The sequence below is a fragment of the Pinus tabuliformis genome, chromosome 3_1, assembly GCF_031772625.1.
Source record: "Pinus tabuliformis cultivar Carrire ecotype Pingquan chromosome 3_1, CPIR1, whole genome shotgun sequence".
Lineage (NCBI taxonomy): Eukaryota > Viridiplantae > Streptophyta > Pinopsida > Pinales > Pinaceae > Pinus > Pinus tabuliformis.
In genome coordinates, this window is record NC_142301.1 from 905295255 (window position 1) to 905367343 (window position 72089).

General features: G+C 38.8%; 1 protein-coding gene across 1 annotated transcript; it reads left to right on the top strand.

The window, feature by feature from the left end:
• The first annotated feature begins 10798 nt into the window (after positions 1-10798).
• On the top strand, positions 10799-17221 carry LOC149190574 (soluble inorganic pyrophosphatase 1-like). The gene is made up of 9 exons (XM_089412210.1): positions 10799-10990; positions 13180-13440; positions 13849-13877; positions 15285-15350; positions 15471-15578; positions 15729-15794; positions 16332-16452; positions 16579-16660; positions 16774-17221. The coding sequence occupies exons 2-9, from the start codon at positions 13269-13271 to the stop codon at positions 16814-16816; spliced, it is 687 nt and encodes a 228-aa protein (XP_089268336.1). The 5' UTR covers positions 10799-10990; positions 13180-13268; the 3' UTR covers positions 16817-17221.
• The last annotated feature ends 54868 nt before the right edge of the window (positions 17222-72089 follow it).

Sequence of the window (72089 nt, forward strand, 5' to 3'; positions counted from 1 at the left end):
ATCCAGCAATGCGGGGTGAGAGACTGAGAATGTGCAGTAGACGCGGAGGCTCTCGCGGACGGGCTACCACTCAGAGGCCTGCCCCCATTTCTCCTTCCTCCTCCGTCGAAGTTACGTCTGAGCAGCAACACCTCCATGGTAACAGAGCCGGACGAGGCAGAGGGCTGGGGAGCGAACGCATAATTGATTGTGGACATGAGGCGCATCCTACGGTCAGGTATCGGATACCCTGCACACTCGCCAATTCTACTTTTATTGTCTCTGTAACTGTTGAGCATTGTGATATTTTCAGAGATCAGGCAGATGCAACTCTGGAAAACCCACCTCAAGTTCAAGGGACAGTGCCTATAATTGACCTGCAACGCCCTGTTAGGGAAAGCTCCCCCTTAGCTACTCCAGCAGCTCTTGCGGGTCCAAGCGAGCCTGTTCAGGGTCTCCCTTCCAGCGCGGTGGTCCCTCTCTCCGATTCTGACGACTCTCTGCAATTTGGGTGCCGAGTTGAGGAAGCGCCCTACACCACGGACGATGAATGATCAAGTCAAGCAGTTCGCTCTCGGCAGCCTAGGCCGCAGGAGCATCACTCTGTCTTTGAATCCTGTGTTTATGTATCAGTTCGGCAGTATGGGTCTGTATGTCTATGTGTCGGCAGTATGGGTCTATATGTCAGTCAGTCCATGTTTAAGCGGTGCTCATCATCGCCATGTTTGTCTATCTCAGCATGTCCCTGTTACGTACTGTTTAGAGTCACTGTTTCGAGTCTTAGGAGAAGACACAACAGAAGATAGTAATCCAAATTTTGACTGTGTTCAATTTTGGAAGGTGTAAATCTGGGCAAACTGTCAATTTCTGGGCAGGATTTACAAGGCCATGGCCTTGTTGTAACTCTGATGTAATTTTTGACCTTTTTGTACTATAATAGAACTAGCCTTATTCAAAAAAAAAAAAAAAAAAAATTATATTATATTATATATTAAGTATATTATAGTAAATTGTTTTTTTATTAGGTTTAATAATTAAGAGTATGTGTTTTTTAGGAAGTTATAAAGTCAAATTAGAGAAGTAAATGTCTTTATAGATTTAATAGTCAAATAGCTAAAGAAAATAAATCCTTTATCTCATAAATAAAAAAAATCTCATACACCAATTTAATGTCAAATTTAACCATAACCTTAAAATTAAATAATAATAATAATAATAATTAAACTCAAATCCAAAACCCTATAATTACATATCATTTTAATTAAAATGAAAAAACCAATTATTATTAACCATTCACCAATATTGCATATCCTTACCAAGAAGTTTAGATGCGAATCTTAATTGAATTTGACAGAGTAAACGCACCCTTTGATTTTAACATGTTTGAATGCGAATCTTAACTGACTTTGAGAGAGTAAACGCACACTTTGATTTTAACATCTAAACTTAAAAATAGAACCCACTTTATTAAATAAACATGGGCATAAAATAAAATATAAACTAATTTCTCTCCGATGATTTCTTCTTTAATTTATATTCCTCCCTCTAAACTTTTTGCCCGCAATGCATTCCTCCATTCAAACTTCTTCCCACATATGGAGATTTTCTAATTATTTTCCGAAAATACATAAGACTTATAAATCAAATAATGAGTGATATTTTGATCTTATTTTAATATATGTTATTCCTCGTGATTTGACACTTACCCCTTACATGGATACCTAACTTATTTTTCTTTTTCACTTATTTTTCCTTTTTTAATATATGTTTATTTTTTATTATGAAAGGACACTTTTTATTTTATTTTAATTATATTATTGAGTCAAAAAGTTTATTAAGCGGAGAGATTCATATGATGTATAAGTTTCTTCGTCTTCAAAATTGAAATTTTACTCATGTTTATCAATATATTTTTTTTTTAAATCTAAAATTAAATAACTATGCAAAACATTTAAAATATGTCATAAAAACAAGCGAAAAAATTAAATCTCTCTGATCTTATATTAGATCCATATTAAAATAAATCTATACTAATTTATTTATCTATTTACTTTATCAACCACTTTAATATTTTCTCACTCATTCGTTTAAAAAATCTGCAAACACTTGCAAAATACACACCAACCCCAAATTATAAAAAATTCCTAATCCATCTTATTCAACACCTCCACTATGAACAGAACCTGCTCAGCTGCAAGGCCAGTGGTCGATTGAAAATACAAGAAGACAAAAGAGGGGTACAAATTAAGGAATGTTCCATGTTGTCATGAATCTTCCGAATCACGACACAACCATTCATGAGATGCATGTAAGCCTCATGAGCAGAGCAAAATATCTGCGAGGATGACATTTTTTATTCATTTATAATTAATACCTCTTTATTATTTTAAATTTAAATCTCCGGGGAATAAAACAACTCAGCAAACCTACCAGTCATCGTGACAAAACAAAATCGTTGAATGGTAGGCTTGTCGGTGATCCCAATACACACATACATGTACTCCCCGTTGAATTGTTAGGTTTGTCGGTGCCCCATGCACGTAAGCTTCGTTGATTGGTAGATTTGTCGGTGACCCAGCGCATACATGTAAGGCATAATCTTCCCGCGTTGGAGGTGATGACGACACGTGGACACTTTCTACCAACAAAAACCCAAAGCATTCATACTGTGGGCCTTTTCTTTTGTCTTTGGCCCAGAGAACCAAAGCATTGACACCGTGGCGGCCTTCTTTGGTCTTTCCTAAAGAAGGTGTACACGGATGAAAGAGCACAAGGTGGGGTCACTATGGTTTTTTTGGGTCCCGCATGTACACGTAGATACATGTGCAAGGACCTTGACACTTGGATCGCAGTGCACCATGCATTTTTGCATGTGTCATCAACGATATGACAGAGTTACAACTAAAAAGGTGAATGACTAGATTCATTGGCATCTGTTCGGTTCCAACTTTGTTGGGGGAGGAATCAATTTGGGATGGGTCGACAACGAACATGTAACAGAAAATGTGTTTTTGGTTAATTATATTTTTATAATTTAATGGGTTTTAATGTATGCCGTTGAATTTTTCTAAATTTTGAGATTTTTTTTTGGGTAAATTTTGTTTAAAATTGAGTAGAAATTTGTTGAAATTATGAATACTCTATATATGTTAAGTTTTTTTTTTTGGAGTTTTTGATGATATTAAATTTATTTATGTATTTAAAAATATATTTTAAATAAAAATATATCACGATTTTATAAAAATTGTATAAAAACAAAACCTAAAACAATTAGACTACATCATTTTTAATTTATTAACAATTTTGTGAAATCTAAATGTTTGTAACTCATATATATCTTTTCAACTCACATGCATTTCACATTGTTTGAGAATATATATTAAAATGTGCAAGGCATTTGACAAAGTAAATCTATTACAATTTTTCTTCTTCTTCCTTTTGCTAATAATAAATGAGGATATTTTTATTAAAAAATATTGTGATGGGATAATAAACGTGTAAAGCCAACAAATTTATGATCGATTAGTTAACAAAAATATATTTTTCCATCCATAGAAGAAAGGGGAGTGAGAAGAAAGGTGAGATTGATTGCTTCTAAATGTGATTGCTACCTTTGAACAAAAATATATTTTTCCATCCATAGAAGATAGAAGAAAGGGGAGTGAGAAGAAAGATGAGATTGATTGCTTCTAAATGTGATTGCTACCTTTGAACAAACTGATCGCATAAAATAATGCAAAAATAACACATAATCATATTTTATGTAAATCTCTTTTTCCATTATTCAAAATAATTTCCAACATAATTTTTTACTTCGTTTTTTCTCTCTTTTTCTCAATTTGATTTCCCTCCCATTGTTAATGGGGGAGAGGTATGCAAGTCTTTCTCAAAAATTCTACAAAGGAAGGAGAGTTGACACTATCAAGATGATTCACTTCCCCTTTAACTCCTCCTTGACCATTTTTAGAATCTTCTTTGAGAGGGTGCTAAACCTCAAATGAAGTCACTTTTGGAGTGTCTGAAGTTGAGATCTCTAACTTTTTGGTTGACGGATCTAGGTAAGTCTTGGGAATTTCCTCTTTTAAAATGCTCTTGATCCTCAAAGACTTTGATTTTGGGGAGTTCCTCTTGATCTAATGGACCAGTTTTATCTATCCCTAACCTTTCTTCTTCCACATGCTCTTGTTCAAGAGGTTCAAATATTTTGTTTAATGGAATCAATGGGCTTGTAGAAGGCCTTTCTTTAGGTTGAGATACCTTGGGTTGTTGCTTCTTGCACCTTTTGGATTCCTGTTTCAATGATTCATGTTCATTATTGTTATGGGAGACAAGGCCCTTCTTCAAAAGGTGTTGTATTCCTTGCGTTTTTGGGTAGGTTTTTGTGAAGTGACCATACTTGTGGTAGGAGCTACACATGAAGGGATCTTCTCATAGCCAAGGGCTTGAAGATGACTCCAACCCTCCACATTAATTTGAATTGCCTTTGGAAAACCCTTTTCTAGATCCATTTCTACATGAATTATGGCATGGGAACCAAGATCTATGTTTGGAAAAATATCCAAGGTCTAATGTGTAAGGAACATTCCCCTTAAACCCATGAAATAGGAACCAATTTGAAGATATGATCACTCTCTTCTTTGTTGTTAAATAAAAATAAATAATAACCCTTGCCGCAATAATAACTATTGATACAACCTAGGTTAGTGCTTTGAGATCCATACACAAGCTTCTTTAGGGCTAGGCTAGAGTTCTACTAATTTTCTAATAAGATCTTCCTCACACAACATTATGGCTTGAACATTTTTAAGAAATCTATATCTCTTGTGTTTCTCATCAGTAGAAGCTTTGTGCAAAGAAGCATAGGTTTCCTCCTCATGATTAGCAAATGCATCTGTGGTGGCTAGAAAGGAAGATTGTGTCCCAAACCTTCGACATGACCATAGTGACCCAATGCATGACTTGCAACAAATAACTTAGAATAGTTTTGACCCTCTAGTTTAGGATTTGCAACAAAGGTTCTCCAAACAGAGATGACGACAACTAGGCTTGGCAAATAGTGGTTTTCCACAAGCCATTACCCAAAGAGAATTGACTCCAGCTAACAAATCAATATCCACTTCTATTCTAACTACTTAGATTTTGGCTTCCTCTAGCATAAGATATGTAGTAGAATTTCTTTGAATAAAATCGTTAACAACCAGAGTAAATTAAGAAAAGTCTTTCGATAGAAATCACATAAGAGAAATTTTTTGTCAACGAATTTCTAATCAACAAGTGTAATTCATCATCAAAACTAGATGATGAACCACACTTGTTGATTCGAAATGCATCAGCCAAAAAAATATCTTATATGATTTCTACTGAAAGACTTCTCTTAATTCATTATGGATCACATAAACCTTAATACAAAACTAAAATAAATCATAACCACTAAAATAAATATTATATAACCACATTATTTTTTCCATTTATTTATTATCTTATACATTATCAATAAATTATTTAAATATTCAAATTTTATTTACTTATTTATATATATATATATATATATATATATATATATATATAAAAACATAAATTTAAATCTAAAATAAACATTTTCTTATTTCAATTTCATTTTTTTTACTCATTAAATTACTTTAAATTATCTATCACGTTGTAACTTTCACATAATATTAATCTCCATTATTCACAAAAACGATATATGTATATATGAGAATCTTAATATAAATTTAAATCTAAAATAAACATTTTCTTATTTCAATTTCATTTTTTCTACTCATTAAATTATTTCAAATTATCTATCACGTTGTAACTTTCACACAATATTCATCTCCATTAGTGACAAAAACGACCTATAATACCACTTTATACACCCCTATAATACCACTTTATACACCTTTGAATTATCAATCAAAAATTCACTTTCACAATCCCTTCATCTCAATCAACCTATAATACCACTTTACACACCTTTCAATTATCCATCACAATTTCATTTTCACAATTTATTCATCTCTCCAACATCATTGAAAAGACATAATATGCCCTCCTACACCTATAGGAATATTAGCTAAAAAAAAGTCTATATGGTGTTAAGCTCAAGTGTACACATGCTATTACCAAAGTAATTTTTTTAATATTATCGAGTTAAAAGAGTAACAATCCTAACCCGTAGGACTTTTCAAGAATTTGTTACATTTAGGATTTTCAATGCGGTCTTGATTTCGAGAGGAAAGATGTTTGTAATTGTCACATTACAAATTGACATTCTTACAAATTTGACAATCACACATTCATTTTGTTTTGTTTTAAATATTTTTATTAATTATTTGAACTAATTATCGATTAGTATTAATTATTAGTTAAGTATAGTGATTAGAGAATCTTATTCATAATTTGAATTTATCTTTATTTATATGAAATGATATTTTGTAGAAGTAATATTTACTAAAGATAAACATATGAGTTGAACATGGGTGGATGGGAAGAATTTGTTTATATGCATGTATATTTATGGTGATTATATAATCTTATTTATAGATTGTATTTAATTCTATTCATATGAAATGATATTTTGAGGAGGGAATATTTATTAAAGATAAGCATACCACAAACAATAATTGAATATGGACGGATGATAATAATTTCTTCTCTTAACCACATAAACTAGATCCCATTAAAACATCTATGCATAGTGATTTTTTATTTATTTATTGATATGAATAAATATCATGGCATTTGAAAAAATCTATATTAAAAAAAAACTTATATCACAAAGAGAGAAGATGTGCTATCTAACCTAGGTGAGAGAATTCTATGTATGTAGGATGTATCTTTGTATGTGTGTTAATAGATAGAAAATTCTATTTTAACAATAAATAATGTAAGCTATCATGGATCCATGCTAAAAGGTATTATTTATGTTATCATGAATGATTATAATTGGATTGATGAAAAAAGAAACATTAATTGTATACAGAGGGTGGAAGGAACAATCCAGAGTATGTTAGAGATGCATCTCCTCATTATATTGACTCAAAAAACCCGTTTATAATTTAGAATATCAACACTATTGAAGTGGAAAGAATGGGGGAATACAAATTGAAAAACATAATACATAACACATGCATAACTTATAAGTTTGAGCAATCCATGAAGGGTTATGGCCAAAGTATGTTGTGAATCCAATGCCTTATTTTGTCCTACTTCTTGCTCCCCAGGCTCCTTTTTTGACATCTACTCTCACATGGAGGATTCCTAGGTAGCAATGGTGTGATTGGTTCCACTGGCAATTTCACAGGGGATTGGGATCTTCTTACATGCTCTTTGAGAGATTCTATAAATATTGTTTTCCTTTCATTTTCAATCTCATAATCATAATATTGTTTCTTTTCCTAATGGTTCAACCCTTACTCCATGGGATTAAACAAAGATTAGGTATTTATCTCCTTGGATAACTATTTTTTTAGATTTTATTCAAAAAAATCGAAGTGGAGATTAAAGTCTTCCTACGAGATCTTTTGAAATTTTCCTTCCCCTAAAGAATCTTCCTTAGAGTGTTCATACTCAAGGGAATCATTGCATTTAAAATAAAGTTTCTCATACTCTAGCATTTGTAGATGTATCTAAGGGTCTATTAAATATTTGCAATATGATTAACTTTAGGAGGCCAACTTCAATTCAAATACATGTGAACATGCTAGATCTTTTCTCTATGAATTTCCCAAGCCCGTTTCTAATTGTTTCAAGTGTCTTTCCGTCCTATATATCTAAGGGAGGATGAGGGAGTTTGACCTAGATCCAATTGTCTCATAATGGTAGAGACCATTAACACGGGAAAACCCACAAAATACAATGAAAACTAAATTTTGTTATATGAAGAATGGTGAAAAACATTATAGAGATCCAAATGATAGAATGATTGTAGCGTTCTCTAAAAAGAAGTGTTTCTACTACATTTATTTGCAAAAAGCCTATTATAAGACACTAGAACTACATTTTGTAATAATGCCAAAAAATCCTAACATACGAAGACCCTTTTTAATGCCCTAATTTTCAATCCTAGAGTGAATTAAATCAAATTATGTAAATGATGTAAATATGCTAGTATAGATTCCTTATATGGAGCTTAGGGCAAAGCCCTAGTTATTCAATGACTAGGCATGCACGATGTAAGCATACACATGTAGGCAAAATTTAGGCTTGCCATCGTGAATTTAAGTGATGTATATTAATGGTTGAATATAACACAAAATGGTCCATGATGACTATAGAGAACACAAGAGGGGCTATGGTTCCATTAGAGGGAAAGAAGAAAGGGAGCTTATGGGAAAATAGATCACCCATTGTTGATTACTAGAGGAAGATTCACTGATTTAAAGATTTGACAAAAATCTTTAAATCTGTGGATCTTCCTCCAATAATCAACAATCCTAACCACACAATCCTAAACACTAAAATCATTTGTTATTGGGAGTCATCCTTACATCTCATCTCTTTTCTACCACATGCCTTAAATGAAGGCATTAACCTCCTTTGACTTATTAAAATGCATCATTAAATGCATTTCAAAGGTTAGTGGAGAAGTCTTTTGATGTAATTATGGAAGCATGGGCTAAGTACAATCACAACATAGAAGTTTAAGAGTCATACATTGCTCTTGTTAGAAGTTATGTCAACATCATTGCCCTCAATTTTCTCATTACCATTTACTTTAACATGCATTCCATTGCTCTCATATTTATGCTCATTGTCATGTATTGTTCATGTTGTGTTCTCCATTATTGACCATGAACTAATCTAGAAATTGATAAAATCAACATTGTGAAGAGAAAATTGTAGACCTTGGATGAAAGATAGATGGTTGTATGTGAGCATAGAGGTTGGGCAAGATATGAAACCATCACCCTTATTCATTTGTTACTTTCTAGATGCTTGAGAGCCAAGTACTATTCTTACAGGCAATCTCTAGAAAACACATACAACAAATTGTGCAATATGTTCATGAGCATTCAATTACCATGAATTTCTATTAATTTATGGATGTTTTTTTTGGTTGCATTTTAATTATCACATTAATGCATTTTTTTAAATTTTGGTCCTTCTCTGGAGACTTACTTAGTTGGTGTTCTCAGATGTAGTCTTTGAGAGCTTAACTTAGAAAGCCCTATATCATGGCTACTTGTGTTGTTGTTGGGAGTTATTGGTAGGGATGCCACACCCTAGGAGGTAAAAACCTTGTGGTGCAAGAATCCTCCCCCAAAAATAAAGTTGGAGATAAGTGTGCTTGCATTGGATGACGTTGTGTTGTATGAAAAGAAGGGGAGTGTTATTGAACCTATAAATTTTCACTCATTACTCAATTTTTGTTTCTCTTTAGATTATGCGAAAGAGAAGCTTTCCCTCAATCTAGATGTTTTTTGTAAGACATCAAAATCATAAAAAAAATATGGGAAGTCCCCAAAAAATGCATCAAAGATCTAAGCCTTGAAAATTATTAACATTAGAAATGTTTTTGAGAAGACCCATGGGGCCACTTGGATTAGAGGGATCGTCTCTTAAGGGATAAACCACTAGCCCATTAACCATTTCTAAACAAAAACCCCATCTTCTTTCACATGAAAACATTAACCAAAACAACCCTCACCACATAAGTAACATTGCATTCCAAATCTCAAATGGGGTGCTCATTGCCTTTGAATCCAAACATATAGGATTTTGTGATTCATTGTGATGCCATACACTTTCCCATCGAACCTTGATTGATGCACATCATAGTTTTCTGCTTTGGGATTGTGAATGGGATTTCCATCTTGAAAATCCCTTTTAGCATGGGGTAGATGGATTTGAGAACTTGACCTTTTAGCAAAGACAATGGCTAGAATGCTTAAAGCCATAGACTAAATGTCAAAAGACGAAGGGGAGCCAACCTCATGCACGTTGTCACGTGCCATTCCTCAAGTTAATGATAAAACATGTTACAAGCTCCTTGGAACTTAACACTATTGCAATAAAATCTTCTTTACAAAAGCACAACAATAAAAAAACCTTTTAATTATGTAGCAACTTTCCCTGTAATAATTAGAATCCAACAACCAAAAAAATTAAAATTTTACTTAATTTGAGATTCATATCACTTATTAAAAATCATAATTAATTCATTCAAAATTCAACAAAGCCTTTAAACACATCATTACACACTACCATTTTCAAGTTCATATCAAAAGTATCACATAAAAATCCTTGCCACCCTAATCCCACCCTAATCCAAGCATAGAATAGAGTTGTCTCCCTCACCTACAAAATTAAGCAAACCCTAGCTTCCAAAACATAAGTTTGTTTCCCTCCCTTGGCATATTCCCTTGACCTTATGCTCCAACGAGGACATGACTCTGCACCCGCTCACTTATATAGACCATTTCCCTGGAGGCTCACTTCTGGCCGAAATAACATTAAAATAAAACAAACCGCACTGAGTGAACGTGAACTACACGTCAAAGAACATGCATTCTCTCACTTGATCCCTGGCGTTCCTTCCTTCCCGACGGAAAACAGAAGAACGAACAAGCGGAAGCCCACTTAACCCTAGTTGGCACCCACTCAGCGGAGTATCCGGGATTCTCCCTCAACCGTCAGATCAAGATCGCACGCACCCTGTGCGCAGCGGAGACCGTTAGGAATCCCGTCGCAATCGTGTCCGGCCGCGGGTGATGAGTCACCTCGTCGGATCCTTGAGACCTCCGCGTTTCGAACCCCACACCCTACCCTCCGTCCCCACTCACACACGCAAATTGAACTGGACGGACGTCGAGAATCACAGAATGATACCCTTGCCGATCCCTTTATCCGCGCCCTCCATTCATTCCCATTGCTTAAATCGGACGCCTTCCCTCCTATAAACGTACAGGCGCGGGAAGTGGCCAAGCACAGCACAGCATCACTGCTCTCAGAGGCTCTATACCTGGTTCCAAGCTTCGAGAATTTGGGGCTTTAGTGGCTGATACACCAGGTAAGTGCATGCCCTATTTTCATTTTGCTATTCTTCTTCATTTAATGCCAGTTGCTTTTTCTTCGGCTGAGGAATTTAAATCTCATGACTGTTGCGGGGGCGCTTGCTGCGGGATCCTGTGTTAAGATATTTGTCCGGGATCGGTTTTTTAGCCGAGATTTATCTTAACATTGCGCGGATGGCCTGTGTTGGAAACCCTAGGCTGTTAAAGTTTTGAAGTTTGATCTGTTTTGTTTCGAATGGGTGGATCTTACATGGAAGGAATGCTATCTTAGGATTCTGTAATGATCTTTGCAAGTTATATTTTTTGTCGTTGTTTCAGAGCTTTCTGTCGAGAGGGCTCTTTAATGTTTTTTTCCCGTTGTAATGAAGTCAGTTTACTCTTGTGGGATAGGTTGTATTGTAAATCTTATGAGGTCTTTGTATTGGGAATTTGAGTACATATTTAGTCTAAGATTTTGTCTGTTTGAGAATATCGCAATTTTTTTGTCTGATTCGATGGGTTTGTGTAAGGAGTTCAGAGAAACAAGGTGCAGACGTTCTTTATATCGGGATTTGGTGTATAAACAGTGTGTATATGTCCATCCATTTTATGTGGCGCAGAGGAATGGATGTATGCGCATCATTTAATGTTGTTGTCTGATTCGATGAAGTTGTGTGAAAAGTTTGTGGAAACAAGGTGCACACGTCTTTTATCGCGATTCGGCATATACTCAATGTGTATACTTCCGTCCATTTTATCTTGCGCTGAGTGGATGTATGCCCAGGGTGTCTTTATATCCTATTTTAATGTTTCGCTGCAATTCCTGTATACATGCTGTACATCCACCATTGTTTACATCCAACACGGAACAGGGCTGCTGGTCATCCCTTTTGTTCAGGAGTTGGAGCATACAAAACACACGCATCTATTTTCAGTTAGTCTTTAGCGAATGTCAGAGTCTCTTCATACAAATGCCCTCGCCATTGCTTTATTGAGGCTCGCAAGTGATGATGGTCAATGTTTTTTTCTATTAATCCTAGACTGCCAGCATTTCCAAACATTTTTGAGGTGCTACAAGTCTAATTCATGAAATTGTATATATTCGTATCATTGATTTTGCTAGAAATCTAAGGTTGCCAGCATTTCCATGCATTTTTTATTCTGCTACAATTCTAATTCATGTATACGCTCTATATATACACCATTTTTCACATCCAACTGGGTAATAGGTATATACAATTGTTACACATTCGTTCTGTTTATGAGATGGAGCGTGCACAACACATGCACTCATCTATTTCCTGTCAGTCTTTTTCTAATGCTCGAGTCTCTTCATACAAATGCCTGTGCTATTGTTTTATCAAGATTCATAAGGGAGGATGATCGATGTCTTGCTATAAATGTAAGGCTACCAGCATTTCCAAACCTTGTGACCAGAGGATGTGTTCTAAGCCTTGTCCTGGCCATTTAAGCTCGTTAGCTTTAGATAGTAGAACATTGAATATCTCAAAACTCTCTGGACTTACTAGGCAGGAGGGTATGACACTGATACAGACCATATATTCACCTTTAAAGTAATGCCTACGTTGGTTTTTCTCTTGTGATTATGGTGTCTAATTATCTTGTGTAAAATAAGTTTCCAGATGCACCTGTTTGTTCTGAACTGTTTGTTGCTCCTTTTTTTGTGAAAACCTGGTTGTTCAGAACTAAGTGCACATGAAAGTTTGTGTGCTTAATTTGCCCAATTTTTCACATCAAAATCCTTAAATTACCCTTGAAGGCCTGATTTTCTGGTCTTACAAATGCTGCAAAAATCAGACTTCGCAGTTGGCAGGGGTAAAAATTTATACAATGTTTTGCATTATACATTTGCACCTGTGGTACAGCTAAAAAAGGCTTCACAAGTTATATGATGCCAAATTTTTCTCGTAGCAGTTTTGCAAATGTTTTTTATTATTCTGGATTGAAATGAAAAAGTAAACCTCTGGCTCATGTACCTGCTTTTTATTTGGCTCTGCTTTTACAGATCAATGTCTTACAATGTTTCCAGTTAGCCTGCTCTGTTTTCATTTATCAATTTCTTATGCTTTGTCCGGTTATTATTTGGTTGCTTACCTATATGTCCTTGAAATATTCTTGGATTTCTATCTCATATACAAACATAAGTTTTTGGTTTTGATTGTTTATATAATTCACCCAATTGCAGGTCCAGTCAACTGTAATCTGCCAAGGATCAACTGGTAGGCCTGTTCCACATTAGTTGAAGCGAAGACACTTGTTTCACTGTATTCAAACATGACTCCACCTAGTGCTGATGGTCCAGCAAAGATACCTGTTCCACCTAGTGCTGAAGGTCCAAGAAACGGAGGAGAATCACGCTTTCCTCATCCACCTCTGAATGAAAGGATTCTTTCATCTCTATCACGTAGATCTGTTGCTGCACATCCTTGGCATGATCTTGAGATTGGTAAGTGCTAAGAACCTTTTTTGCCTCATTGTTTGTTTTGTTGATAATGGCCATGATCTGGTGTCATTTGTAACTTTATAATCATCACTCTGGATATAGCTTATTCATGTAACATTCAACTGTAGGGGGTACTTGCACACATAACAAAAATACATTGATTATACATTATATTGATCATCAGGAGGTGTCTTCAATACTTATGTGGTTTACAGAAAAGCTAGCACACCTATCCTTGCATGCAATCTGTCAGTAATTATTATTTGGTTCTGAAAAGAAATTTATCCATAAATGCCTTTATCTTTGTGATTTATTGACTCTTTACCGGTTCAGCGATAGTCTCCTAGATTTTTTCTTTGGTTTTTATTTGGGTTGGTTGATATAAATGTGAAATTCAATGTCTGGCTGCAGGACCTGGAGCTCCTTCGGTGTTCAATTGTGTAAGTACCTAGTATCCCTCTTTGATTTTTATAGAATGTGTTCCTTGCTTTGAAGGATAGGACAAAGCCTAAGGTGTGATTACATCAATCATGCTGTTTTTTATTTTGGTTCCCTTTTTTAACTAGAGCTTGCTTCTAGGATCTAACGCCTCTGTCTTTGAAAATATGATTGTCTCCTGTCTGTCATATTCACACTCTCAAGCATGAGCTGGGAATATTTTTATAAACATGGTGGAACAAGTAATCGGCTCCTTACTAAACTCATAGTAAAATGTTGTCTATATAGGAAAAACCCAGTGGGCAGCTTGAAAGGCATATCGCATTCAAATAGTAGAAACGTGTGATCACATCAATCATGCTGTTTTTTTTTTTGGTTCCCTTTTTTAACTAGAGCTTGCTTCTAGGATCTAACGCCTCTGCGTCTTTGAAAATATGATTGTCTCCTGTCTGTCATATTCACACTCTCAAGCATAAGCTGGGAATGTTTTTATAAATATGGTGGAACAAGTAATTGGCTCCTTACTAAACTCGTAGTAAAATGTTGTCTATATAGGAAAAACCCAGTGGGCCGCTTGAAAGGCATATCGCATTCAAATAGTAGAAACATGTTATCAATTTACCACATTTGAATAAGCTCATATCTCTTATCCGATTTACCTATTTTAACATCTTTGTTTCGTCATTTCACCTATAATCATGCACTTGGCAGAGTTTTTATCTGCTTGTAAGATGATATCAAATACTGTTTTGTAGCTCATCCACAACTTCTTTTACTCCCAAGCGCTTAGTTAGGAGCCATTACTAACAATGATGCTGCTACAGCTGCTGTTTTAGTGCTTACTTGATTGCAATTAGGGAAGCTTGTCTAAATCTTTCCTTGTTCTTGCAATAGGCTATCATTGTTTTATATTTTCATGTAGAAATTATAAAATGTATTAGATCTTCATCTTACATAGATAAAAGGTGGCTGGGCATTACATTGATTGGCCTCCTTGGATATGTAGCTTTTTTGTTATTAAAATTGTATCTGGGACGAGCATTTTGTTATCTCATTATTTTTCTGCTCTTGATAGTGTGCCCAAAAGTATGCCCTTCATATCTCTGTCCCTGATACTTTGCTTTTATGCTTACTATCGCTGGCCTTTCCTCACAGAGCCCTTAGATTAACCCTTTGCACAGTGTTTCAACTTTTCATTGCTAAGCTTGATAGAATATGGTTTCTGATGTCCTAGACAATGAGCTTCTTATAGGTATGGATAATTATCTCTGTTATCTCATACATAATCGAGATTAGAAATTATATTTTATAAGGATTCCAAGGACCACAATCAGGCATGATCATACATGCTATTATCCAATCCATGATTTCATTTCACTTATCATTTTTTGTTATTTTTCGATACTCAGGTTGTGGAAATTGGGAAAGGGAGTAAGGTGAAATATGAGCTGGACAAAAAAACCGGTCTAATCAAGGTAAGCTTTATTTATTTTGGGTACCGTATTTTAGGTTAATCTTTAATTACGTTTTTATTCTGTAATCTATAAATGCAGGTAGTTCGAAATTTGTACTCATTAGTTTATCCCCATGTGCAGGTAGATCGAATTCTGTACTCATCAGTTGTTTATCCCCATAATTATGGTTTCATTCCACGTACCCTGTGCGAGGATAATGATCCATTGGATGTGCTGGTCATCATGCAGGTAGTGTAAATTTGTGGTTATTTTCGGTTTCTGAATCTCCTGTATATATTATTATGTATATCCCGAGTGCAATTTTTTTGCTCATTCAAGTTTGTGGATTGCTTTCTTAAACGTTATTAAGAGGATGTATGCTTTTTGGAAAATTTGCAGGAACCTGTTTATCCAGGATGCTTTCTCCGGGCTAGAGCCATTGGTGTGATGCCTATGATTGATCAGGTGTGTACAAGTTACTCTTCTCAGAAACCAATTCTCTTGGGGGTTGAAATCTAACAGATGTGTCTGAGCGATGTACATCAATTCTTCCATTATACTACAGGTGTACTGTGAATTATTGCAGTGCCTTTTTTTGGAAAGGGAGAACAATATGCTGAACTCTTTTCGAATTAAGTGATATAAGCGTTCAAACATCCTCTTGTTTATATTTACTAGCATTAATGTCCATTATAAGTGCAACAAAAATGACTCTATCGATAGTGTCGTCTTATAACAAAATCGCTTGAGCAAAGAATGATCTCTCGTATTTTCTGCCTTTGTCCTGTAATTGTTACTGTAACTTTGATTTCTCTTGAGGGGCTAATATAATCTATTGAATGAAGTTAGGTCATGCAAGCTGTGTTCTCGCTTGAAAAGTTATAAAGCTGAAACTGTTCTTCCCATTTTAATGATTTGATGGATTCTTTTCTATCCTTTCCCATACACTCTTCCCGAATGGTGCAATTGCAGAGTAATATTTAAGTTCCATTTCTATGGCAGGGAGAAAAAGATGATAAGATAATTGCTGTGTGCGCTGATGACCCCGAGTACCGCCATTACAAAGACATTAAGGAACTTCCTCCACATCGTTTAGCAGAAATTCGACGCTTCTTTGAGGATTGTATCCTTCCGCATTTTAGTTTCAACAAGTCTGACTCTTTGTTCCTCTTAGATCTAACCCAGTCGGTTTTGAGTTCCATTTTATAGCTTCCAGCCTAGGTTTTTTTTTTTTCTTGACAGCATCCAGACAAGAAAAATGAGAACAAGGAAGTTGCTGTGAATGATTTCCTTCCTGCCTCTACTGCTTGTGAAGTTATCCAACACTCAATGTAAGCAACTTCATACTTTTACTGGTTTGGGTACTACATAACGCTATTTTACAGTTATGTTTTCACTAGAGAATAGGTGAAATCTAAGCCGTCACATGTATCTTCTTTGACAGGGACTTGTATGCTACATACATCGTTGAAAGTTTACGACGGTGAAAAGTGCGACAACGAATGATAACTGCAACTGCTTTTGCTGTGGAAACCAGAAATTCAAATATGTGCAAATAATAGTGCTAAATTCAAGTTAGGGATTGTTCATGTCAGTACTGGTAAAACAAAGGGGTATCTTATATGTATCGCCTTGAAATTTTGAGAATGAATTATTAAATGCCAGCAAGACTTGTCGATAGGTTTCTTCGAAAATGTTTCTGGCTTATGATGCATGTAGCATATAATTTATTTTTGCGTGGAAAAATTATTACATTTCCCCATGTTGGAAAGAGCCAAGTTGATCCAATATGGACGCTTCCCGACTAATTATTTCAAGTAATTTTGATATATGTATGTACTTGGCTCTGCCGAGACCCTTTCGAGTGTGTAATTTGATATATTTGGTTTGTACGTTTTTGCATTTTCATGCAGGTTTTGTCCCACGGTGTACTGCATTTGCATTTAACATATAACATAAATCATGTAATAAGATTGTACAGTGTTTGATCCGGTGAGGCTGTGCTGTATGAATGCTTGGTTACAGCTTATACCAGATAAACGTCATCTACAACTTTCAATTTAAAAAATATAGAAAATATTTAAAAAATTTAGAATATATTATAAAAATACATATTAGAAAATAGAGAATATATAAATTTAAAAATATAAAAAAATCTTAAAAAATAGAATATATTATAAAAATACATATTATTATTATTTTTATTTTTTAACTAGTACCCACGAACTTAAGTACCCACGGGGATTTGAACCGGTGACCTATCGCAAGGAGTGCCTTAACAGCGCACCCATTCACCGTCACTCTAAAACCCGTGGGCTATAAAAATACATATTAGAAGAGACTAAAATTTTAACAATAAAATAATTTAAAAATATAAAATATATTAGAGAAATTCCGAAATTAATGCTGATGTGTGCTATTGTCAATATTTCTTCTTGGCCTCGAAAATCTTCGTCCGAAAGCATTAATAGTTGACGTTTAAATATATTTGTAAATAATTGTATATTAAAATTTAAAGGTTTAAATTACTTAATTATTAACCAAATATAAAAATAATGGTATTAAATTTTAAATAAGGAAATGAAAGTTTTAAATATCTTAATATATTATAGATGGGGTATGAATTATGCATTTTGGTTACACAATTTAATGAGGTTTTACAATTTCAAATTTCGGTGTTGTCACACATCTTTTTCTTTCTCTGGGGTGAAATATATTATAGATGGGGTATGAATTATGCATTTTGGTTACACAATTTACAATTTCAAATTTTGATGTTTGAGTTTGTTACACATCTTTCTTCCTCTATGGTCTTTGGATCATGGAGAACTAATTTTTTTAAATATTGAGTTGTTTTTCTCTATAGTGATCAAATCAAAAAAGATTTCTATCAAATCTTGTTTTTCTCTATTTTGATTTCTATCGAATCAAAAAAAATTTCTATCAAATCTTGTTTTTCTCTATTTTGATTTTTATCAAATAAAAAAAAGATTTATATTTTATGTTTTTTTGTATTGTGGGTATGAATTATGTATTTTGGTTACACAAAAAGATTTCTATCAATGGATTTAATTACATCTTTCAATTGATCTTGTTTTTCTCTATTTTGATTTTTATCAAATAAAAAAAAGATTTATATTTTATGTTTTTTTGTATTGTGGGTATGAATTATGTATTTTGGTTACACAAAAAGATTTCTATCAATGGATTTGATTACATCTTTCAACAATTGAAAGAGATGCCTTGAATATTTTATGTTTTTTTGTATCATGGGTATGAATTATGCATTTTGGTTACTTAGTTTAATGAAGTTTCACAATTTCAAATTTAAAACTTAGATTTGTTTGAGTTTGTACATATCTTAATGAGGTTTCACAATTTCAAATTAAACATATTTTAATAAGGTTTCACAATTTCAAATTTCAATCTTAATGAGGTTTCACAATTTCAAATTTCAAACTTAGATTTGTTTGAATTTGTAACATGTTTTAATGAGGTTTTACAATTTCAAATTTCAAACTTAGAATCTAGGGTCTTTGGATCATGAAGAACTAATCTTTTAAACATTTAGTTGTTTTTGTCTACATTGATTTTTATCAATGGATTTGATTGCATCTTTCAACAATTGAAAGATGCTTTGAACATTTTTTTTTGTTCTTTTGTTTTGTTTTGTTTTTTGTTTTTTTAATATTGTTTCTTTGTATTATATAACAATTGAATGATATCTATTGTCTTTTGTTTAAGTTATGATTGTTTAAATTTATGGAAAAACCATTCTCATCCATGGTTCTTTCGTTCAAGTTATGATTGTTTGAATTTATGGAAAAACCATTCTCAACCTCAAGTTATGATTGTTTGAATTTTTTTCGTTGTTGTTGTTGTTAAGTTTGAGGGGGTTTGGGTTTCTCTCATATATGAGAACCAATGTTGAGTGTTGAGATGATTGTGTCATAAGGAAATCAAATCATTCTTGTTTATGAGAATCAATGTTGAGTGTTGATTTTTTTTTTTTTAAGTTTGAGGGGGTTTAGGTTTCTCTCGTATATGAGAACCAATGTTGAGTGTTGAGATGATTGTGTTATAAGGGAATCAAACCATTCTCAAAAGGGGCTGTTTAATTAGAAATGGACTAATGTAAAATATATGTTTTTATGACAATGAAATCAATTGATATAATGTGATTGTTTATTTTACATGTTTTTGTGACAATGAAATCAATTGATATAATGTGTTTCCTTTAATATCATTGATAAGGTATTCATGCCATTATTATAATGTAACTATTGAATTATCTAAATCATTTCTATAATTTTATAAACCATCAATATATTATATTTGTACATCTCTTTTCCACCATTTTATACTCCCAAATTAAATAATTGGACAACCGTCTATGCATAGTCTCATAACCCCATTAGTGAGGGATAATTTACTTCCCAAATCAGAAAACTTCCAAATTAAATAATTAGACAACCGTTTACGCATGCATAGTCTCATAACCCCATTAGTGAGGGATAATTTACTCCCAAATTAGAAAACTTCCAAATTAAATAATTGGACAACTGTCTACCCATGCATAGTCTCATAACCCCATTAGTGAGGGATAATTTAGAGATCCATAGGCTTTTGAACTACTAGGCAATAATCCATGTTGAACATCAACTACACATGATCCTTTGTTTGTGAAGTGCGGGCTTCTTAAAGCGTAAGTGTCTTATTGAGGTACCTACATAAGGTGCTTGCTTAGTTCGTTGGGAAAATATTTTGGATATAATGTTTACCAATGTCAATCTTACATTTGTTTCAAATAATACTAAACTCTATATTTGTCTTTCCTTTTATTTACATGCTCATGCTTCTACCTTTTGATCTTAACGTTGGATCTATTATGCACACATGATTCCACATAAATTAATTGTGGACTTTACTTCTTTCTTCAATGGTGGCAAAATAATTTTAGTGAATGCTAGTTGTATCTTTTACTATTTGGAAAAATGCAAGACAACCTATTCCACTCAAATAGTAGTGGTGGGTTTTTGTTCTTAGTTGCAACTTCTTTATTTACCAACTCATTTTCTTCTATTCTTCTAGGTTTTGATAAATGTGGTTCTTTTTTAATAAGATGAAATACTTTTGCCTCAATCTAAATATCATGACACTTAGGTTATGTGACTTGACATAGACCTCAATAATTTGCCATAGATTTAACAATCTTATTAAATTTAACTTGCCAATGTCTCTCTCGGGCTAGATCATGATTTCTTTTATAACAAATTGCAATTATATATGGTCACTAAAACATAATTAATATGGTTGATCTTAATGGAAGTTGTCCTCAATACGACCTCTCCTCTCTCACTGATAGTGGTTGAAACCAATTTTAATTCTAGACTTCTCTCAAAACCCTAATAATCAATTAACCCATGTTATTTTGAAAATACAGGAAAGCTTGCAAACATGATTGGTAACAGACTTGTAAAATATATGCTTTTATTACAATAAAGTCAATTGATACAATGAGTTGATCCCCCTGGCAAAGTAGTCATGCAATTGCAACTATTACATCAAATAAGCCTTATACTCTGATAGAATGGGTAGTGTTCTTGACCATTTGTTGCAAATTGAACAATCTTTATTTGCCTAAGCCCTAGTCCATTAATGTATTTGATGATGTGTTTGTATCACCCTTATAAGGCAGAATGTGAGAGATGGGTTATGCAAAGTGAAATTAGGATGAACGAGGTAGGTAATGAAAGCTTTAAGTGTTGGTGACATCCCTTCTCATGATAAAGGGTTTCACAAATAATTGCCAGGGTGCCAAGGGAGGCACTAAATTGAATGTGCCATTTCCATTAAGAAAATGACTTACCATGTCCAATTACCATATTTAGCAACGATGTTAGAGGAAGAATCTAAAGGGAGTGAAATAAATAAGAGCGAGGGAGGAGAATGTCGTATGGACTCCTAGGCTAAGGTTGACAATGAATTGAAATCATGGGGAGAAGGGAGGGTGAGTTGGGGTGTCATTATCATGTATAAAAGATAGTTTTGTTTCAAAGAATATAGATTTGCTTCTTCAATGGAAACAACTCAATGATGTTCTCATGATGAAATATTGTTCTTTTTATATGGAAGAAAGATTTTTGTATACATACAAACACTCTTCCATGAGATCAACATAGTTTAGATTAGTAGCATGCATATTTCTAATAATTAAACATAATTTACAATAAAACGTTGCTAGATTTGAGATAATTTTGTCTAACTTATGCATCAATCATTTTAGGATAAGAGGCCCAAACATTGATCCATTGTTTTAGTCAATACATAGTCGTCCATAGAAAAAAAACCATGAATATTTAAATTGAGATAGGTAGTAGGTGCCGTTGTATGTTGAGAATTGCCATTTGTCATTGGGTATTAAAGTCATGGTGGATGCAAGTCCCCTTTCAATAAAAGTAAGTTGTTGGTCACTTGGTACCTATATGTTGCTCCTTAAATGATGATGGGACCAGCCCATACTTCGGTGTAAGACCCTTATTAATATCAGTTCGGTGGTTGATTAACAATATGTATTTGATAGGATTGCGGAATTATTTGACTTATGAATAATCACTAATCACACACTAATCAACTGATGTTTTCTCGACGGTAGCTGGAAGCATTTATGGTAACTCTTAATATGGTAGCTGAGCTGTACTTACCTTGATCCTCGTTTCCCGCTCATTGAACTTGGCAAAACCCTTGGCATTTTTTCATTTCGGTCATTCTGGGTTTTCGCTCTGCATGGTGAATATAGTGAGGGTTTGTTCTGGAAATGGTTTTTTGTGTTGTATGTGAATGGAAATGAACCACAGGCTCTGCTTGCGTTGGTTATGGCTGTGCTATTTGCTAGTGTGGCTCTATCGCTCGTTCTGGTGGCTTGTTTGCTTGGCTTCCTGGCACAGAGTAATGGTTTGCTCGTTCAAGTAAGAAAACGACCGTTGTTTTTGTCTTGTCCGGTCTCTCAACTGATACTTGTTCTGCTATTTTCTCGTTTTATTATGGTTCTATTTGTTGATTTTTGTTAATGGCTCCACATGGTTTAGGTTGTTGCCGCGGTGGCCTCCTTCTGCTCACAATCTTCAAGTAAGTTTGCTATCCATGTTTTATTTCCTCCCTCGTCTTTTTCCAGTTCTAACAGTGATTGCTCCTTCAGTCTCAGGTGGTTGCCGTGGTCTGTGGCTCAATGGCTTGTGTTCCCTCCGCGTGGATAAAGCTCCAGGTAGATTATTTTCTCTCTGTTCTTAAGGTTCATTACCCTTTGTTTATTTTCTTCAGCTTATAGTTGACCTGACAGGATTGCCTTGTTCTGGTCTCACAGGTTGGGGGTTTGCTCCTGGATGTGGTTGGTGTGAGTGCCTCGGCTCTTACCCGGTAGGCTCTGCCACTGTCTTCAATTCATGTGTAGGACTAGGGTCTGTAGGTTTTTGTGAGTCCGAGTTTCCAATACTTGTTCGTTTATGTCCTGTTGCCGTCGCTATATGACCTGGGTTGATTTGATATAGTACTTCTTTATATTTCGCTTCTCTGCAACTGTAAAATTGTATTTAAGGGTGGCCGTTCCAAAACCCTCGTCTAGGGTTTGCTGGTTCGTTGGTTTCGTTTTCTTTTCACTCTGTCTGGTGGGTTAACCCTGGACTGTTATGTATAAACAAATGCATGTCTTTTTCATTGGAATGAAAAGAAAATTACGATGATTTGAGTTTATACTCGTTACCTCTGTCTGGGTCGATTATTTAGCGTTCAGGTTCTCATTTCTTGCTCACACTGTTTGCAATGTATTTGACTCTCCCGGTTGTGGGCTCTATTTGCTGCTTGCCAATCTTCGTGTTGGAAACTTGTGTGCAATTCGTGTTATCTACGCTCTGTTCTTTAAGAGAGAAAACAACTGAAAATATACGCATGCATCATATCTGTCATTCTGGTTAATTTAATGATTAGGAAAAAAAATATAGTTATATGTTATAGGACTATTACAGATGGATGGATTCGAAAATGAAAGAAAATTTCTCTGTCTTCTATTACTGTACTCGTATGTTGAACCCCTAGAATGATTTACAATTTTTCTTTTGTACTTTTTGTCCACAGTTATCTGAACTGTGCGTAGTTACTTTTCAGTTTTTATTCTATTAGTTACATAACTGTTTATGCATTCGGTTCTGCTTGCACTGCAAGATTTTACATTTGACATGATTGTCTTTTTCCTAAAATGAAAGAAACAGTTATAAAACAATTATTCACTAAAGACAAACAATTGTGACAGTGACCCTAACTAACTAGACTGTTCCCTAACTGATACTGAAATTAAAAAAAAAACAAATTCCTACATTCTGCTTTGACTAATTAAACATAAAGAAACCAAATATTGATAAAACTTTCCACCTTGGCGGAGACCAACACTCGGTCATGGTGCCCTTAGCTGGATGCTCCTGCATCAGGCTTCCGGGGTAAAAGAAATCATGACTCCAGTCCATGAGCTTCTCGACTGAATAACCCGCTTGCTCTATCTGCCTGGCATCAAGCCACGAACTATCCTCAATAGGACGGTTCTTCCATTTGACTAGATATTGTAGATACTCTTTCCGACAAGTTCGTTTGGTCACCTGAGTGTCGAGGATTCTCTCGATCTCGAGAGGCTAAACGTAAGGCATTTGTCTCATCCAAGTTTCACTTCCATCTTGGGTGTCTCATGTAGGCCGTGTGGTACTGTCTTCCTCTGAACCAGCAGTGTGTGGAAACAAGTCTGCTACATTAAAGATGGGTGAAATACCTATTCCTGGTGGCAGCTGTATTTCGTAGGCATTCGCTGAAAATTTCCAGAGGACTTTGCAGGGACCTATCTTCTTGTACTTCAGCTTGTTGTATGCACCTCTAGGGAAGCGTTCCTTGCACAAATGCGCGAGGACTTCATCCCCCACATTAAACTGCACTTCTCTCCGTTTCAAATATGCTTGCTACTTATATTTTTGACTGCTGTCCTGCAATTTAATTTTCACCTGCTCGTGCAAATCTTTCATCATGTTAGCAAAGTCTTCCCCATCAGCACTCCATCTTTCCTGCTGTCCCAAATCTTGCAACTCGTGCACTCCGCGAGGATGCATGCCATACAAGATCTGAAAAGGACTGCAACCCGTGCTGCGATTGGGTGAGTCGTTATAAGCGAACTCTACCTGGGCAAGTACTCGATCCCACATCTGCGAATTTTCACCAATCAAGCTTCGTAGCAGGTTCCCTAGACTTCTGTTTACCACCTCTGTTTGCCCGTCGGTCTGCGGGTGATAAGCAGAGTTGTAACTCAACTGTGTGTCCATCTTCTTCCACAGGGTGCACCAAAAGTGCCCTGTAAACTTCACGTCCCTGTCAGAGAGAATAGACTTAGGTAAACCATGTAGCCTAACAATCTCTGTAAAGAACAAGTGGGCCACGTGAGTGGCATCGCTGGTTTTCCTGCAAGGGATGAAATGCGCCATCTTCAAAAACTGGTCCACTACTACCATCACCGAGTCATAACCCCGCTGTGTCCTTGGTAGACCCAAGACGAAGTCCAAGATGACTGAGTCCCACAGTCTACTTGGAATGGGAAATGGCGTGTAAAGTCCCGTATTTTGATTGTGTCCTTTTGCCAACTGACACACTTTACATCTGTTCACAAATCTCTACACATCCCTTCGCATTCTTGGCCAATAATAAAAATGACTGAGCTGCTCTAATGTCTTGTCTATGCCGAAATGTCCAGCTAGACCTCCACTGTGCTTCTCTCGAATGATATTCTCTCTCATCGAGCAGTCAGGAATGCATAACTGTCCTCCCCTAAACAACAGCTTCTCCTGCAAATTATAGTCCAACCATGGACTATTGTCTCTCACCAAAGGATTCTGACATGCTTCGTAAGCCTCCTTAAAATCTGTGTCAACCTGATACAAATCTTTCAAGTGCTCAAAGCCCAGCACTTGTATAGTACTCTCCTGCAAGAGTAAGGCCCTCCTACTAAACGCATTCGCCACCTTGTTGGCCTACCCGCTGATGTGTTTCAACACAAAGGTGAAACTCTGCAAATATTCAACCCACTTAGCATGTTTGTGATTCAACTTGTGCTGTTGCATCACATACTGCAGTGCAGAATTATCCGAGAACAAAACAAATTCATTCCCCAGCAAATAGTGTCTCCAATGCTTTAGCGCTTGGACGACAACATAGAACTCCTTGTCGTAGGATGAATACTTCTGCCTGCTTTCATTCAACTTCTCACTAAAAAATGCAACAGGTTTATCCTCTTGGCTAAGTACAACTCCAATGGTCGTACCGCTTGCATCACAACGAACCTGAAAAATCTTTTTAAAATCTGGCAATCTCAGGATCGGTCCCTCTGTGATCTTCTTCTTTAGTAGCTGAAAACTCCTCTCTGTTGCCTCGGTCTAGCGAAAAGGCTGACTTGCCTTTTTGATAGTGTCCAACATAGGTGCGCAACTTTCACTGAAATTTCTTATAAATTTTTGATAAAAACTCGCCAGCCCATGAAAACTACGTACCTCAAACAAGCTTTTCGGGGATGGCCAATTGACTATCGCTGCAATCTTCTCTGGATCCATCTTCAGCTCGTTTTCTGCTATTACAAAGCCCAAATAAACTAATTCTTTTTGCAGAAAAGTACACTTTTTCAGATTTATCAGCAGCTTATTCTGCTGCAATTTTTCCAGCACTTTTCGAACATGTCAAAAGTGTTCCTCCCTCATCTTGCTGAAGATTAATATGTCATCCAGGTACACTATCACAAACTTCCTGATGTATTCTTTTAGCATTTCATTCATTAACCACATAAAGGTACTGGGTGCATTGCTCAGTCCGAATGGCATTACCAGCCACTCATACAGTCCCTCGTTAGTCTTGAAGGTTGTCTTCCACTCATCCCCCTCTCGAATTCGAATTTGATGATACCCGCTCTTTAAATCAATCTTAGAAAAATATGCTGCCCCGCTCAGGCAATCCATCATGTCATCCATCCGTGGCAGTGGAAATCTGTATCAGATGGTGATCTTGTTGATGGCCCTCGAGTCTGTGCACATCTGCCATTCTCCTACTTTCTTGGGAGCGAGAACTGTTGGAACTACGCAAGGGCTCAAACTCTCCCGTATCAACCCTTTGTCTAGCAATTCCTGTACCTATTTTCTAATCTCCTCATTGTCTTTGGGGCTCATTCGATATGCTGCCTTTTTCGGAAAACTTGCTCCGGGTATAAAGTCAATATGATGACTTATGCTTCTTTTAGGGGGCAGTTTATCTGGCAAGTCATCCACCACTATATCACTAAACTCCTGCAACATCTGCTGAATTTCTGTGGGCAAATCTGACACCTCTGTGTGTAGCAGCACCGTCTTTGCTCTTCTAACAACAACATAGCTCACCTCGCTATCTTCAACTTGTTTCAAAAACTGCTTTCCACTCATTAACAACACTCTCGTCTCACTTGTTCCCGCTGTCTCTTCCTCTTTGATGGGCACAAGCGTATGCTTGATCCCATCTTTGACAAACTTATAGCAGTTTGTCTTCCCGTCATGTACCACCTTCCTGTCATACTGCCATGGCCTGCCTAGCAGTATGTGACATACATCCATCGGCATTATGTCACAAATGACTTTATCCTTATATCTGCCGATATGAAACTCCACTTCGCATTGCTCATCTACCAGCAACTGATGGCCTTTTTGCAGCCATGATACCTTGTAAGGAGTGGGGTGTTTCAATTGCTTCAACCCCAATTTTTCCACCATCTCCGTGGCTACCAGGTTATCTGTACTCCCACTATTGATAATTAGCTTACAACACTTACCGTGTGACTTACAAACTGTCTGAAACAAAGCTTTCTGCTGAGTTTGTTCAGCTGATTCTTTGGCTGGTTTTAGCAACACCTTGTTCAAAACTAAGGCTTCCCCTGTTTCCGGCACATTTTCTACTTCTTGGGGAGGTGCCTCTGCTTCTTCTGGCTGGGCGACGTACACACCCCTCTGTCCATATTGTTCTGCCTCAAGACACTCAAACAGTTTGTGTCCCCACTTATGACACTTGTAACATTGATAACCAGCTCCTTTGCCTCGACCATTTCCCCTGCCTCGCTGATATGGCCTACCACCTCTCGTGCTGTCACCTTTTTCTACTGTTCCGGAAGCTTTAGAACTGCTGCCTTCTTCATTACTGCTAGCAGTTCACCCTCTGCCATAAGTCTGTCCTCTTCCTCTGCTGGTTCCCCGTCCTCTCCTAGCATTTAGTTTTCTGGCGATCTTCTCCTCTGCTTTCATAGCACTCTGATATGCTTCTTCAATGTTTTTCGGGGAAAGAATGTTGATTTCATCTAATATTTCTAACCTTAAACCATTCACATACCTGGCTATTTTCTCCGGGGTGTCCTCTGTATAGCCAGGCCTTAAATTTACTCTGTAAAATTCCTCAGTGTACTACCTCACTGTCATCCCTTTCTACTTCAGATTTTTCACTTGCCGGTGTAGTGCAATTTGGTAATCCTTAGGCAGAAATCTGCCCTTCAACTTGGCCACCATCCTTGACCATTTTTTGATTGGCAACTTGTTCAACCTCCTCCTCTCTGTTTGGACACTGTCCCACCCTAGGGCTGCATGTCCCTTCAACTTTGTCGTAGTGAACTTAACTCTATGGTCTTCACTGACCTCTTCACACTCAAAATAATTGTCCAGCTCGCTGATCTAGTCCAACAAAACCTCTGTGGACAAGCTGCCGTCATAATTTGGGATTTCTGGTTTGGGCTTGCTGCTCACCAATAGGACCGACCTCAACAGTCTCATCTTCGGCCCTTCTTCATCCGATCTATCTGTTATCACTACAACTTCTTCTTCGCTATCAGCTCCTACCTCTAGATCCCTTCTTCTCCCTGGTTCAACTGCCTCCAAATGGGAAGTAAGGATCCTGATCTCCTCTCTCAACCCTTCCTATGCTATCCTTCGAGCATCTCTTCCACGATCTCATCTTCCTACCTCCATTTCTCAAGCCAATTCTAAATCTTGCTCTGATACCACTATGATGGGACCAACCCGTACTTTGGTGTAAGACCCTTATTAATGTTAGTCTGGTGGTTGATTAACAATATGTATTTGATAGGATTGCGGAATTATTTGACCTATGATTAATCACTAATCACACACTAATCAACTAATTTTTTCCCGACAGTAGCTGGAAGCAATAATGGTAACTCTTAATACGGTGGCTGAGCTGTACTTACCTTGATCCTCGTTTCCCGCTCATTGAACTTGGAAAAAGCCTTGGCATTTTTTCATTTCGGTCATTCTGTTTTTTTGCTCTGCATGGTGAATACAGTGAGGGTTTGTTCTGGAAATGGTTTTCTGTGCTGTATGTGAACGGAAATGAACCACAGGCTTTGCCTGCGCCGGTTATTTCTGTGCTATTTGCTAGTGTGGCTCTGTCGCTCGTTCTGGTGGCTTGTTTGCTCGGCTTCTTAGCACAGAGTAATAGTTTGCTCGTTCAAGTAAGAAAACGACCGCTGTTTTTGTATTGTCCGGTCTCTCAACTGATACTTGTTCTGCTATTTTCTCATTTTATTATGGTTCTGTTTGCTGATTTTGGTTAATGGCTCCGCATGCTTCAGGTTGCTACTGCGGTGGCCTCCTTCTGCTCACAATCTTCAGGTAAGTTTGCTATCCATGTTTTATTTCCTCCCTAGTCTTTTTCCAGTTCTAACAGTGATTACTCCTTCGGTCTCAGGTGGTTGCCGTGGTCTGTGGCTCAATGGCTTGCGTTCCCTCCGCGCGGATAAACCTCCAGGTAGATTCTTTTCTCTTTATTCTTAAGGTTCATTACCCTTTGTTTATTTTCTTCAGCTTATAGTTGACCTGACAGGATTGCCCTGTTTTGGTTTCGCAGGTCGGGGGTTTTCTCCTAGATGTGGTTGGTGTGAGTGACTCGGCGCTTACCTAGTAGGCTCTGCCACTGTCTTCAGTTCGTGTGTAGGACTAGGGTTTGTAGGTTTTTGTGAGTTTGAGTTTCCAATACTTGTTCGTTTATGTCCTATTTCCATCGCTATGTGACCTGGGCTAATTTGATACAATACTTCTTTATATTTCACTTCTATGCAACTGTAATATTGTATTTAAGGGTGGCCGTTCCAAAACCCTCGTCTAGCTGGTTCGTTGGTTTCGTTTTCTTTTCACTCTGTCTGGTGGGTTAACCCTAGACTGTTATGTATAAACATGATCCAGGTGGATGTTGGTGGCCACCCACCAACCCATTTGGACCCCCACAACTGTCTCTTTCAGTCTTTTCAGTTTCCTTAATTGTAGCACAACTTACTATTTTTAGCAGTTTTTCGGGTCCTGAACTTCCGGAGCCGTTTTGAGGCCCTAAACGACGTTTTTTTGGGAATCTGGGGGCAACATGGGTCTATAGACCAATGTTGCCCTTCCCAAAGTGGTAGTGCTCGGATAGATCTTTCTAACGAGCTATTGTACGCGTCAAACGGAGATCGTATGCCAAAGTTACGACCCCGGGAAATTGATGTACCAATTTACCCAAACGGGGCCCACAATTTGGCGTTTCATCTTCTAGGGTTAGGTTTCGGGATGTGAAGGGTTTTCCATTGTTTCTCAACAATAAATAGGCCTTCGAGCCTCATTGTAATACAGTTCGAAACAGTTCAGAGGCATGTAGCCGCACATCTCTTCTCAGAGATAAGCTACCATCGCCCTAGCTAGTTTCTCTCCATTTCTGTTTGTAAGCATATTTCAGTATTTTACAGTAATGAAATGAAGTATTATTTCCGCTGCATATCTGTTTTTATGGTTATCGCATCTCTGTATTTATGGTTATCTCTGTAATCTATTGCGTTCCTGTCTAAATCCGGATCAGTGGTATCAGAGCGGTCTGCTTTTTCTCTGTTTTTCTTTGCATGTCCCCAACGAGGTCGGGATATAAGGAGTTAGGGCTTGAACTGGTCGAACCTTTGCAAGACCAGCCTCGCAAATCCCGACGGCCTCCCATGGCAGATGAGAAGAAAGACGAGGGGGCAGGAGATCCTATCAAAATCTTGCTCGAAGAAGCGCTCGAGCGGCAAAGGAACGCGATGATGGATAGCTTTGCGCAGATCCTTCAGCGGCTACCCAGAGGCGACGCATCGGCTTCCAAAAGCGACTCTGGAAACGCCACACCCTTCAAGGTACAAGTTAATTTTGAAATCCCCATCTTCGAGGGTCAAATAGACGCAGATGCCGTAGATAAATGGTTAAATCTGCTAGATGGGTATTTTTCTGTTCATGAATTTTCAAGTCGGGAAAAGATTGTTTTCGCTCTTCTCAAAGCAGCCCCCCACGTCAAGGACTGGTGGGAAACCTACTGCGAGCAGAAGGATGAAAGTACAGGCTCACTATTTTCAGCTGCACCCACTTGGAATGACTTTCGGGATGCCATCAAGGAGCAGTACTACCCTGTCGGGAGCTATGAGGACAAATACATCAAATGGACCACATTGCGGCAGGGACGAGACCAAGATGTGCCGGAGTTCACAAACATTTTTCATACCCTTCGCACACAGTTGGGTATCAAAGATTCTGAGCTGCATCTGGTACTCAAATACCGTGGCTGCCTGCACAAATACATCCAGGAAGAGATGGTGTTCTTGAACATCTCCTCACTCGGCACAGCATACCGATACGCTGTCAAAATCGAGCAAAAGTTCAAACAGAAGAAGCGAGACTTTGGATCTGCAAATCCGAAGCCCAAAGGACAAAGCCAAGGCGGGGTGACCCAAGACAACCCGTCGAAGCCGCAAGAAAAGAACAACACCATGAAGCCGAAGAAAGACACAGGGAAGTGGTGTGAGTTCCACAAGAGTCCCACTCATAACACAAGTGAGTGTCGGACCAAGCAGTCGCTGGTGGCCGAGTTGAAGGCTTCCGAATCAGATGCATGTTCCGACCCTGAGCCAGAACCCGACAAGGGGAATGGTAAAGGGAAGCAGATCATTGATGCGGACCCCAGCGCCACTGTTGCCACCGCCAAGATCCAGAAAGATGAGCCCGAAAATCCAGAGGAAGGGGAGCGTCTTTTCCACTCACAGATGTGGGTGAAGGGTTCGCCGCTGCAATTCATTGTCGACAGTGGCAGCCAAAAGAACCTCATTTCAGCAGAGGTCGTGAAGCGGTTGGGCCTACCGACTACACCTCACCCACAGCCGTACAGTATCGGGTGGCTTCATGAAGGACGAGATCTCAAAGTTCGCCAGCAGTGCCGCCTTCCATACAGCATCAAACCATTCACAGACGAGGTATTGTGTGATGTTACACCTCTGGATGTTTGTGATGTACTATTAGGCCAACCATACTTGTGGAGGCGACATGCTGTGTATGAGTCAAGGCCTCGTGCTGTCATTATTTCTTTGAATAATTCATTATACAGGATACCAGAGGTAGCCCCACCTACTGCCACATCCTTGATCACTACCAACAAAGGCAGCAAACTCATATCACAGACCAGGAAATTCATCTGTCTGGTTCACTCTCAAAATAAGGGGAAGATCGTTGCTACATCCATGACCCCTGCAAAGGGTTCCTCTACACAGCAGCAGCAGCAAAGGAATACGGTCATGACAGAACACAGGAACAACTTCTCCTCATTCACAGGGGTACCACATAAGCTTCAAGTGGGCAACAAATTCTGGTTGCATCTGCAAAGAGAACGCCTTACCAGAACCCATCAGAAGCTCAGACCACTCCGACATGGTCCTTACAGCAGTACCAAGGCTATGGGGAACAATGCTTTGGAGCACATCATTCCTCCATTCCTTCGCCTGCACCAAATTTTCAATGTGGACCATCGTCGACCATGCTTCCCACCATCACTGGACACATCAGAGATTGTAGGACAAGTTCAGCAGATGGAGGAACTCAACGCAATGGGGACCATTGCTTCCTAAGGGGGGAGGAATGATCCAGGTGGATGTTGGTGGCCACCCACCAACCCATTTGGACCCCCACAACTGTCTCTTTCAGTCTTTTCAGTTTCCTTAATTGTAGCACAACTTACTATTTTTAGCAGTTTTTCGGGTCCTGAACTTCCGGAGCCGTTTTGAGGCCCTAAACGACGTTTTTTTGGGAATCTGGGGGCAACATGGGTCTATAGACCGATGTTGCCCTTCCCAAAGTGGTAGTGCTCGGATAGATCTTTCTAACGAGCTATTGTACGCGTCAAACGGAGATCGTATGCCAAAGTTACGACCCCGGGAAATTGATGTACCAATTTACCCAAACGGGGCCCACAATTTGGCGTTTCATCTTCTAGGGTTAGGTTTCGGGATGTGAAGGGTTTTCCATTGTTTCTCAACAATAAATAGGCCTTCGAGCCTCATTGTAATACAGTTCGAAACAGTTCAGAGGCATGTAGCCGCACATCTCTTCTCAGAGATAAGCTACCATCGCCCTAGCTAGTTTCTCTCCATTTCTGTTTGTAAGCATATTTCAGTATTTTACAGTAATGAAATGAAGTATTATTTCCGCTGCATATCTGTTTTTATGGTTATCGCATCTCTGTATTTATGGTTATCTCTGTAATCTATTGCGTTCCTGTCTAAATCCGGATCAAAACAAATGCATGTCTTTTTCATTGGAATGAAACGAAAATTACGATGATTTGAGTTTATACTTGTTACCTCTGTCTGGGTCGATTATTTAGCGTTCTTGTTCTCATTTCTTGCTCAGACTGTTTGCAATGTATTTGACTCTCCTGGACGTGGGCTCTATTTGTTGCTTGCCAATCTTCGTGTTGGAAACTTGTGTGCAATTCGTGCTATCTACGCTCTATTCTTTAAGAGAGAAAACAACTAAAAATATACGCATGCATCATATCTGTCATTCTGGTTAATTTAATGATTAGGAAAAAAAATATAGTTATATGTTACAGGACTGTTACAAATGGATGGATTAAAAAATGAAAGAAAATTTCTTTGTCTTCTATTATTGTACTCGTATGCTGAACCCCCAGAATGATTTACAATTTTTCTTTTGTACTTTTTGTCCACAATTATCTGAACTGTGCGTAGTTACTTTTCAGTTTTTATTCTATTAGTTACATAACTGTTTATGTATTCGATTCTGCTTGCATTGCAAGATTTTACATTTGACATGATTGTCTTTTTCCTAAAATGAAAGAACAGTTATAAAACAATTATTCACTTAAGACAAACAATTGTGACAATGACCCTAACTGACTAGACTGTTCCGTAACTGATACTGAAATTAAAAAAAAAAAAACAAATTCCTACACTCTGCTTTGACTAATTAAACTTAAAGAAACCAAATATTGATAAAACTTTCCACCTTGGCGGAGACCAACACCCGGTCATGGTGCCCTTAGCTGGATGCTCCTGCATCAAGTGACTTCAATCTTGATGTTTGAGTTGGAAGATTAGGAGGAGGATGACCTTGAGTTGGATGCAAGTTCCCTTTCAATAAAAGTAAGTTGTTGTCACTTTGTATCTATATGGTGCTCCTTGAATGACTTCAATCTTCATGGTTGTTGGAAAATTAGGAGGACGACCCTAAGTTGTAATTAAAATTTTAGACATTTAACCCAAAAAACCCATAGTAGCTGACACATGATAAACCTTAGATTTAGTTTACTCAAAAGATAGAAACTCTAATCTACTTGAGATTCGATTTCCAAATGTAGGTAGATGAATTGAATCTATTGATCTAGGAGGATCTCCACATTCGATAAATCAAGGTGGTCCCATTTCTATTGAGAACCACTTGCACAATGAGAGCTCATACAATGCGTTTTGATGGAATTTCGATCAGTTAAAATGGATGTTGCATGCAAAAGATATGGTTCGTTGAAATTTTGGGCAAACAAGAAAATACATGTTTGGTATAGGTTTTATGCTCTTGTATTTTCATTTTTATTGTAATAAAAAATTAATACAATGTTAAATTTCCTTATCCCTAGCAATTTGGCCAATTACTACCGAGCAGATTCCTTGTAATATTTAATTATTATGCAGATCTACTGAATAAAAGACACAATTGGGATTTTAACATGTAAAATGAATATAATAGTGGAAGAAAATAAATTCTCATCAATCTCAATCACATGCACACAATATTACTACCCTCCAAATAAGTTCTTCATTCAAATAACTTCAGAAGTTACAAGGGCTCCCTTCTTAGGACAATTAAAGAATATCAATACAACAAATAAACCTATACTTTATCCAATTGATCAAACCCTTGATCTATCATTTAATCTCTTGGTTGATCTAGATCCTTCCCTCACTGCACCTTGCACTCTTCCTCGAACCTTACACACTTGAATGTAAGTCCTTCTCCACCCAATCAATGTCATCTCATTCTCATAGTGTCTTGTGCTCAAGACGTGCCTTCTCCTTTAACATAGTTTTCCTTTTATAAATTTAAGTTATTGATCGAAAGCACAACACTAATTTTGAAAGCAATTAACAATTGAGACTATCTCAACATCACTTGAGATCAATGGTTGAGATTCATCTAATTCACTAATGCAAACAACCTTTAGATTTCATTAGATTAACTCACTTTATCTTATAAATTTCAATTAACTTAACTATTAAAGTAATTTCTAAGGCTAAGGGCCAATTAGGTGACTTCCACACACCTTGATAGTTAGGCCCATGTGGAAGTACCTAACCAAGCTACAAACACCAACACACCCTCTTAGCAAGGAAGACACTTCCTAAAGAGCCACCTAGAATTGGCTATCCCTTCAGTCTCGACTCAACGTCCCATGCATCATCCTTCACCATGGATTATCTCCAAACCTTGTGGTCTGTTACCTCTTCGATGATGCTACTCAACAATTCCATGTAGTTTGGAAACTTCTTTGGAGGCTTGCTCTCCCTAAATGTGCTCCTAGAAGCCTCAATATGCTCTCGAGCGTCTCTCAATGTTTTCTCAAATCACTTGGGTCTCCTGATAGAGTTGGATGATCGAAATCTGGATTAGGGGCAAAAATTTGCTCAAAAATCAAAATGATCAAAATCGATAAAAAACTGAATGATCGCGTTTGTCTTGGTGATATGATCCCAACGCAACTTGTTTCACTCAAAATGGAGCTCGTATGAGAAAGATAGAGACTTCTGTCCGTTTTGCCAAACAAGTAAAATTTTGGGTACATCGCTCATTGGGATGCTGACTAGGCATCCGTACAGCCCAGTCAGCAAAAAGAATATTCCCAAAATATCCCCACAGGTGGCTCAATCAGATTGTGACAAATGTTGGCATATTATTGGTAAAGTGCATTTAAGGTGGACCAATGAAAGGCTGACACATGGCAAGCCGAAGGGCGCCATGTGCCCTCTCAAAGGTTGGGTAAAATTATTTGGAAGGCTGGAAGAGTCGAACCCGCGACCTTGCCCACAAAAGCCCCACACCTTACCGCTATGCTACAACGATGTTAATTAACTTACATGGAGCGTGGTTTTCATTTAAAGAGATAAAATGTGGTGGTTGGGGAAAGAGAGGGCCAACCCCCTCTGCATGTGACCAACTTCGTAATCGGAGGCCAATGTTAACACTAATCACGTGTTAACGCACTAAATGGAGATTAGCGGTAATTAACACATGATTAAACCTTAATTAAGCACGGATTTATTTGGCGGCGGTTTTAGCAGGCCCGACAAATCTGGTGCTGCTCCAAATTTGGCGGGGTTAACTAGAATTTCTCTAGATTTGTTGAAGTTTTTCTAGGGAAAACCGAAGAGACCATAACCTTTGATATTTTCGACAAATTTTGGCTCAAAAAGAGTCATTCCTAGATGATTTGGATGCTATGAACACAATGGAATAGGTTGCAGAGGCAGAAAGACACTTATGTATGTCATTTTTCTACATTGAAGTTTAAGGAAGCTTAGGGCCACTAGGAGAGGAGGTCAAGCCTAGATCAATTGAAGTCCAATTGTAGAGCTTGGATAGTAATTTTTGGAGTTTTTAGATCTTCCGAGTCCAATGGAGTAGGTTGCAAAGCCATTGGAGCACTGCAAGTTCATGTAATAAGAGAATTGACCATTAATCCAAAGAGGGCCTAGCCGTTGAAGCAGGTCCAAGGAGATGTAGCCCAGGAGGGGTGAACTCCTTTATCAGATTTGTGTTAAGAGTTAATGTGTTTTACTTATCTGCATTTTACTTGCTGTATATGTGTTTTAAACATTTAATTAACCTCATAAATTGCTCATAAAAGTCACTCAACACTTGACACATAATTCCTCACATTTTGGTTAATTTGAGACGATCCTAAACACAATTTTTTTAATACTGATGAGGGAGCTTGCATAGCATTAACAAGTTTGCCCCAAATTCAAATCAAGTTGGTATTAGAGCAATGGTAGCTATTTTAACCCTGAGATGGTTTTCCAAGGTTAGTTAGAAAATTAGCTATTGGTTTTGTATTTGTGCAAGGAGAATTTAACTATGTGCAAGTTTATGTGTGTAAGCTGAAGAAGGGAGATGGTCTGAGATGCTTCTTTGTTGAGAAACTTTTTTAAGATTTGTGAAGCTTTTTGATGCATTACAAGTGTGATGGCAACTTCAACAAGTGATGTTTCTAATCCATTTTCCTTAGCAAGACTCTTTGATTTAGAGATTTGGCAAGAGCTTATCATCATGAGAGATATGATGTAAGAGATGAATGGAGATAAGAAGGAGAAAACTATACTTCAAGAGGAGTTTATGGCCATGAAGGAGGAGAAGAAAGATCTTCTTGAAAAGATGCATGAGATGGAGATTCAACTCCATGATGCCAAGGAAACCCTAGCCAAGTATGTGCATGAAAATGAGGTATGCAATTCAAGTTTATATTTAATTTCCTCTCAAAATGAATGTTTTGGTGCTTTTGAAAGACACACTAGAGGAATAGGGTCCAAATTATTGATGAAGATGGGTTATGAAGGTAAAGGGTTAAGCAAACACACACAAGGCATAGTTGAGCCAATTGTTGTTGAGGAAAGGCCTAGGTATTTGGGTCTTGGTTATGGACAACATGATGGAGAATGCTCCAAAGCCAAGGAGGCACATGAAGGTGTTCCAAGAAGGACTTTCGTTACATGTTCATTACCTCAAGCTTGTGAATTTTGTGTTCACGAGGAATGCAAAAATTTTATACCCACTTTGCAAGAAGATGCTCATAAGCATGCAACTAGTGGAAATGGCAAACAAGAGGATGTTGAAATCGCTGAGGTCATTGAAACCATTGTTGGTATTCTAAAGAGAGCCACTACCTCATCAAATTCACGTCCTCAAGAAGGCGACAAAGGTGAATGTGCAAGGTATAAATCTTCCTTTAATCAAGTTTCTTTTAATTATGATAAACATGGTAAATATTCACATAAGATTTGGAGAAAATTTACATGTTCCTTTTGTGGTTTGAATAACCACACTGTTTCGAGGTGTTGGAAGAGGATAACCATACATAGGAAACTTTCAAAACAAAAGATACAAAAAGCCAAAGGTCCATTGGATAATGGAAACCATGTTGAAAAGAAGATGGAATTATTTTTCACTCATTTCCATAAGCAGGGTCATCTTGTAGACAAGTGTTGGACTTTACATCCAACAAGCCATCCATGAAATTTGAAGAAGATGGAGAGAGATTTTGGCAAGAATGGAAATGAGGATTCCATAATTGATGTGGGTCAGGATGATACGCATGATGAAGTGCAACTGAAAGAAGCACCATTGAAATGGTTTGGAAAGAGATGGTTAGTTTTCTTAACCAATTAAGGCCTTGCATTTATTTTGATAATTGATCCAAATCTTTCCTCATTGATGCATTTCCTTGTTATTTGGATGCACTTCTTGTCTCCTGAAAGTATGCTGCATATTGCATGAAGCAAGATGTTGGAAAAGTAGAGTTATGTTGACTCACTTAGATGCAACAAAGATGACAATTTGCATCTACAAATTTGCATGCATATTGCATTCTTGAACTTGCATGTTTACGCCAACAAGGTGTTTGAAAGTGGAGTATGTTGACTCACTTTATTGCAACAAATTTGGTCATTTCATCTCTTTAACTACTCATACATACCGATGGGATTCTTGTACTTGTGAGAGAGTTGAGAATTGTTATACATGCATGAGAGTTTGTGTGTGAACATTGGAATTTTTAATAGCTTCATTGTGCTTGAAAATGCATGAGTGATTGACTTGTGTTGGTTGATTGCTTTGTTAACATGTATGTTGTCAACTTGAGAATGTTGATCATTTGCACATGCATGAGTGTTGGCTTGTGTGGTCGATTGATTGTTACATGTATGTTATATTGAATTATTGGAAGAGTTGATTTTTTCTCCAAAGATGAAAGGGAGAGGTGACAAATTGTTTCATGAGAATGTGGAATTCTTGTTGTAAATTGCCAAGTTGCTGTACATGCTTTTGCTTGACTTGAAAGCTAGTTGTTTGAAGAAGAATTTTTTGTCGAATTGTGTTTAGTCGATGATTTATACACCAAGATGTAAGAGTAAATGGTGATTTTCACATGATGTGACATTTATTTCTTTGAAGAAGCAAAAGGAAGAGGTCGTCAAGTTATATTCTTGCATGAGTGTTTTTCAAGGTTAATGGTGTTTCTTGTGACAAGATGTCGTAGGATTTTGGAAGGTCCATGCTTGAGAAAGAGGCTCATTATTAGCCTTCATTCTAAAATCATGATATGAACAGCATGTTAATACTGGAGGATGATGGAATCAAGAAGCGAAAGTCGACAAAAATGCTAAAAAAATTTGCAGCCATTGTAGACCATTTGATGTGTTGACACCAAGAAGTGAAAGAGATGGCGAATGCATTATTCCAAATGTGGAATTTGGAACCGTGGAGGTAAAAGAATGGTCATTTATTTTCTTGTTATTATTGATATTGGAACTCATTGCTATAGTTCACTAAGATGGGCTTAACTTGGAAAAGTGGTTTCCAAGGAGAAGCTTGCATCGAATGCATGTGTTGCAAAGGAGAAACATGATTCTCGGTGGGAAGGCCATCAATCAACTTTCCAAGAGCTGAGGGATCACTTTGGTATAATAGGGTGTTTAATCACCAAGCATCCAACACGTGTTGGATTGGGTCAACAGCAAAAGGAGAACATTGGTTGAAGTACCAAGCCATTTGCAAGGCAAGGCATGTCAGTGAACTGAAGTGGTTGTCATGGAGATTTTTCCAAGTAGAATCAATTGATAAACTTGGGAAGGAGAAGAGTATTCATCTCTCATAAGATAACTAGCTTTTGTGGGTCCAAAAGATTGTCAGTGGGAAGGAGTGATTGGAATCTAGATTAGGGGCAAAAATTTGCTGAAAAATAAAAGTGCTTAGAATCACTTAAAAAATGAACGACTGCATTTGTCTCGGCAATACAATCCCAAGGCAACTTGTTTCACTCAAAGTGGAGCTCGTATGAGAAAGATAGAGACTTCCGTCCGCTTTGCAAAACAGGCAAAAATTTGGGTATAGGGCTGACTAGAATGCTGACTAGGCATCCGTACAACCCAGTCAACAAAAAGAATATTCCAAGGAATAGTCCCATAGGTGGCTCAATCAGAGTGTGACAAGTGCCAACAAATGATTGGTAAAGTGCATTTGAGGTGGATCAATGAGAGGCTAACACGTAGCAAGCCCAGAGGCCACCATGTGCCCTCTCAAAGGTCGGGTAAAATTATTTGGAAGGCCGACGGAGTCGAACCCGTGACCTCACCCACACAAGCCCCATGTTGCGGCCTTCGTTTTGATTTTAAAAGATTTTGATTACTTGGGATTTCCATACAAAGAAGAGGAAATGGGTGGAGACAACAATTATAAGGTTGCAGTGAAGACCGCTGGGGCGGAAGGCAGGAATAGGCAGTTGCAGGATGGTTGTGGCAAACTGTCAGTAGAAGGCAGAGGAAGCCGAGCAAATAAGACATATGAGAGGAAGCCAAGGAATGGAACAACCGAGCGGGAATTGGCAGTGCAAATGGCAGAAGGAATACAAAAGGAGGAAGCAGTAAGGAGAAAGGGGTTGGTTGCGGTTTGATGGATTAGTAGCATTTGGACACGAATGGGCAGAACCTCTGGGTTGAAGATTGAACCAATAACCAAGAAGCAGGCTAAGTCTGTCATAGGCAGTTAGATCCTGTAATCAAGTATTTCTTGTAGTTACCTGTGGCTAAGGCCAATGTATTATGTATTGCTCTTCTGTTGACTTAAGATGAATGAAGATTTGGACTGGTTTCTTAGTACGATGTATGTATTTACTTATGATATATGGACCCACTAAAATTTTAAATATACTGCAAGTCTATGTATGTGGTAGCTTCATAGTGTTGAATGATATGCTGTTGTCCCGAATGTGTGTATGATGTTGTTTACATATTGATGGTTGATATACCCTTGACCCCATGGTGAACCCTTCTTATTTCTGGTCACGACATGCCTCAGGTGAGACTCCTTACCCTTTGGGTAAGGTGAAAATGCCATCGTTGTCCTAGAATACAATGAGATATTGTTGGCCCTCCGCGCTTGAACCCAGGGTCTCCCCTTGTTGACACTTTTGTGCCAACAAATGGTTATGTTGCCGGGACTTGAAGTTACAAGAACTGGTTCGAAACATGGTATCGAATTTATTCAAGAAAGAGATTAGAGATTGGTGGAATAACAGGGTAGATCAATTTATAGTAGAACAAGCTACTCAAAGGGGTCAACCGATTGCCAAAGTTAGCGGAGAGACTTTGTATGCTGAGGGTGCTAGTGACCAGTACGAGATCTTCTGGTGCAAGTTCCCAGAAGACTTGTATAATTGGTTAAGAAGGCTGAAAGTACATAATTGATCGGGGGAACGACGTCAGCTCATTGCAACTGGACTTCCTCAGACCTTGTATCGCTTTGGCAGTTAGACAATGATCTGACAAGGGCAGTTGACTTTTGGGTACAAACTATAGTGGAGGGGTACATAGTCGAGTTTTCCACAGAAAGTTATCAATCCTTCTCAAGGGCAGAAGTGTGTTCGAGTCCGGGTTAAGAGGAAGGTTGGTGAGGGAAGTGCCGTTGTGGATTAAAATGTTCATGGTAGAAGAAGGACTACTGCCCTCACCTACTACGGAAATGGTAGCGTAAAACCCCAGTACTGGGGGAAGGACCTAAGGGGAGAATGCTACCGGTTGGGGAATAGAGATGCTGCTGAAGGAATGGATGTAGAAGGGTTGCGGAAAGCTAGAGACGTTAGGGCGCAGAGGAGAGCGTTGTTAGTTGACAAGTGGCAAGCAAGAGTGGTTCAGACTCTGAAGAAGAGAAAAATGGGACCCCACCAAGTAGGAGCAGTGTCGGGGAACCCACAAGAGGAAGGGAGAGTAAAAGAAGATGCAGGACAAGACAAGAATGGTGATTAGAAAGACAGGAGCCAGAATGATAAAGAGGATCCTTCCTTATAGGTTGCAGGAAGGATAGTGGAGGAACAAATGCCGAGCAGTCGCGAAGAGGAAAGGAAGAAGAAATGGGTAACGTCATGAGAAGGTTATTTTCTGAAGGAGAAACATCCACAAGAAGTCAACAACAATATCCCCAAGGTACAGGTAGTATTCCTCCCGACCTTCCCCTGGTGCCTTACTATAATCCAGAGAAATTTGTTATTAAATTAGCTAAAGAAATACAAGTACATAGCATGCACGAATATAAGGCCAGTTTCAATATAGTAAATAACAGGGGAATTAGTGGTATTAGTAATCTAGGACTGCAAGGATCTCAACAGCCCGAAACCAAGGGATTTGTGTTATTGGCGCATACTCAAATAAACATGGTAGATATTTTACCAGATACCTAGAGTTTGTGGGTAGAGGAAATGAAGACGTAGAACAACACTGGTATCTCTGCGAAGCTATATGGAGAGCATGACAGACACTAGATAACGTCAAATCAGTTGAGTTCCAGACCACGCTAAGGGAGAGAGCTCTACGTTGGTTTATAAAATGGGTGGAACAAAACTAGAATCCCACAGTAGATGAGATCAAGAGGGGGTTCGTGCAAGAATTCAAAGTACCTCAAACTGACCAGCAAGGGCTATCAGAGCTATGGGAAATCAAGCAGAAGGAAGGCGAAACTGCTTGGGAACTAATGCAAATATTTAAGGATGCCATTGCTAAGTTGAGTTACACCCTAGATCCTAATCACCAGAGAGACTGGTTCATCAAGGCGCTCTTGCCCCTTACAAGGACGTCGTTGACGCAACAAAAGATCGGGACTCTCCAAGATGCTTTAGAGCAAGTGTCACACATAGAGGCTATGGCTGGTTATCCGCATGAATATCGGGGAGGGATGAGATTGCAGGATCCATTGATTATGGGCCTTCAAAATTAGATTTCCACCTTAACAGAGAAATTGAAGGATTTATAGCCAGTTCGGCCAGTCAGGCCCAATGTATGGTGCACGCACTACATGGTGGAGGGACATGTCATGACAGAATGTCCGAGGTTGTAGGGGATTAACCATTCAAGGGGGATTGTAGGATCATCAGGAACCCCACCAACAACAGGAGTTGCGGCAGTAGGAGCGCAAGGAGCTTTCCCTGGACGAAACAATCAGGAATATTGTGAAATTTGTAGGATGTATGGACATCTACCACGGATGTGCCCAATACTACAGAAGTACTCCAACATCCCTAATAACATCTATTGTGATTTTTGTGCATCTACAATGCATCACACTAACCAGTGCAGTGTTGGGTAAACTTGACTCAGGATAGAGTCAAAGTTGACCAGGTTAAACAGTGATGGTTTTGGGGCACATGGTATTGTGCACTCATAGTATTCTGCCAGTGGTATTATATGTAATGGAGCTTATAAAAGGCTGGAAGGACTTCATTGTAATGCAAGACCTGGAGGTGAGCGGTGAAGGCTCACTTGGTCGGATTGGCTAGGGTTTTGGCCAAGGATAATGAAATTTTATTATGATTGGGTTTTTCCCCGGATTTGGGGTTTTCCCGGATAAACATGTGTGTTTATGGTTATTGCTGGTTAATTTTATATTTATTCATCTCAGTATTTATTTATGTTATGCAGTAAATTTCTTAACAACTGGTGTTAGAGCTGAAGGTCTATTTGGCTGATAAACTCGCAGGAAAGAAGGGTTCCTGGTTCAAGTGGGAGCAATGGCGGAAGATGGTAAGTTTAGGGTCGAGAAATTTAACGGCCAAAACTTCTCGCTGTGGAAGATGCAGATGGAAGATTATCTGTATCAGAAAGATCTATACCTACCATTGGGCGGAAAATCAAAGATGCCGACGGGTATGACAGACGAAGAATGGAACCTTCTCAATAGAAAGGAACTCGAAACAATACGGTTGTGCCTTGCTGCGTCAGTCACCTTCAACATTTCGAAGGAAACCAAGACAGAGGGTTTGATTCAGACGTTGTCGAAACTATATGAAAAACCCTCGGCCTCAAACAAGGTATTTCTTATGAAACGGTTATTTAATATGAAGATGTCGGAAGGTGGATCTGTTGCAGACCATTTAAATGATTTTAATACAGTTACAAGTCAGTTAAGTTCTGTAGGGGTAAACTTTGATGATGAAATTAGAGCTCTGTTATTCTTGTGCTCATTACCAGAAAGTTGGAATGGTTTGGTAATGGCCATTAGTAACTCCGTTTCTGGATCTAGTATTTTAAAGTTTGATGATGTTTTCGGTGCTATCCTTAGCGAGGAAATGCGACGGAAAAGCTCCGGTGAGACATCGGGAAATGCTTTGAGTGCAGAGTCTAGAGGAAGAAAAATGGAAAGAGGAAAGAGCTCAGGATATTGCAGTAAATCAAGGAAAGGTAGATCCAAGTCCAGATTGGGGATAGTGTGCTGGAAATGTGGAAAGAAAGGACACCTAAAGAAAGACTGTAGATCTCGGAAGGGAAAAGAAGGAGATGCACAACAAGAAAACAATCATGAAGAAAATGTGACAAGTGAGGTGTTACAAGATGCTCTGATTCTTTCTTTCGAAAATATTACTGATTCCTGGGTGGTAGATTCAGGGGCTTCATTCCATGCCACACCTGATAAGAAATACTTTCATGACTATGTTCAAGGAGATTTTGGACAAGTTCGTCTGGGTGATGATCAACCCTGTAAAATCGTTGGAATGGGTAAGGTTCTTGTAAAACAGCAGAATGGAAACCAATGGCTATTAAAGGAGGTAAGGCATGTTCCAGATCTAAAGAAAAATCTGATTTCAACAGGGCAGTTAGGCGGTGAAGGTTGTGTGACAACTTTCACAGATAAAGCTTTGAAGGTCACCAAAGGAGCCTTGGTAATAGCAAAAGGCGAAAAGGTTGGTACATTGTATTTATGCAATGATATTTCTAACTCTGTTAATGCTTTAACTTTCAAAGGAGCAGATGCAGCATTATGGCATCATAGGTTCAAACACATGAGTGAAAAGGGGATGAAGATTCTTCACTCAAGGAATTTGTTGCCAGGTTTGAAGAATGTTGATTTGGACTTCTGTGAGAATTGCATTTATGGAAAACAGAAGAGAGTCATATTTCTCAGAGTTGGGAAAGAAAAGAAGAATGAAAAATTAGAGCTTGTGCATACAAATGTATGGGGACCTGCTCAGGTATCATCTCTCGGTGGCCCTCGTTATTATGTTACTTTTATTGATGATGCAACTAGAAAAACTTGGATTTATTGTATTAAGAATAAATCTGATGTATTTGATACTTTCAAGAAATGGAAAGCTTTGGTTGAGATTGAGACAGAAAAGAAATTGAAGTGTTTTAGATCAGACAATGGAGGTGAATATTGCAGCAAAGAGTTTGATAGGTACTGTTTAGAGCATGGAATTCGCAGAGAGAAGACAGTTCCAAGAACACCACAAGAAAATGGTGTGTCAGAAAGGATGAACAGAACAATCATGGAGCGTGCAAGGTGCATGAGATTGCATGCAGGATTGCCTTTACAGTTTTGGGCAGATGCTGTAGATACTGCTGTTTATCTAATAAACAAAGGGCCTTCAAGTTCCTTGGATGGTGGTGTTCCAGAGGAAGCATGGACAGGTAAAAAGGTAAACTACTCTATTTTAAAGCCTTTTGGTTGTGAGGCCTTTGTCCATATTGATAAAGAAAATAGAACAAAGCTTGAGGCAAAGTCAAAGAAATGTACCTTTATTGGATATGGTGTTAATGATTTTGGTTATCGCTTATATGATTATGAAAATCACAAAATCATTAGGAGCAGAGATGTAATATTCAATGAAAAGGTCTTGTATAAGAATCAGTTGCAGGAAAAGAAATAGGAAAGGAAAACAAGGAATATGCAGTTCTTGATGAAATCACTGAAAAAGTAAAGGCGCCTGAAAATAATAATAATCAACAACCACAACAACAACAACCACCACAACAACAACAGGCACCCCAAACACCTGAAAGTGGTGTTAGAAGATCTACCAGGATAAGTAGACCCCCTGAACGATACTCTCCTTCATTATATTATTTATTGTTGACTGATTCCGGTGAACCTGAATGTTATGAAGAAGCAATGCAGGTTGAAAGCAAGAAGAAGTGGGAGGTAGCCATGGAAGAAGAGATGGACTCCTTAATGCATAACCAGACTTGGGATTTAGTCAGGTTGCCTTTAGGAAAAACTACATTGAAGAATAAATGGGTTTACAGGCTGAAGGAAGAAGATGGAGGAAAACAGAGGTATAAAGCTAGACTTGTGGTGAAGGGGTTTGCACAGAAGAAAGGTATTGATTTTGATGAAATATTTTCTCCTGTTGTTATAATGACTTCAATCAGAACTATTTTAAGTCTTGTAGCAGCTGAAGATTTGCATCTTGAGCAGTTAGATGTAAAGACAACCTTTCTCCATGGGATTTGGAGGAAGAGATATATATGCAGCAGCCACAAGGATATGAGGTGAAAGGGAAGGAGAAACTAGTGTGCAGGTTGAAGAAGAGCTTGTATGGCTTAAAACAGGCTCCAAGGTAGTGGTATCTAAAATTTGACAAGTTTATGTCTGAACAAGGTTATACTAGATGTCACTCTGATCATTGTGTTTATTTGAAAAAGCAAAATGATGGCAGCTATATTATATTGTTATTGTATGTAGATGACATGCTTGTTGCAGGATCTAACATGCAGGAAATAAATGTGCTCAAAAGAAACTTGGCAGATTCATTTGCAATGAAGGATTTGGGAGCTGCAAAACAAATCCTTGGTATGAGAATAACTAGAGAGAGGAAAAATCGTAAATTAACATTGTCTCAGAATGAGTACATACAAAAGGTGTTTAAAAGATTTAACATGCACAATGCAAAACCAATTAGTACACCTTTTGCTAGCCATTTCAAACTTAGCAAGGAAATGTGCCCAAAGACCCAAGAAGACATGGATTATATGTCTAAAGTTCCATATGCATCAGCAGTTGGAAGCTTAATGTATGCAATGGTCTGCACAAGGCCCGATATTGCACATGTAGTGGGATTTGTAAGCAGGTACATGAACAATCTAGGAAAGGAACATTGGATGGCAGTGAAATGGATTCTCAGATATTTGAAAGGTACCACAAATCAAGCATTATGCTTTGGTGGTTCAAACATCTCCCTACAAGGATATGTTGATGCAGATATGGCAGGTGACAGAGATAATAGGAGGAGCACTACAAGATATGTATTTACTGTTGGAGGAACAACTGTCAGTTGGGTTTCAAAAATCCAAAGTGTTGTTGCACTTTCAACAACAAAAGCAGAGTATGTTGCTGCTACAGAGGCTAGTAAAGAAATGATTTGGTTACAAAGGTTTATGGGTGAATTGGGTAAGGAGCATGATATGGGCACGTTATACAGTGATAGCCAAAGTGCCATTCATCTTGCAAAGAACTCAGCATTTCATTCCAGGACTAAACACATACAACTCAAGTACCATTTCATACGATCAGTGTTGGAAGATGGAGAGTTGAAGCTGGAAAAGATACACACTAGCCAGAATCCTGCAGATATGCTAACACAAGTTGTAACCAGGGAGAAACTAAGAATATGCTTAGTTTCAATTGGTCTTCAAGGATGTTGATGCAGATGAGAAACAACCAGGTCCAAAGAGAGTCATTGTCTAGCAAATGGAGCAGCGGTGGAGTTGCTACAATCAGTCTCCAATATTGCAGAAATATAAACACAGAAAGCGCATAAAACAAGAGAGACACAGATATACGTGGTTCACCCAGTTTGGGCTACGTCCACCGCGAACAACCAGTCCTTCCTTTCTATTATCCAGCAAAATGAAGAGACACAACCTATAGCAGATCCACTGTAATATCCTCTATTTTCTCTCACAGTCTTACCTCTCTATTTCCCGCTCGCAGAATACACATCTATCACACAGCCTCAAATACAATGCCCTCATACAAAGAGAGGGGTTGCCTTCTAGGGAAAAAAACCCTAAACTAAACATAAGTTCTATCGTCAGATCATCCGCCTAATGAACGGCCCAGATTGACTAGAAATTACTATACTTTTACAAGGCAATTTTACAACTGTTTTTAGCTTCGGGGGCGCTGCCCCCGAAACCCCCCGCCAGGGGGGGGCTCCCAAAGGTCACAGCTGCCCCCCCTGGACCCCCCCTGCAGCGAATATTTTGCGGGTGGCGTTTCCGCCCCCATTTCGAACTGGGGTCCAATGTGGCGATACCTTTGAATATAGAAGATAATCAGGCTCCACACCCAACATGCAGGAGGTTGGATGCTTTGGAAAAATGGCTAGACAGATCGACATTCAGAATCAATGAGTCCAACAGGGGAGGACGAGGAGGAAATGGGAGAGGAGGAAGAGCAGGAGGAAGAGGTCCCGTAAGGTGCTACAACTGTGACCAAGAGGGGCACATCGCCAGGGAATGCCCACTCCCTAGGAGACCGTGGTGTTCACAATGCAGAATCAATACACACGCCACAAAGGATTGCCTAGAACTCATCACAAAGTGGGAAGAAAGGACTAGACAGAGAGGGGCTAACCTAGTTAACGCCGAACCTCATACAAATGATGGTCTTCCCGTAACCAATATAAATATAGTTACAAGAGGGGGAAAGAAGACGAGGGAAGATCGAGGTGCAGTGGACCCACCCTTGATCGTTAAGGAAACATCCCCAAAGAAATCATACAAGCCTGAGCAACAAAAACAATATTATCACGAGGTAGCTAAATTGTTCGAAGGGATGACTGAGATAAAGGAAAACCAGAGATAGAATAACCACGTGCTCAACAATGCTCATCTGATAGAAGAATGGTTTAAATTGTTCCTGCAGATCATTGAGGATGAACACATGTTGAAAGAGTTGCGCAAAAGTTTAAAAGAAGCACTGCTAGAGGAGGAAGGGGAAGCAGAATGACCATCTTCCAACTTACCAGAAAAGCATACCAGAAGAGTGCGGCGAAATAAGAAGAGAAGCGGAAAGGAATTCTGAATCAATGCTCAGGTTGCGGGATTCCAAATCAAGGACACGATGTTGGACCTAGGATCGGATGTAAACATCCTTCCTAGGAAAACATGGGAGGCGATGGGGAAGCCACAACTAAAATATTCACTGATACAATTGAGAATGGCGAATCAGTACTGTATCCTACCCATTGGAAGGCTAGAAAATGTAGAAGTGGATGTGGCAGGAGTAAGAACGTACACTAAATTTGAAGTAATTGACATAATGGGTGATAAGGACCCATATCCAACACTCCTTGGGATCAATTGGGCCTATGAGAACTATGTTGTCATTGACCTAAAGAAATAATTAATGATCTTTGAAGCAGAAGGAATGAGGGTGATACAACCCTTGGACCCCTATCAAGGACCCAGGTTCACAGAACCTGTAGATGACAGGGATGAGCCAGGAATGCTAGACCAGCTATACACACTAACAACAGGTAAAAGAGAAGATTACATAAATCCTACAGCAGGAGGATCTGTCAGTTGGAGGAGTATTCAGAGCTTGGAAGCTGGTTTAGAAGCCACATGGGATGCATGGCAGCAAGGCGGATATGAACTCAATACTAAACGCTGTGCAAAGATAGGCAGGATAAATTGGATAGGGGTAGAGGTAAGCGACTATCCCAAATTCCACAACATTGAACCAGTGGACATATTCTTGAACAAAGTAGACAAAGAAGTAAGGGAAGATCACAAAGTTCCATTGCTAGATATTGCACTCCTTGCCACATCGACAAGGTGGTGGAGAACACACCGCAACACGTTGCGAGAATGGGGAGCCATAAAGCAAGCCATGAGGGAGAGGTTCAGTCAGGAGGAAGACCGCCCTCAAGATAATATGAAATACAGAGGTAATTCGGATCCTAAGAAGCACTTAGAGGCCTGCATAAGAAGTTGGGAAAGAGAAAGGATTCTGAAAGAACTTTGGGTACATGTATTCATACATACCCTAGGTACCATTCCCCAAGCTTGGTATGTGCAAGAGGAGCTTTGTAAACAAACGATGGATTGGGATACCATGGCGGCTTAGTTCATTAGCAGCTTCTCATTCAGGGATGATGATATACGCATGACTGAGACACTACATGCAATTAAAAGAATCTTGTTCACCCTAGGACAGATGGTTGAAGGTTGTGTTGATGAAAAGTTCTTACAATATCTTTATGACACAGGTTCTCTAGAATATGTGGCTTGCGACAAGGTGGATGCAGAACTAGATGAGGATGGGTTAGAAGGATTGAGACATCTGACCTTTGAGGAAACAAAAGGGGAAAGAGATATACAAGAAAGTCCCGCAGGAGAAGCCGCACACCTTCTACCGATGAAATTAAGGAAGCAAAATGTTGGAACAGAGGATAAACCCAAGATGGCGTCTGTGGGGGATTATTGGGATGAATAGACGACAAAAGAAATTTTTGACCTATTGCAGGAATACCAAGACTTGTTTCCAGCATCAGTAGTGGAGCTAAAAGGAATAAAAGGAGACATAGGGGAGATGAAGATTGTTTTGAGGCCGGATGCCCATCCAGTGAAGCACAGGCCATATAGATTGAACCCCAGGGTGAAAGAAAAGGTTAAGAGGGAGATCAACAAAATGTTAGAAGTAGGGATTATATTTCTGGTAGATGAAGTGGAGTGGATAAGTCTGATAGTCATACAGAACAAGAAATACGCGACATAAATTAGGGTTTGCATTGATTATAGAAGTCTGAACAATGCATGTGTGCATGATCCCTTTCCAACACCCTTTAGTGATGAAGTCCTGGACAATGTAGCGGGAAATGAAGCATATTCATTCACGGATGGATTCTTGGGCTACCATCAAGTCTGAATAGTTGAAGAGGACAAAAGGAAAGACAACATTCACCACTGAATGGGGGTCATATGCTTACCATGTAATTCCATTCGGGTTGAAGAACGCACCTGCGACCTTCTTGAGGATTGTCATAGATGCATCCCGAGATTACATTCATAGGTTCCTAGAAGTGTACATGGATGACTGGATAGTATATAGCCTGCTGAAGAAACACACAAGCTTACTAAGGGTCATGTTCGAAAGGTGTCGACAGTTGCAAATTTCCTTAAACCTAAAGAAGTGCATTTTTGCGGTTCCATTTGGAACATTGCTGGGCCACATTGTCTGCAAAGACGGAGTGTGCGTAGATCCAGCAAAGGTTGCGGTAATTGTCAACATGGAACCACCACACAATGTAAAGAAACTAAGGTCCACTCTGGGCCATACAGGGTATTACCGACGCTTCATCAGGAATTATGCATCAATCACAACCCCGATGGAGAAGTTATTGAAGAGGATGAAAGTATTCACTTGGACGAAGGACTGTCAAGCAGCATTGGATAAATTGAAAGAGAAACTGGTAAGCACTCTGATCCTTGTCTATCTAGATTGGAACAAGACATTTCATGTACATATTGATGCGTCAGGAATCGCGCTAGGAGTAGTCTTAGCGCAACCAGGTGAGAGAAATATGGATCACCTGGTGTACTATGCTAGTAGGAAGTTGTCAACTACAGAAAGGAACTATACAACAACAAAGAGGGAGGCATTGGCCATGGTCTACTCTCTGCAGAAATTCAGGCATTACTTGTTGGGAGCACCATTCAATTTTTTCACAGATCATTCAACATTGAAGTATTTAGTGAACAAACCAGTGTTAGAAGGTAGGATATGCTGATGGTTATTACTCTTCCAAGAATTCACTTTCGAGGTGGTCATCAAACCCGGAAGATTGAATGTGGGGTTAGATCATTTGTCACAACTGGAGACTAGAGAGAACGAAGGAGAATTGGATGATCAACTACTTGATGTTGACTTATTCAGAATAGAAGCAATCCCATACTACTTAGAAGATATTGTTGGGTTATTAACAATAGGGCAATGCCTAGAGGGGTATACACCAACACATAAGTGACACTTAATAGTAAGGGCAACAAACTACCAACTAATTGCAGGAAATCTCTATAATATGGGTCTGGATCAAGTCCTAAGATGTTGCATACTTCAGCACGAAAGAGAAGATGTGCTATGGGAATGTCACGTTGGGGTCACGGGAGGCCATGTAGGAGGAAAAGCCACCGCAAGGAAGATATTGCATGTAGGATTATGGTGGCCAACCCTCCACAAAGATTCTAAAGAATATGCTAAGAATTGTGATGTCTGTCAGAGGGTTGGGAAGCCTTCCCGATGGGATGAACTACCCTTAAATCCCGTTCATACAGTGTAGATCTTCGAGAAGTGGGCAATAGATTTCATTGGACCCATAACACCACCAACAAGACACTCACATGCAAGATACATAATAACCACCACTAAATATCTCACCAAATGGGCAGAAGCAACACCTGTCAAGGACTGTATGACCAACACTGCCACAAGGTTCATTTTTGAGAATATAATTTCAAGATTTGGATGCCCAAAAATCTTGACAAGTGATCAAGGAACACATTTTATAAATGAAACCGTTGAGTCTCTTCTCAAGAATTTTATGATTCAACATCATAAAAGTAGTCCATACCATCCATAGGCCAACAGGATTGTTGAGGCATTCAATAAAATACTGGAAAAAGGTCTCACGAAAATTATATCAGCTAATAGGGATGACTGGGACGAGCATGTACCAGCAACTCTATGGGCATACAAAACAACAGTGAAAAGACTTCATAAACAAACACCATTTCAGCTCGTATATGGGAAGGAAGAAGTAGTTCCAACAGAGTTCATAGTCCCCAGCATGTTTATTTCTGAGGCAACAAAAATGATAGATAATGTAGCATTGAGAGAAAGACTAAATCAACTAATGGAACTTGATGAATCCAGGTTCTTGGCCAAATTTCACCAGTCAATAGAGAAGAGAAGGCAAAAAGCTTGGCATGATAGGCATATCAGGAAGAAGACATTCAAAGTTGGAGATCACGTATTATTATACGACAACAGGTTCCAAAAGTTCCCAGGTAAACTGCAGATGCACTGGTTGGGCCCGTTCATAGTTGCGGAAATCAGAGATTCTAGAGCGGTAAGGTTGGCACAACTAGATGGAGATATGCTACAAGGTTGGGTAAACAATGCACGCCTAAAGCCCTTCCACATGCCAACGAACACAATCTCAAGTTAAGGGGGTCTCAGAAATGAGCCCACAAGTAGGTAGTAGTTAATAAAGGGTAGCCAAGTCATTTCAGCATTCATTTGAAGTTTGTGTCTTTTATCATCCTTTTAGCAAGAATAAGCAAAAGCATCAATAAGGTTGCAGAAAAATTGTCATAATACTACAACCCATTTGTGGTTGGGGGGAATAGGTAGATTTAACAGTCACTCGTAGGCGCATGCATTTCCAGCTCTTAAGTTACACGTAGGCAGACACTTTTTCAGTCTTTATGGTCACATGTTGTATCTGTCCTTTCCGCCGTATGAGTAGTCATTTCCATAATAAGTAACTAATAATGCAACTATCAAGTGGAAGCCGTAAAATCTTTTCCTGTTAGGAACAAATTTAGTTAATAAATACCCTCCATCACGACAAAGTTAATAAACCATGCGACCCACTCTCTCCTTTCCTATTCCACGTCAGAAATGTCAGGTCCAGGTTAGTTGACGACAGATAAGCATAGTTAGGATACATGGGGAAAGTTGTTGTAGTAATTAGTTGCCAAATTACAGTCAGGAAACATCGTGTCAAGCCCGATTACTTAATTTGCAAAGATGATGAAGAAATATATAGAATTTCAAGTGTAGGTAGCAGAGAAAATCCAAGTCCACTTTGAAGAGAAGCAACAAAAATGCAGGAGTGCGAAGCCTCAGGTGACAATTGTCTATCAGAGATGTAGAGAAATGGCGAAAGGAATTCTCTCAGTTCCACAAGATAAACTAGATGAGCAAATTGAACTGCTGGAAAATCTATATGGAAAATATGACAAGTCGATCTTAGTTGACAATGACCTTACTGATTGCTTCCAGTTTCCGACGCTAAAAAGGGAGGTCTATGCAGAAGAAATCCAGAAGGAAGATGGCACCAAAACAACCAGAGTCAGGGAGGATTTCAGAGGATTGCAGAGGTCGATGCTGATCAATTTGAGAAGTTTACCAGTCTTTGGCACTCAACTGGCTGCAATGCAGTGTACCAAATTACTAGCCAGCAGAATGCATGGGGGGTCCCTATGGCTCGACAAGGAGTACCCAATTCACATAGACGATATTCATCATCTCATAGGGCTGTCAGCCAAAGGAAATGCGGTAAACACAACATTCCAGGTAGGCACCAAAAGAGAAAAGAAGCAGGGAGAAGAGAATTATTATGCAAAATATGGAACAAAGCGAGGCGGAAGGGGAGAAAAAATTGACATGATCAGAAAAATTGAGATAAGGTTCGCCTGCTACATCATAGTAGGTAAGACCATGAGACACTTCGCAAGGAATGAATGCACTCTAGATGCAATTTCAGTTGTGGAGCACTGCTGCAATGGAGAAGTGCTCAACTGGTCTTCTTTTGTCTTAAACGAGCTCTTCGAAGCATGTGAAGATATTTACAGGCGGAGTACCAATTTCCTATTTGGATACATATTGATGTCTCTGGTGATGTGGAAATGGCGGCCACCAAGGGGGAGGGAGATGAGGTAGGTCGTTGAAGGACAACCGTTAGCACTCTGGTACGAGCCATGGAGAGCTTCAGGGGATCCGAGCAGTAAAGAGATTAATGAGGTAGCTTTCAAAGAATGGTATGAGATGATGTTGATTACAATCAGGTCGATGGAGAGGATACCCAAACCACTGCTAGATGAGTTCTCTGAGGAAATTTGGTTTGGAGCCTCACATGGGCACACTTACCTTTGACCACGGTGTGTCCATCCTGACACTTTCAAGATGAGGCCACAAAATTTTTTTTGACTGAAGAGGCACTCCATAGTGAGATTGGATCATGGCCGGGGGTCGCCTGTGAAATTACTGAGGGGAAGTACCGATATCTATTCGGTGGCTTGAAGCCATAGTTGCAAGCAGGAGAAGCAGGGGAAAGCAATAGAAAGAGGCCAGCTGAAGATGACCTTCACCCGATGGTGCTGCAAATGGAACAGAAAATGTTTGTGATAAGGCAAACGATCACAAGTTTTGACGAGCACTTAGGTGAGGCTAACAAACCCATGCAATTTCAAGGTTCTACTATCAATTATTACAAATCTGTTGGCAATGGAAATCCCCACTGGGGGCACTCGAACCCCATCCTAGCCAACAGTCCTGAAACCCAAAAAGAGAAGAGTAATTTGGAACCTGACTGTCGAGAAGCCGGGAACTACCTCAACAATTCACATTGTTGACCTTACTGATGAGATCAGATAATCAGTCTCCGCATCCCCAGTAGTTGAAGAAATTCCCCCCAATACCTCTACTATCCTACCTCAGTCGCGGGAATCTCCCCCCACACGGCCTCCACTTCCGCAACCCTGTCGGAAACCCTCCCTTTCGGCACATGACGAGAAACTATAGAAATGGAGGTTGAATCAACAGAGTAGTTTAGAGGGGCCACCTCTGCCAGTGGCACCCAACAAACCTCGCTAGTCTCTCTACTTTTTGGGTCGGACCCACTCCAGGAGAAAGGACCAACCACAATTCTTCCGCAGGAGGGGGGGTGCGAACCGTACTAGTCACTTTTCCCTATAAGTTTCCCAGTGGTCCCTAACCCTAATATCGTTCCTCCCACTCCCCAGTTCACCCCACAATCACAACCAATTCATTCGCCCACCTCCCATTCTGAGAAATCCATCGCCAACGGCCTACCAATTCAGCAAAATTTTCCAGAACCAAGCACAATGCAAGCCGACACCCTGCAACATTGGTCTTCGGCACAACTGTTTGCATTTATTCAACAAGCGGCGCAAAGAGCCGAGAAGATACATGATGATCTGGCCAGAGAGCACAAGCAACAAAAACAACTACAGGAGGTGACAAAGGAGAGAGATCAACTGCGAAAATAAAATATAGATTAGAAAGTGCAGGTTGATAAGGTAACAGAGAAGTTTCGGTAATTATGGCTGACGATCATAGATGCCAATACAGAAGCTCCAAAGGATATTACAACTTGCACACTGGTGAGCTGCTGTGACCATATCCAAGCAACATGTTCAAATATGGTAGAAACCAATGCTGATATGAGGAAGAAGTTAGAAACAGGAAGATCAATGCTGCAAGACTTGGTCGAAATATATGTGAGAATAATAGAGGGCAAGATTAGTGAGGTAGAATCCAAGAAGCAAGCACTCACTAATGCACTAGTAGATGGATATGCCTTGCTAGATAGAGTTCACAATTGGCCGGGAAGCCTTGAATTGAATAATCAGTTAGTATACCCTATGAGAGAGCATCTACAGGTACTGTTTTCCAGTAGCAGGGACTGCATGGATTCCAACCAACTCCAGTAGATTGATGAGCAGATCATCGCCATTCAAGCTCAGGTTGATCAGATTGAAGAAGAGTCAGCGAGAACCAAAAAGATGATAAGGGACCTGCGCCCACCGGTCCATCTACAGGTCCTGGCTCTGAAAGAAATCTGCAACAATAGCGGAGAACAGTGGGACTGTCTGCGAAGTCAAAAGCCAACTGAATTAACGTCCAATATAGTTAAAGACTTCACTCAATAGGCTGACGCGATCATTGCCGGATGGGACGCTGCCCTCCAGAAAATGAATTAAAGCAGCAAATGACCACCTCTGTTATGGAGTTGGGGCCTTCATTTGGAAAGGAAGGGCAACAGATGGAGGAAGGTGTAATGGGAGCGGAAACCACCCCGCAAATGACGGTCGAGACAATGGGAGCATTAGCTCATCAGCCAGCAGAACCAAAGAAACCACCAACAGGAGTACCCACTGAGACACCAATAGGACCAACAGAGCTCAAAATGAATTGACTCAAGGACGAGTCAAAGAATTGTGGCCGGGGCCTGTTGGGGCCTTCATTTTGATTTTAAAAGATTTTGATTATTTTGGCTTTCCATATAAAGAAGAGGAAACGAGCGGTGGCAACAAAGATCAAGTTACGTTGAAGACATTTGGGGTGGAAGGCAGGAACATGCATTTGTGGGATGGTTGTGTCAAAGTGTCAGTAGAAGGCACATGTAGTCGAGCGGACAAGACGGATGAGAGGCAGCCAAGGAAAGGAACAACCGAGTGAGAACTGGCAGTGCAAGCGGCAGAAGGAATACAAAAGGAGAAAGCCGTAAGGAGAAAGGGGTTGGTTGCAGTTTGATGGATCAGTAGCGTCTAGACGCGGATGAGAAGAACCTCTGGGTTGAAGATTGAACCAGTAACTGAGAAGCAGGTTGAGTCTGTCATAGGCAGTTAGATCCTGTAATCAGGTATTTCTTGTAGTTACCTGTGGCTAAGGCTGATGTATTATGTATTTCTCTTCTGTTGACTTAAGATGAATGAAGATATGGACTGGTTTCTTAGTACGATGTATGTGTTCGCTTATGATATATGGACCCACTAAAATTTTAAATATATTGCAAGTCTATGTATGTGGTAGCTTCATATTGTTGAATGATATGCTGTTGTCCTGCATGTGTGTATGATGCTGTTTACATATTGATGGTTGATATACCCTTGGCCCCATGGGAGATTCCTTACCCTTTGGGTAAGGTGAAAATGCCGGCGTTGTCCTAGACTACAACGAGCCATTGTTGGCCCTCCGCGCCTGAACCCAGGGTCTCCCCTTAATGGCACTTTTGTGCCAACACCCCACGCTTAATCGCTATGCCAAAATGATGTTACTTAACATAAACGGAGCATGATTTCATTGAAAGAGATAAAACACGGTGGTTGGGGAAAGAGAGGGGCAGCTTCGCGGGCCAACCCCCTCCGCATGTGACCAATTTCATAATCGGAGGCCAGCGCTAACACTAACCACGTGTTTAACACGCTAAATGGAGATTAGAGATAATTAACACGTGATTAACACTTAATTAAGTGCAGATTTAGTTGGTGGCGGTTTTAGCAGGGCCGAAAAATCCAGCGCTGCTCCAAATTTGGCGGGGTTAACTAGAGTTTCTCTAGATTTGATGGAGTTTTCCTAGGGAAAACTAAAGAGACCATAACTTTTGCAATATTTGACCAATTTTGGCTAAAAAAGAGTCATTCCTAGATGATTTGGATGCTCTGAACACAATGGAATAGGTTGCAGAGGCAAAAAGACACTTATGTACGTGATTTTTCTACGTTGAATTTTAAGGAAGCCTAGGGCCACCAGGAGAGGAGGTCAAACCTAGATTAGCTGAAGTCAAATTTTAGAGCTTGGATACTCATTTTTGGGGTTTTTCGGTCTTCTGAGTCTAGTGGAGTAGGTTGAAAAGACATTTGAGCACTTCAGGTGCATGTAATAAGATAATTGTCCATTAATCCAGAGAGGGCCTAACCATTGAAGCAGGTCCAAGGAGATGTATCCCAGGAGGGGTGAACTCCTTTATCAACTTTGTGTTATGAGTTGATGTGTTTTACTTATTTGCATTTTACTTGCTATATATGTGTCTTAAACAACTAATTAGCCTCATAAATGGATCATAAAAGACACTCAACACTTGACACATAATTCCTCACATTTTGGTTAATTTGAGACGATCCTAAACACATTTATTTTAATACTGATGAGGGAGCTTGCATAGCATTAACAAGCTTGACCCACATTCACATTATTGGAAGAAGCTAAACCTTATTTTTGGAGTGTAGAACTTGAAAGGTTTTCACCTAGAGGGATTTGATCCCTCTGAGCGCATGATAGATCTGGGGTTGAGATGGATCTATGCTGGTTTTAGTGGTGTGTGGCCATGGAATATTTGTTGAACATCTAATTACTTTGATCATTTTAAATATGGTGAATATGTATAATATTAATATGGTCATTTTAATCTTAAATTTCCTTAGTTACCTTAGTTTGTTGACATGATATAGAATGTTAATAACTTTAATAATGAAAAATGATGCAATAAAAAATTCGAATGCAAAGTTACAATGTAACAATGTTGAAAGATAGAAAATGTGAACAATAAGAATGTAGTAAATTACAAATAGTCTTCATTTTGATCAATCTCAAACTATTTTCTTCTACTGTTCTTACTGTCAAACTTGTTTTTCCATCTTTTCATATGGATCATATGAAAAAGGCAGTTGAAATCACATACCATTCAAATATTTAAGTCAATCTATTGTAGTAAATGTCATACCTTGTCTCTATTACTCTCTAATGTTAATAGTAGCTCTCCAAAGTTAATCATTGTGACTTATGGAGTGTTAAACCCCCAGTAAGCTTCAATGGTTGTTGTTTTCTATTACCTCATTTTGAATGAAAAATGACTAACAATGTTGAATGATGGAAAATGGGATTAATAAGAATGTAGTCAATTACTGATAATTTACGTTTTTAAAAAGAAATCATTTTAGGTAAGTGAACATTTTATTTAAGATGAAAATTCAAGTATTTTATTTATGGTTGAATTATTGTAGCACAAAAATCAATGCACATCGTCAATACATTTTTTCGCGCTTACACTAAAATCATTGTACTCCATTAATCTAATTACATTGAAATTAATGTACATCATACATCTAGTTACATCAAATCAAGAATCAACATCTACACTGAAATCAACACATCTAGTGGAAGCATTCAAATGGAATTAGAAATCAACATTTACACTAAAATCAATGCATCTAGTGAAAATAATCAAATAGGATTAAAAATCAAAATCTATAGTGAAATCAATGCATTTAGTGCAACCAATCAAATGAGATTAGAAATCAATATCTACAGTGAAATCAATGCATCTAGTGCAAGAAATCAAATGGGATTATAAATCAACATCTACACTGAAATATACACATCTAGTGCAAGCAATAAAATAAGGTTAGAAATCAACAACTACACTAAAATCAATGCATCTAGTGCAATCGATCACATAGTATTAGGAATCAAAATCTACACCGAAGTCAGTGCATGTAGTGTAAGCAATCAAATAAAATTAAAAATCAACAGCTACATTGAAATGAATGCATCTAGTGTAGTTAATCACATAGGATTAAGATCAACATCTACACTAAAATCAATGCATCTACTTTAGTGAATAACATTGTATCTTCCCCTCTCCCTCTTCCTCTCCCTCGTTCTTTCTCCTCTCTTTTCCCTCTCTCTCTCTCTTCTCTCCCTCACTCTCTCTCCACCTCTCCCCATCACTCCCCCCCCCTCTCTCTCCACCTTTCTCCTTACAACTCCATCGACAATTTATCATAAAATCTTATTGAAATTATAATATTTAAATGTACATATGGGCGAGCTAACTCAAAAACTTCTGTCTATGAGATGATTAAAAAGAAGACAATGTGCTAGTAAGATTCCTATTAACTTGCCTGACAGGTTTGTATTTGGAATTATTTGAGTCGAGAGGCTCATTTTACAATCTAGCATGAGGGTGATGTGTAATTCAATCCATGCTCAACTTGGAGTTGACATGTGTCCCTAAAAAAATACTTTAAATGAAAAAACATTGTTGGATATGATAAAAACATAAATGATTATACATATTTAGTTAGTTTTAATTAAAAACATTAATAATCACATTCTCATTGTGCTCACTTGGTTCATTGATATTTCGCTTTCACTCTTTGAGTAATAAATAAAATATTTTGATGTCTATATTAAATAACACAATTTTATATAACTTGGATATAAAAAAAAACGTTATATTTCTCTTATAAGTATTTCAATATAGAACTTAAATAATATGTTTGAATATCCACATTGGCTAATATATTTCAATAGATAGAAAGTGTCTACATACATATATATATATATATATATATATAGTGTGTGTGTGTGTGTGTGTGTGTGTGTGTGTGTTTGTGTGTGTGTGTGTGTGTGTGTGTGTGTGTGTGTGTTTGTGTGTGTGTGTGTGTGTGTTAATGTTTACCTTAATAAAATATTTCAATGCTCAAGAGGTAAAATAATTTAGCTACTCCTTAATAATAGGAAAATGTGCAACTCATTCAATTTTTAATATAAAATAATAATAATAATAATAAATTATTCAAAAATACAATTTAAACAATGAAAAATTACACATGGTCTATATAGAGAGAGACAAAAAACCACTATAGATCTATCTTAATCACATATTTATCAAGCACTAAAAGGGATTAAATCTCTTGATGTGTAAATATTTTTTCAATTTTTGCATTCTAAAAAGAGGTTTATATATAATGAGATTTAAGATTCCCTCTATGATCTTGGTAGATCCATGGTTAATATGGAGCTATACAGGAGCTTGGATGTATATTGGACAATTAAAGATTCTTAAGCATTCTATCTTTGCCTTACCTGTGAATGCCTCCTCTGGAGTCTTGTCCCTAAGATTATGTGAGGACTCCTATCCTGCACATACACTACAATGTTACATGTATTTTCCCAAAGAAACATAGGTAACTCCTGGTCATGTAGTGTAGACTTGGTAGTAACGATTATGGACTAGGTCTTTCTCTCTACAACCCCATTACATTGAGGGTTGTATGATACTGTCATCTCCCTCTTGATCCCTGCTTCATTGTAGAAATCCTTAAAGTCATTGGAGGTGTAATCACCCTCATTATTTGACCTCAAGACCTTGATCTTCTTTCATGTTTGGTTCTCTACCTAGGCCTTGAACTCTTCAAACCAACTAAAGACCTCATCCTTGGTCTCATCCAAAAGATCCAGGTTTTCCTGAAATAGTCATCAATAAATATGATAACACTATGTTCCCTGTATTGATACCACTGACATTGGCCCACATACATCTAAATAAACGAGATCCAAGTCCCCCTTGGACCTACTCTCACTGCTTGGAAAACTAGCCTTAACATTCTTTCCAATTTCACACCCTTTCCACATGCCCTGCTACTGAATACTAAAATTCGGGAGACTAGCGACAATCTCCCTCAAGATTAGAAACACCCATATTCTAGTGCCATAGCTCACGCAAGTTTTCACTATCATGTACCAATGCATAAACATGTATATGTTTCTCTCTCTAACTATTGCTCTATATAAGTGTTGATGGTGCTAGACCCACCAACATTTAGTGGATCACCCCGGTATGAAGTCCCAACTAGACCTCACACCGTTTGGTGTGGGAGTCCCATCTGGTATGATGTTCCGGTTGCCATTGTCTTAAGGATTTTCCTCAACTCTTGCTTGTCAGCACAGGAGAGTGGTTTGCTTTGTCTTCGAGAAGTGAGGTTCGTGTGCCTGGTGAGTGTAAGTGTACTTGTGTCAATGGTTCTTTCATTGTGAGGGGAAAAAGGTGAAGGTGAGTTCCAGGTTGAAAGGGATCAGTCCCAACTTAGTTAGGAACACATAACACAAAGGACATACACAGCCTCCAGCGAAGCAGTCCACTTGGATGCGGTAGTCACAACATACAAGGTAAGATAACATGTACATCACTCACGGATCAGTCCGAGATGAGTGCAATGATTGTTACAACAAGGTTCATGTGAAAGGTCTGTCTAATATTCGGCAGAGCAGTCGACATAGACGGTGTCAAAATTAACAACATATACAACACATTTCCATTAATAGATTATGCATTACAACAAATTAATCAGTTCAGATGTAGAACACATGGTTAAAGCAACATGAATTACAAGTGTTAAAGATCAATCTTACAACAAATAAAATACATGTGTGAAAATGTGTTGTCCTGTTGACAAGCTTTTGAATTAAGCGAAAGTTCCAAGACACATCATTACACCATACATCACTAACCCCATCAGCGGGGCGTTGGAGCCACTACTTACTCCTCAAAGAAAAGATTACAGACTCTCTTGGCTATGTGGGAGGAGTTGAGGTGAAAAGTCCTTTCATGTACAAATGAGGGGGGTATTTATAGCCAAGGGTGAAACTGACCCTTGTGGCTGTTCGATTACCCTCATGACTGTTTGACTTCCATGACTTTCTGACTTACATGACTCTATGTTCAACAAGTGGGCCTCTTGGATTTCCACGTTACATCACATTGAATGGCAACAAGCCTATAGTGGAGATGTGGGCAACATGACTCATGACTTGACTTGACATGACTTGACATGAAAATGCTGGTAAATTCGAGCTGCTGCTGGAGTGCATGTCGAGCTAGAGTGTTGTTGAGTGATGGATGTCTTCATGGTGTATCATAGCTTCACCTCTGCATGGTGAAGTGCACGAAGTCTTTGATGGTCCTTGGTTCACTTGATGAAGCTTTAGCATGTTGTTCCTTGCTTTCACGCTGGAAAGCTTGACAGGCTCACTTGTTTGCGAAGGTGCATGTTCGTCATGTTCGTCTACTTCACATGCTTCATTCATTCGTCCGCTGGTGAACCTGTCCATATGCATGTGCTCCCTTTGTTCATCCCATTCATCGTCTTGACATGTTTGTTGGTGTACATGTACCTACAGTCACTCATGATGAGACGACATCAAATCCAAAACCTCCTAGTCTACCGTGACACATGATCATTCAGATGTGGGTGACCAAGAGAGGCACCAGGGCTATGATGCGGGATGATGGCTCTGGGCAACTGCTGATGAAAACTGCACAAGAGTCACTGAAGGATGGAGACAGACAATCTGAGTCGACAATGACTTTTCGCAAGGTATAGCTTGGATGGGAGGCAAAATTGCGCAAATTTTGGGATGGAAAGTCTAGGCTGCAGGAGGGCAAGGCAGGCATGCTCTGCACATTTTCTGAAATGAACATTCAGTAGGGGTTGGACAACCAAATTTGCGTAATTTTCTAGAGGAATGGGCTGGGCTGCATGAAGGGTCAACAGGAAGGAATTGCGCAATTTTTCTGGGGAACTTCCCAAGAGACTGGCAGCCAGAACTACGCAATCCCCAAAGGGAACTGCTAGTTGGCTGCGGGGGTCACTGGCACCTAGAACTACGTAATTCCCAGAGGGAACTACCAGTTGGTGTTGGGGTCACTAGCAGCTAGAACTGTGCAATTCCCAGAGGGCACTTCCAGTTGGCTGCTAGGGTCACTAGCAGCGAAAATTGCGCAATTCCCAGAGGGAATTTCTAGGTGGATGCTCAATCACTGGCAGAAGAAACTGCGCAATTCCTAGAGGGAACAGGCAGTCTGTTGCTGGCTGGGAAAGTTGCACTAAGGCCGGAAGGCTAGCCCGCTGATCATCTCTGTGAAATTTCTGAGCTGAGCTGACTAATGGGCAGCGGGAAGCCTACTCATGAGCACTGCGCAATTTCTAATATGAATAGCTGGCCGACAGTCCGGGTGGCCAGCATGAGTGCTGCTTGAGTTGCTTGCAGGCAATGTTGCTTGAAAGGACTAGTTTGGTGCTTCTGCGCTGTTCTGGTTGAAAGTCGATCAAGTCGAAAGCAGGGTGAGGGTCTAGGTGTTAGTGAGGAGTCTGGTCACCATTACTTCAACAAAAAATGACTAAGTGTGTGAATAGTAGAAATATGCATAGGTGGTCATATGAACACACACTCACATGACTTGACGACGAAACGACTGAACCATCCAGACACATGTTTGACATGATTGACCGACGACGCAAGAGACAAGCACGACACTCATGATTGATCATTCATGATCGAGATGACACTTGCGCGATAGTGAATGTGACTCCGTGTGTGAGTGCGACAGATGCCTTCATGGTGAACATGACAACCACATACGAAGAAAAGGTTTTGAGCATAACCAAAACACATTTGAAAGCATGACTTAGATATCAAAATGCAGAGACTTGAGTGCAATAATCAAGCAAGGCGAATGTAAAGATTCACACGAGCTCACAGAGTGAACTCGGTTGTGTGCAGTCATCAAGTGAAACTCTTCAAGAGAGGCTCTGAAATTGGTGCAGGCCAAAATTTTGGAGGGTGGTGGTAGCTGCTACAACACTTGGTGACACACTGGTAGAACTCTAGCTTCTCTGTTTTGGTTCATTTCTAGCACAGGGCCTTGGTATTTCAGGGAGTATTAAATATCTATGAAGGTTACTTCAGTTTCCTCACTTACCCCATGGACATACATGGTTCACCCTTTTCCAAATCAGTAAAACACAATCAAAATTTCATCTTAGATCTCTGTATTCCGAATTCAGGAAGGGTAGTTTAGTTCACAAGTTGAATAATTTCAGAGCATAAGTTTTCATCTCTAGTGTTGCTCCGCTGCCAGCAGGCCTGGACAGTACCCCGATAGTCACGTAGGAACACACACATTGCTCCATTGCTAGTGAGCCTGGTTAGTACCCCAGTGGAGTTGCATGCTTCACCTCTTTGCATAGGAAGCCTTTCTCTTCTTTCGCCTTTGTATTTTTAAAGAGGATAGTGCATAGGCACTTATTTATTTTTGGGGAGGAAGAGGGGTCCCGACTTATTGAGAGCAGAAGAGGTTGTTCCTTTAGAGAAGCATGTAAGACCTCCGACATAGGTTTGCTCATTTAGATTTTTCCCCTTCTCCATTTCTACTACTTGGATTAGCTTCAACACACAGAGTAGAAGGCGAGTACAGGCATGGGGTCTCCTAGTGTGGACATAGGTTCACGGTTGGACCAAAGCTTCCCTTACAGATGGTTCATATTTTCTATCAGGACTTCATTGGCCGAAGATTGTAACCAAGCACAGAGAAAATGGACACCAGATTGGCCAAGTGCTGCAGTGTCACAAGTCTCTTCAAATTTCTACCACATACTCTATTCAAAAGCCAGAACGTAGTAGTTGGCATCATTTATTTCCAGAAACAAAACTAGTAATATATCAAACAAATGAAATGCGTGTGAACAAAAGAAATAGTAAGAAAAATAAAACAAAGCAAAAGCAAAGATAATAAATAAAACAAACCAAATGAAACAGCAAGCAGCAAGCAGACTATGTGCAAGGCATGGGCGCGGCCTGACCTACTGAAACTAGTGTTTGAGGACTTGGCCGTTGACAGGAAGACTGTCAATCCTCCCGTCAAGTGATTGCAAATGATATGTGTGTGAGCCAAGTTTCTTGTGGACAAGTGCTGCTCCATCGGGCTCCGCTTCTAGGACCTGGTGGCATTCCAGAAGACCTTCAAGTGAAGACAACACCGCTGATTCAGGTACTGTGTGCAACATGGGCTTGGATGATGGCACAGGGTAGTTGTTTTTACTTCGGGAAGAGTTCAAGTTTTTGAAGTCAATGCACAAGCGAATCTTCCCAGATTTCTTATGTGCAGGATTTGAATTAGAAAACCAAGTATGATGACGAACATTGCAAGTAATCCAATCACTAAAAATGTTAGTCAATCTTTTCGGCAAAAGGAGGACATATTGTAGCATTTTTTGGTTTTGGTAAGTTAGTATCAATGAGTCAAAAAATGAAAATATATTTCAAAAAATGTTAAGTTAGGATATGGACAAAAAGAATATTAAATAAAAAATGTTAGGGATATTTTATCAATAATTCCATATCAAATAAAATGTTAGAATAGATGCCCTAAAAAATGAAGGCAAAAATAAATGTTAGTTTAGAAAGAAAAGCAAAAAACAATCAACTTTGAAAGTGTTGAAAATCCAAATGCCACTACTCTTAGTCAATTTTATTTTTGCAAATAAATGTTGTGTGCATATTGTTAAATGCCACACCTATTTCATCTAATCCAATTGTACAGTTTAAGCATGATTAGATTTGATTTAAATTTTTTTCAATAGGTAGCAAATAAAATTGGCTCAACAGTTTAATCTGAGCCAATGGAGGAAATAAGGGATAGAGGTAGATTAGTCATTAAAAGGAAATATTGAGTTGCTAGCCTAAATGCACTCGGATGAATAAATGAAAATATTAGGAGTATAAAGGGTAGGTAGACATATGAGAAATTATTAGAGCATGCAAGGATTTTATCCTAAGTTGTAACATTGGATAATTCTTACATGCGATGTTGCATTTTGATTTAATTATGGATTTTTAGTACCAATGTATTTTGCAATATCCTAACTTCAAACATTCATTTGCCATAACATCAAACTGTCACATCCTTTGAAATCATGACCCCACCATCACTTCTGCCTCACATGTTAAATCCCTTCCGCCTTACCTTTAATCCCACATTCTCCCCCGACATCCGATGGCCCACATCCCTCCTCGACCCTCATTTGCCGTCCGAAGTGAGAAGTTTCCTAAACCACCACCTTAAACCACCTTAGCCTCATTTTAGTCTTTCAAGACTAAAAATCCCGAAACGACTTACCACCTCAAGCTACTCCCAAATCCGGTTTACATGCGACCATTTACTGCTGCTCCATGTCTCCATCCACGTCCTCTCCACGTTATTTCTCCGTCCAATCAACTGCTGCCTATCCGTTGTTCATTCAATTCACCATCTCTTGTAAATTTATGTCCCAAAGACCCGTTAATTAATCCCGTTGGATAATTAATGCAGTTTTAACCGTTAATTCAAGAGCTCCGCTCCAATTTTTCCATTAAAAGCTCTGTTCCTCGAAGAAAATGGTTACATAGTACATTCCTGTGACCAAATTGACGACTCACAGTTTGCCTCCTTACAGCTCAAAGACGATTCGACACTTAAGCAACTATTTTGTCCTATTCAGAAGAAAGCTGACATCCAGGTCCACTTGTCTCTTTTTCAATCATATTGTTTTACTGTAAGAACCTTGTTTCAGACCAATTTTTCTATTTCCATCATTTTCAGTCTGCAAATCCATTTGATAAAATGCCTCCTAAGGGAAACGAAGTTGCAGAAATCCCAAATCCTCTTTTACATCCACAGGTTGACTTCCACATACCCCCTTGGTCGACAGAGATTGTAAAATAATTGAGACTTCTTCTCAATTTGATTTATATGAAATTTACTGTTGGGTGGAAGATCAATTAATTGATCAAACTGATGAAATAGGACTTTGGGACTCCCTCCTTCCCCACTACATTTCCCTCAGATACACAAAGCACCTAAATTTGTCAGGAAATTCCATGAATCCTATGATCCCAGCCAAGAGCAATCATTTCACCCACAAGAGAAATCCTCTGTTTAATTAATGCTGAGTCCATTGAAAATATGTTGCAGGCCCCTACTATTGCACCAACTCATCCTTTTTCCGATGAAATCTTGATAGAAGCCTATTAGAAACTAGCTTTTACTAAAAGATCCCAGACTCTTTAACTTTTCCTAGCCATTGATAGTCCTCTGCCTAAAAGGAACCTTGCTTATGACTCATCCATGTTCCCTGATAGAACCAAGAAAATCACCACTATTTTGTCCTATCTGCTTGGTTATAACTCCGATCAATATGTTAATGATGCCATCCTAGTTTTCTTATCTATCTTTTCTGCTGATTCCAAACCCACTATTATTTATAATTTCAATCAATTCCTAGATGAAGCCACACATGAGAAATTTGTCCAGTTTAACACTGAAGAAGCATTCAAGTATGCTTCAGTACTTGTATACCTTTTCATATATTTTCAGGGAGACAAATTTTCATTTACCCTACAAAAGCTAGATGAGGAAGGCAATAAAAAATCACTGCTATTTCGGACTACAATGGGAATGATGGAGAAAGAAGAGTTTACCTTTAAATAGTTCATAGAATTGTTTATTCATCCAGCTATCAGTCTTATGAGCAGTACTCCAGTACCAAGAATTAGTGATGAGATTGTCAAAGTACTACATCTAGTTGACCAAGCCACAACAGGAGATTGGTATCTTTACCAAAACTACATAGGAATTAGGGTTTATGGCTGTGAGCTTCCACCCTACAAACTTTCCAAGTGCCTCCCCATCAGAATCTTTGCACTGGTATATATTAGGCAAAGGTTAAATGTATATGAAGTACACTTTGTGGCAGCAAAGAAGAAATCTCAATTCAATCTCAAAGCTCAGGTTTGTCCATTCATCTGCAATACTAGAGAAGCCGAAGAAGAAGTAAATAGGTTGTTAAAGGAAATAAAGTTTGGTCTTAGTTTCACTTGGTCTTATGACCCAATGAGAGCGATTTCTAAAATCAGGGTGGAAACAAGTTTACAACATATCACCACACAGCGAGACTAGAAATAGAACAATACAAAAATCAGTTGGAGTGGACAGAGAACACCCTCCAAGAAGCTGAAGAGCAGTCAGTTTCCACTTCAAATGTGCAAACTCCACTTGCACAGGAAAAGATAGCTAAAAGAGCAAGGGAAGAACAATCATCCCCTACAACTGAAGCATCAAGCCAAGGCTTTAGGATTGTGCATAGGGAAAAGAGACCAAGGATCTCTGTGACTATTGGTGCAACACACGAGTCTCAAAAAACCAATTTTGATGGGCTTGGAGAGACCATGATCTATACACAGTCTAGTGGATAGTCTACCTAGTCCCCAACTCATTCCACTACTTCTCAAGAAAAACAAGTAATTCAGACTAGTGGAAGCATCCAAAAGGACAAGGAGGAGGACACATTTCATATTTTCTGTGAAATAAAAAAGAAGAATAAAGAGTTGAAGTTAAACACCTACAAACAGTTCTGGAAACATTCCTCCAGCTCTCAGGCCAGACTTCTTTCAGTATTTGACTCTAAAAAGGGGAAAATGCAAATGGATTTTCTACAGGCCCAGATTCCACAGCCTAGGACTGTTGCACATTATCAGAAGCAATCCTCTTTTGAATTTAATGTAAAGGATGTGCATCCAATTGATCAAATTGAGATGCACAAACAAACCAGACACATGATTTCTTCTACTTTAAATCATATTGCTATGAGTTTGTCAAAATTGTAGGTTACTGTCGAGCAATAAAAAGGGTCTTTTTCACCTCTATTTACCCTACATTAACTTTTCAATCCAGGAACGGTTTGTTATCTCAAAGAGTGTACTCAGTTTGAGGCGGTCATTTGTCAGAGTAATGCTAGTAGTATAGTACTCTAAATACAAGAATAAACGGATGCTTGAAATACGATCTACTTACAGAAAAGAACCTTTAAAACTCAATTCATGCACTCAGAAAACTATAGCAATTTATTAGTCAAGGGTACAATAATGGTAACTCATCCCTCTGTAAACTGATGTAATTAAAGACAATCAAGGAAAAGATCATCAATCTACGAACTAGACAACAAATGTCAATGCTCACTACAGTCTCCGATCGTTCTACACACCAAAGCAATGATAATACAAATGACAGGAAATGGAACAACAACTAGTCCTACGAACAAGATTGAACAACAAAAGCTTAGTCTATGGAAATAAATTCAACAATCGTATCCTATAGGGATTAGATAACAATCTTTACTCTAAAGATAAATCGGACAACAATGGAAATGGAATGACAACGAATAGAGATGGAATATGGAACATCAATTAGAGTCAAATATAAATGTACAATAAACCAAAACAAATATCACACACGACACACTTAGTATTTAGAAGAAACAGTAATCTGGCTTCGATACAACAAGTATAAATCTCAGTTATAAAGAATAACGATTGTAATTCGTAATGGAACAGCAATGCCAGTTGAACAACAATCACAATTAAGTGTAAACCGTAGATAAATACAGTAATACCAACTTATGAATGTTACAACATGGTTACTTTGTAATTGAACAACAATAGTGTTCTATAAGAAACAACAATGTTATGCCAATGGTTAAAGGAACAACAATGCGTCACAAAGTCAGAATGAGCAACACAACATTCCTGTTACAGAGAACAACATTAATTAGTTGAGCATAAACAAAATATAACAGAACCGTGATGTAAAATAGTAAAACACATCAGATTACCGAATAGAGCTAATAATGGAAACCACACACGGATTAAAAATAATGGTATAGGAGCAAGTGTTCCACCAGGGCTGGGCCCTTAGCCTCTAGGGACACACCGCTTGAGATTACTTCAGAATCAAAGATGGAACGACAACCAGATTTATATTAAAACATCAAAACAGAGTTACAGTGGGTCTCTCTTCAACGAGAGTCGATGATCAAAGTTTCAAATACAAAGGAGAATTACATAAAAATAACAACCGGTCCTCCTTGGGCTAGCAGTGTTGCCCCTTCTTATAACAGCCGGACGAAGATATCAATGATACAAAAATCGTTAAGATAGCGGTCCCTCAGGATTAAAGGATCCTGAGGGATTCGCCAGACTGTTAATTCTCAGTTAGCCTTTTGTTCTCTTGCGCCGATTTGATATCTCCTTTTCCCTTTCCTGGCTGATACGCTCCAATTTGGATCGCCTTGTTTGCATGCAGTTCCCTGCTAAAGGGACAACAGTTAACTTTGTCCTGTCTTTTCCTTTGGGACAACAATCTTCCATTTTCTCCTTTTTCTGCATAAGAAAAGGGCAATTATTAGTTGTTTTGCATTGCATACAAATCCCATAGATTTTGTCATAATTTATTATTATCTACCTAGTTCATGATGCAAAGAGGTTATGAGTTTTAAAGAAAAGATGAAAAAATAAACGATAATAACATACCTTCTTCAGTACTCAACACACCCCCCTGCTTACCCTTTTTCATGCCCTCATGAAAACATTGTAGTTGACATGCAAGGCGGTGAGAGAGTATGCCAGAGATGGGATCTCATGAGGTGGTCTACAACCATGATGCCTAGCTAGGTGTTCAAAAAGATGTCCTATCTGACCCTCAGGCATTTCATACAAGGCTTGGTATCCAGGTGCAGGGTGCCAAATAACCAGACTGCAGAACCTTAGCCTAACCAAGATGGTCCTTCTCTCAAAATAAGGTCACCATAAAGACCCAAGCGATCAGCAGCTAGCTTAAAGTTCTCATAGTTAAACGGTTCCCTGAGTTGAATGTTCGGATTAGAAGTCTGATATCGAAATTTGGTAGCTGCAATGGCAAGGTCCTTAATGGTAAAGAAATATTCTATCCCTTGCCAATTGATTGCTGTATGAATGGGTCCTAATGCCTCAATCACGCCCGGAGTCCTCATGAGGTTCCTATGTTTATTCCACAACTGTAATGGGTCTCTAGGCTCAGCTCGCACCCATAAGTATAATCCATATTCTTGTCTTTGAAAGGCATTATAGGATTTAAGCCATTTGATTTGATTAACACCAAAAGAGATGAATGCCTGCAGTTGGATATCCCCAACGAAAGGGCCGGGGTTCTGCTCTGTTTCTTGATCTAACACAAGGTTATGCATATAGAATTCACATAATAATATTTGAACCTTCATCCCATAGTGCTTACAACAATTTATGAAATCTTCAATGGTATTTATTTCTATCGGGGCTC

Excerpts from the sequence above, each read along its gene's own strand:
- LOC149190574 (XM_089412210.1), top strand. The coding sequence starts at position 13,269 with ATGACTCCACCTAGTGCTGATGGTCCAGCAAAGATACCTGTTCCACCT. Across the intron at positions 13,878-15,284 it reads CTCCTTCGGTGTTCAATTGT|GTTGTGGAAATTGGGAAAGG; the intron begins GTAAGTACCTAG and ends TTCGATACTCAG. Across the intron at positions 16,661-16,773 it reads GAAGTTATCCAACACTCAAT|GGACTTGTATGCTACATACA; the intron begins GTAAGCAACTTC and ends CTTCTTTGACAG.